Here is a 55,322-nt window from a genome sequence, read left to right as displayed (position 1 = left end):
ATGTTTTGTTTAATTTAAATTTTAAGTTTAAAACGCAGTGCAAATTTTAGAATAATGATAAGTTACTTACTAACCAATTGTGTCAATATGTTGTCATCTAATGACTTGCACCTCTTGATTTAACAATCTAAAATCCGTTAAGAACTAAATGTAAAGCGCTATAATTGTGTGCAGTCCAAGTGACAAGACACGTAACTGCGGCATCACTGTGTAATATAATACGCAATATAAAAAAAATAATCAATAGGGCCTACGCTGGGTGTCTTATTTTGATATAGTACTGTTCGACGGATCATATTTCTCTTTATATAATGCTGTTTTTAACTTTAATGGACACTCTCCGGCGCGATCGTAACACAGCCGCGTGGAATTCCACGTGCGGCGTTGGTGATTTATATAAATAGAGTGACGGACGCCTGAACCAATGAGCGCGGATTGACGTCACTGAACTTCGTTTCATATTCAAACTCCAGTGCGGCAACCAATAAAGAACAAAAGGGGTGGAGTTAATAATGAGGTCAGAACGTGAGACGCTGCCTAGTAGAGAGAGGAGGTAACCGGGTCCGTCAAAGTACTGAATGAAGTGTCATGATTACTTTCAGTCTCATTGGGACAAAGTTAACCCAGGATATCATAAACACAACCAAATGTTTGGAATAAGACATGGATTAGACGTGGTCTTGCAGGTTCGTGACATTAGATTTATTCACTATTTTTGTTCAAAAAATATGTTGCGTAATTTAGCGCGTACAGCGCATGCGCTGACATTTCTGATTGTTCTACTTGTACAGTATTTTCATATTTTGTTGCTGTGTTTTGATTATAACTCGTTATTGAAAACAGAGCACTACATGTGTTTTACCCATTGTTGAGTGTTTGGTAGTTAAGGAGTGTGATAAAATACGTCATGTCGACGATAGCAACACTTTTACATAACTGTGTCAGTATGCCGTGCAGTGCTATGTGCAGTGCATTGCATGTCAACGTGTGTGCATGTAACGAGGAAGACAGGGGGAGCAATTGGGGCAGAAAATAAAAGATGTTTCTCCTCAAATATTTCGTGATTTTTAAATTCCCACTATTTTTATTTTTATTCTTAACAAATCGTAAATGATTTTTTTTCGCATTTCTGTCTTTGCAAGACAAAGAAAAACCAACACCCTCGATGTTTAACGTTACCATTCCTAAGAATTAAGTTACCATTATAGAGGCTGATTTTGTTTGTTTGTTTAAGTTTTTATTTGACTGGACCTCAATCTATTGCTTGTTTGTTGTTGTTTTAACAAATGTGTTACTGCATATTTGTTTATGGTGAAATAATTAATTAACTAATTTTAATTCTGAGAATAATTTTACAGTAAGAGTGAATACACTTAAATATGTGTACTGCAATGCATTTTTATATCAAATCTTCGATGAATGTCCAGCTTTAATGTTATGTTGTTAAGAATATTTGTGCCATAATGATTTATCAGGGTCTTTTTATGATGGCATTGTTATATAGTATTATGTAGTACATTTGTAGTATGTGGTCTTCAACATAAGATTAATGTTTTATACATTAATTTTAATGAACTATTCTTTATAATGCATGTGAGTGACATATTTACATTAACCATACGAAGAGTTTAAACCCTGAACCCTAAGCAGACAAGGGCAGAGCCCCTTCTGAGTGTTAAAACCTGGAAAGCGCATGCACTGGTAGTTAAGTTAAGGAGGTTTCAGGAGGTTCAGTGGTAAGGTATTTGCAAAAGAGCTGTAGTTCAGTTTAAAACCCCCCTAAAATATGTAACATTTGTCTGATGTAAAAAGTTGCAAATAATTACAATAGGGATATTGGACAGAAAGTTACAGATTGGACCATCAAGGTAAATAGACTGAGCGGCCTACTTTTTCTCTCTGCTTCTCCACCACTAGTTCAATTCATTATCAGGGCTCAAAATTGTGACAATTTTGGTTTCATATGCTCACGAATTTTAGTCTGTGCACTGCAGCCTCAAAATATATTTGAGAGCATTAGTGCAAATGCAGATAATTGTTGTGAATGATGCAGCATGTTTTTATTTCTTTAAAAAAATCAACTAAATACTGTATAGTATGAGCCTGATGTGGGATGATACATTACAAAGCCAATTTAACTTTATCTTTACATTCTTAACTTTAACCTGTTAACTCGACTGATTCACAAGGATGTTTTTTTGTTTGTTTTTAAACATTTAGGGTAACTATGTATTCTCTTTAAGTACAATAATCCCCCAGTGTGTTCTATCAGAAGATTCCACAATTGTGTGTCGGTGACTAGAAATTTTAAACATGCAAGTGTGGGCATTTCAGTTTCCTGGTTTGTGCTGAAAGTGGGGAGGGGGGTTAACAGGTATTGCCTGAAAGACTTCAAGTGGCTGCTATGAAATTGTCTCAATGCGTTGCATAGACCTGAAATGGTACATTAGCTTTACTATCTGCAAAAATAATTAAGTCTGTAAGATTGGAATCAGACTTATATTCATAGCGATATTAGCATATGTGTTATAATATATGTCAGCTATCCTCTAATGAGCAAGCCACAGGCTCGGCCTTTCTTGCGAAATGTGGAGATATTTAAGGTGTGTTTCACAGTAAACTATGTTTGCAGAAAAGGAACTTGTTTGGGGGAGGGGATAAGAGTTTGCTGAAAAGGTTTCTTTAGTCTGCCATCAGGGTCATAATAATGGTTTTCAACTTTTATACCTTATATCAGGGGTTGGCAAGTTTGGCAACAAGCCAATAACATTTTCGCCAATAGATGGCGGGCCACAACCAATTATCAAAATATAATTAACGAAATTACTTGATGATAAATGCAACTAGAATTGCCTGTGAAAGACTATTACAGTGTCTTTTGTAACTGGTAGTGAGCTGCTACTTTGAGTTTAAATCCTAGGACAGTTATTAACAAAAAGTGTGGTATTGTGACTGTGTTTGGGTTTTAAACTGTATAAATTAATAAAGCATAGGAGTGAGTGACATGATAAATGTGTATAATTTTTTAATTTGCTTGTTATATGGAGCATAACTTATTGTAAATTATAGTGAATAAGATACGATCATTCGTAAAAATGTATATGGTAGGGAGTCGTGCAATAGGTTAAACATCTTCCTATTTTTGTTTTAGAATCATCAATGTCTCAACATTTAATTAAAACGAAAAATATAAAAAGATGGAGAGGCCTGCTGTGACGTTAAAGTTGGCCCGAAACACCTGAGGGGTGTACAAAGTTCGGGATGGCCATTGGGCACGAGTAATCGATTGCCCGAGTACTCAAACGTGGCATCGACGATCGATCACGAAAACGATGGCAGTGTGGGTTTATTTATTTATTTGTTTATTTTTTGTTGTAATGGCGGCATTTGGATATCTGGGTAGCATTACAAGCGCCTGTGGTAGTAAAGACTGGGTGCGTGTTTGACGTTGTCTTTGATGTCGATGTAAGCTGACATCACTACCATGCATAGATATTTACACAAGATGTCGCCTTGGCTATGGCAGTTCATTGGACTGAATGCGTCAACTAGAGCCACCATCTTGAAACAGGGGAGCCCCGCATCATTGTAGGCAATGGTGTAACGGAAATAAAATCACCATAAATCATCATGAATGCGATTTTCTTGGTTTTCTTTTGATTCGTTTCAACAGTCAGACATGTATTTAGCATTGAGTCCAAAAAAAAAATGTATGTACTTTTTCTAACTATAATGTATAGTGCTAGTAGGCCTAACATCAATATGCAGCACAAAAGTCGGGCATAGTTCATGAATTCTAAGTACAGGCGGAGATAGCACCTTTACCTAGCTACTTCCTATGACAAGACCCCTGTTCCAAAATGGCGGCAGTTTTGACGCATGCTTAGAACCCCAAGGCGACATCTATCTATGAGTACCATGCATGATTCAAAAGCTTCCTATCCGCACTTGTGCCGGCCGCGGCAACCCGCTGATCCGCGCAACGCTGTGAAGCCTCACATCACTGAGGCACTATGGCTTTAAAAGTATGCAGTAATTTTCTGATTCACTTTGGTAGGACGAAAATACAGTCAGTCAGGTGCAAAATGTACAGTGCCGTCACACGTTCTGTCATATCATCTCATATTTAAACATCAAATGTCAAGAGATACCAGAGAGCCATACGAGCATTAACATTACATCTTGACTGAGAACAGGTGAGAGGATGACACGAAACGTCTCGGTTACGGATGTAACCCTTGTTCCCTGAAGGAGGGAACGGAGACGTCACGTCGTGACCGTCGAATTGGGAACACGCTTAGAGGGACCAATCTGCTTCGATAACTACTAAAACGCCAATGAACTTAGCATTGAGATATTTGCATAATGCTGGCTCCGCCCCGCCAGGTGCATATATAAGCAGCAGGTGCAAATATGGAAATTAGCTTCTTTTCACTGAGAAAGCCGGGAGAATGTGACCGGCCGATAAGCAGGGAGCAGCACCTGTGGCGACGGGACGTGACATCTCCGTTCCCTCCTTCAGGGAACGAGGGTTACATCGTTAACCGAGACGTTCCCTTTCAGTCGGTCACTGCAATGTCACATCGTGACTGATGAATTGGGAATCCCTACCAAAATGCCACTAGGGGCTGACCTCTTCCAGTGTCTGCAAAAAAGCCCTCCAATTCCACTTAAGGAATGCAGAAATAGGATAAGGCAGAAGGACGGGCACTAGATGTTCCTTTAACCCCATAGAAGTGCCAGCGACCGGGAAGCGCCCTACCTGAGCGGGATAGGAACGCTGCGGAAGCCACCACCCCTCTTAAGGGCTAATGGTGGGCGAAAGACAACTTTAGTTGATAAAGGACAGCCTTGGCTGTGTAAGCAAAACAGTGCTCTGCTGAGGGAAACGTGGGCTGGTAGGATTAACCCCACGGAAAATACTCACAAAGGAACCCAGCTAGGGGACGCAATGTAGAGCCCGAGCCAGACACGTAGGTTCGCGAGGATACAGCTAGTGAGAGGCTGACAGCCAATGCTCTGCAACATAGGAGGAAGAACAATTCAAACCATTATGCATTTTTGTTCTGATGGCCTTCCATACTGACACTATTGTGAAGCATCAGTCGGAGGCTGCAAGCCGACTTGCGAGTCTGCTCACCGTGCTCCCCCCGATGAGGAAAGAACACGAGAGGACAGCTTTCCCTTTCTGCTGACCACCATAACAGACAAAGAGCTGGTCTGAGGTCCTGAGGCTTTGCGTGCGATCCACGTAGAGTCGCAGTGTGTGTACGGGGCACAACATAGCCATGGTTGGGTCTGCCTCCTCCGGGGGCAGCGCTTGCAAGCTCACGACCTGATCTCTGAAGGGAGTGGTGGGAACTTTGGGCACGTAGCCTGGTCTGGGTCTGAGTGTTACGCTCGAGACAGCAGGACCAAACTGAAGGCACGATTCGTCAACGGAGAATGCATGTAGGTCCCCTACTCTCTTCACGGAGGCCAATGCTAGCAGGGTCAGAGTTTTCATTGACAAAAACTTAAAGAAATATTCAATTTTCTTAAAAGAAAAATCCAGATAATTTACTCACCACCATGTCATCCAAAATGTTGATGTCTTTCTTTGTTCAGTCGAGAAGAAATTATGTTTTTTGAGGAAAACATTGCAGGATTTTTCTCATTTTAATGGACACCAACACTTAACACTTAAAGCAACACCAAAGAGTTTTTTTTACCTTAAAATAACGTTTCCAAAAAAGTTTCAGTGGTTCATCCACTCAAAACAGGGTGAACTGCACTTTCACATTCGCTTTGCAGCCCTCTATCGGCCAAAACCGCACTAAAGAAGTTTCCAACCGTCGGGTAGTGGTCCTGTAGTTCGAGTGAAAACTACAAAAACTTGCTTTACGGCAGACCTACAATCCAATCAGAGCCAGCTATGCTGCAGTATTTACGACAGTGGTAATGAACAATTACGCTTCTAACTTGTAGGGGGAGCAAAGAGCCAGAGTTCTTTAGTGTTGCTTTAACTCAACACACTCAACAGTTTTTTTCAACGGAGTTTCAAAGGACTATAAACAATCCCAAACGAGGCATAAGGGACTTATTTAGCGAAACGATTGTCATTTTTGACAAGAAAAATAAAAAATATGCTCTTTTAAAGCACACCTTTTCGTCTAGGTCCGGTCTAGCGCGACCTAACGTAAATGCGTAGTGATGTAGGGAGGTCACGTGTTACATATATAAAACCCTTGTAAACAACAAACTGACACAATAACATTAATTAGTATCAGTTGACATACAACAATGTAGGAACGGTCCTCTTTCAACACACTTGTAAACACTGGGGCGGAGTTTCGCGTTCGTCCTCTGTGACCTCATGACGTCATGAACGTATTGCGTGGGGTCGCGCTGGCGCATCACGACCGGATCTAGACGAGAAGTTGTGCTTTAAAAGTGTATACCGTAAAACTTCAAATAATAGCCGAGTCCCAAAAAGACGCCTGTCTCTTTTAGACGCCTGGTGTGACGACAGGTTTGGGTAAATAAACGCCTGTCTCAAATAAAGGCCTGGTCTGTTTTTAGTTTCGGGTTGTATTTAATCTTCTAAAACCCGTCAGATAGTCTGTTTAAGACAGTTCTATGGTGCAGATTGAACACGCTAAAGTTTTTTTTGCTTACCGGTAGATGTCACGTGACAGACGCAGTCGTTGCTTTACTCATCACTATGACCACACAACAAGCTTCATCGCCAGGATTGAGGTGATGATGACAGTAGCCAAGTGGCAATCGAGAGAGTCGGGACTTTTCCCCGGGGGCCGGTAGTGTTTTGAGGCCGCTGATAATAGCCGGGCTTTCAGTCTTTTGTCGTGCATGCACTCCCGCCACACATTGTATTTCTCACGCGGAAACACTATTTATCATATTTAATATGCTGCAGCGCCCAAAATGTATCTGGCCGCACTGCTCTCTCTCTCTATCAAGCCCGTCTTCCCTAGAGTTCTAGTCGAGCGAGCCAATACAAAAAAAAGAAAGAGGCTACACAATAGCCAATCAGAAAATAGCACTGTTGTATCTGGGTAAGATTTCACGCAACAACCAATAAAAAAAACATATTCTTGTTTGCTTTATTTATACTGCCAATAATTTAAGACTATTGTTATTACACAAACTAATTTGTTAAACACATTCAAATTAAAAATAAAACGTAATATGTGGAAACCTCCTGCTGTCATGCTGGAACAATTAAAATAAAAGCCTGTCTCTTATAGACGCCTGTCTCTTTTAGACGCCTGGTGTGATGATAGGTTTGGGAAAATAAAAGCCCGGGCTATTATTTGAAGTTTTACGGTATTTGTTATTTTTATTGTCAAAAATGACAATCGTTTTGCTAGATAAGACCCTTATGCCTCGTTTGGGATCGTTTATAGTCCTTTGAAACTTCGTTGAAAAAACTGTTAAAGGTGCCCTTCCTCTGTCTTTTTTATTGTTTTAAACTGTTGTCTGAGGTCTACTCATGACGTTTGCATGGTTTTTACATCCAAAAACATCAAAAGCAATAAGTAATAGGCCATTTTGTACCCTGGTTTTTAGGCTGGTTAGAGAAATTATCCGTTTTAATGGGCGGGCTGCATTGACTACTTGGAAGTAAACGCCCACTGCTATGATTGGATAACAGTTTTTCGTTCAAACTAACTTTCAATTTAATCTCATGTGTAATCAGATTAATGTTAAGTGAGTGTCTTAAGACACAGTGTCTTTCTTACACACACATATTTTATCATAAACCCTTTTGACACACACACGCGCGTGTCTTTTATCGTAAACCCACGCACAAACACACGCACGCACAAACACCCACACACACACTAAAGTATTCTACATAAACCCTTTCGATGCGCGTGTAACGAACGCACAAACACACACATGTGTCTTTTATCACATTCGATGCGTGTGCATCAAGAATTCGTGTGAATCGCGCCCCTCTGAAGAGAAGTCCCGGCCGCAACTGATAGTGACACATAGTACTAAAGTGTTTTACTCACACACACGCGTGTCTTTTATCATAAACCCTTTCAACGTGTGTGCACCATGAATTCGCGTCCCTCGGAAGAGAAAACACCGGCCGCCACAGTGACACATAGTACCAAAGTGTTTTACTCACATAAGCCGCGCCATTCTGTCCGGATCCATTATTGATGGAGGAGCATTGCTTTTTAATTGCAGTCTCTCTTCAAATCCAGCGTTATTCTGAACATCCAAACATGTAGCAACTGTTATGATTCCCTCGTTTAATAGGAATGATGTCTCTCGACGAAAAACAATGGCCTGAATATGGTACGGTTGACGTTTAGCCATCCTTGCTGTAACTTGTTAAGAAAACGAACTCAACTACACGCATTATGTGGGCGCGGTCTCAAGTTGAAGAGCTCATGAATAAGTAATGACCTCGATCAGTTCCACGTCACACTGATAAGCTTTTCTAACTGACCTGATTTCTCCGCTTATTTTTTTTTCAGTGGCTAGAGCTGACAGAGGAGGTGGAAGTTAATTTTCACATTCACGACACAAACACATAAGGACCTAACACATATCAAAAATACAAGTAAAAACGGTTTTATGTGGAAGGGCCTCTTTAAGTGTTGAGTTAAGTATTAATTGTTGGTGTCTATTAAAGTCCATTAAAATGAGAAAAATCCTGCAATGTTTTCCTCAAAAAACATAATTTCTTCTCGACTGAACAAAGAAAGACATCAACATTTTGGGTGACATGTTGGTGAGTAAATTGTCTGGAATTTTCTTTTGGGAAAATGGACTATTCCTTTAAGACTTACAGACTGCAAAGGCTCGAACGGGGGTCCCTACAGGGCTTTCAGCACCATGGACAGGTCCCAGGGAGGAATAGAGGGAGCCTTCGAGCGCCTCTTAAAAACCTAATAACTAAGTCGTACTGGCCGACTGATCTGCCGGTAATTAGCGAGTGATGAGCAGATATAGCAGCGATATCAACTTTAATGGTGGAGGGTGACAGCCTACGCTCCAAACGGTGTTGAAGATATAAAAGCATGATATTAATGGGGCATTCTCGGGGGTCTTGCCGTTGCGAAGAGCACCAGGTGACGAACAGGTTCCATTTAAGCGCGTAAGCCCGTCTAGTGGACGGCGCTTACGCTGCAGAGATGGTGTTAGATACCGCTTGCGATAAATCACCACAACCTATCGCGCACTCAGCGACCATACATGGAGATCCCACAGGTCGGGGCGCGTGTGCCATAATGTGCCACCTCCTTGAGAAAGAAGGTCCTTCCTCAGGGGAATCTGCCAGGGAGGGGCTGTCGAGAGGAGCATTAGTTCTGGAAACCAATTCCTGGTCGTCCAGTAAGGCGCGACCAGTAAAAGGTTCTCCTCGTCCTGCCTGACCTTACACAGGGTCTGTGCGATTAAGCTCACTGGAGGGAATGCGTATTTGCACATCCCCCGCGGCCAGCTGTGTGTCAACGCATCCACGCCGAGGGTGCCCTCGGTTAGTGAATAAAATAGGCGACAGTGGGTATCGTTCGGCGACGCAAACAGATCTATCTGCGCACGACCGAACTTCTTCCAAATTAGCTGAACCGTCTGGGGGTGGAGTTGCCATTCGCCGGGGCATGCAGCTCGGGAAAACGCGTCTGCCGCTGTATTGAGTGAACCCGGGATGTAAATGGCACGAAGGGACCTCAGATGCTTCTGACTCCAAAGGAGGAGATGACGAGCGAGATGCGACAGGTGACGAGAGCGCAAACCGCCTTGACGGTTGATATACGCAACGATCGCAGTGTTGTCGGTGCGTACTAGTACATCCTTCCCTCGCAGCTCCGTAGCGAAGCGTACAAGTCCCAGATATACAGCCCACAACTCGCGGCAATTGATATGCCAGTGCAGCTGGGGTGCTGTCCACACCCCTGAAGCTGCAAGCCCTTAGTACGTGGCTCCCCAGCCCGTGTCGGACGCATCTGTGTGGACAACAGCATTCCGAGAGACCTGTCTCATGGACACACCGGCCCTGAGAAACGCGGGGTCTGACCACGGCTGAGAAGACGGCAGAAACTAAACAAAACGAAACCAAAGATTCTCCACCCGGCCCTCCTCCGGGGGAGGGAGCGGTGCGTTCACCGTCTCCCAAAGAGTGATCCCATCCGAATCCAGGTCGCCCGTCTCAGGGCCGCTTCGATTCGATCTCCTTCCAAGAGGCAGCGGTGGCCTGCCACAGCTGCATCGCGACCCCCCACTCCGCCGGAGGGATCCCCTTATAAACCTTAGCGGCTTCACCGGTGAGGGAGGTGAGGGGGCAGGGCTGAAACGGCCGCAGTGTGGTAGAAAACGGTGACTTCCAAGTTCTCGTCAGCTCCTCGTGCACCTCGGGGAAGAAAGGCACTGGAGGAGAGGGCTGTGAAGCCCGGGCAGCTCCGAAGAACCAATCATCCAGACGGGACGGTTCGGGCTCGAGACAACACGGCCACCATCTCCGGATCGAACTCCGGCGTCGCAACCCGACCAGAGGGAGGAAGGACGTCGGGGTCGACTTCAGAGGGAGGGGTCCCACTCTTGGATGTTGCGGATGCTGTGGACCCGGAGGGGGGCACAACAGATTCTACAGACACAACGCTGCAGTCTCCATTGGAACCTCTACCAGCTGTGGACAAGGAGGCTGAGAGCCGGAGGACGAATCCCCCGGCTGGTTCAGCACAGTGATGAGGAGGTCATCCTTTGAGAGCCTCACAGCCGCACCGTGGCGACGCTCGACTCTCGCAGGACGCGGGTTGCGTTTTTCCCGGAGGAAAGACATCCGTCTCCGCAAATCCACAAGGGACATGCTCTCGCAGTGAGAACACTCACCCTCAGCAAACGCTGCCTCCGCGTGCTCGATGCCCAAGCACGAGCGACAACGCTCGTGACCGTCCTTCGGACCCATGTACTTTCCGCACCCAAGATCGCATGGACGAAAAGCCATCCTGAAAAGGACCCTGATCTCCAGATATACGAGAGAGTGGCTGCCTTTAACAAGGCACAAAGCTCTCCGTATCACTCTTTTAGGGAAATTCACTCAAATGCTCAGTTGATGATGCGTACAGGGAAAGGCAACGCACACACTAAACTCATAACAAAAAAGATGCAGAGTCATGGAATACTGCGAGGCGTCCGCTGTGGTACTGCTAGTCCAACCAACTTTAGCAATCGATCCCAACAGAGTAGAGTAGCTTCTCAGTAGCAGATACTGCCGGCTTTCGAAGCGAAAAAGCTAATTTTTCGGGGCGGCGCCAGCATTATGCAAATATCCCAATGCCAAGTTCATTGCCGTTTTAGTAGTTATCGAAGCAGATTGGTCCCTCTAAGCGAGTTCCCAATTTGTCGGTCACGACGTGACGTCGTAGTGACCGACTGAAAGGGAACAGCTAATCGCTAATATGATAGCAAAAGACTTAAAGCTGATTAATGTTATGAAGCTTGTGCTTTGACTGTATGTGTTTTAAAGTGCGCTGTAACACAACGGGGGTTAAACTTTCTGTCCAGTACATAACTTAACTGTAAGTCTTGCATTTTGTGCAGAAATATGCACGTTGTATAATGCATTTACGTTGTAGCAAGGCTTTATATTATGTTGAGTGCATCATATAGAAATCACTTCAGTTTGTGTTGACTAATCCTTTAATTTCACTTCACTTTAGTTTCGCTTTTCCTGTTAGAGGTTTCTGTTAAAAACATTCTGAAATCACAAGGAGAGCCAAATTTCAATTAGCTATTTTTTCACATGCTTACAGAGAATGGTTTTCCAAAACTAAGTTAATGGGTTGATCTTTTTCACATTTTCTAGTTTGATAGAAGCACAGAGGACCCAATTGTAGCACTTACAGCTTATAGCACTTGTTTATTTGCAAAAAAATAAACACTCTTTTTCCAGGTTGCTTTAGTTACTACTCATGTGTAAAGGCTGGCGAGTACCTTGATATACTCTTGACTCACTGCACTGTTTTTAACTGTTTATGCTTTTACAGTTCCGACATGAGATGGGGTCAGGTGACTTTGACTTGAAATGTGAACTCTGACCTTGTCCATGTCAGGTGAGACTAAGCCAAAGCCCTACCTGTACCGGGGCGTGTCTGAAGAAGAGGAGCCTGAGTCCCTTTGTGGCTTCATGTCTGACCTGCACCATATGGGTGGAGCCTCTGATGGCAGTGACAGCAGTCATGATCCACCCACTTCTCCAAGACCCCAAACCCAGATGCATGAAGATCTGGAGATGGGTGGAAACGGCTCCAGTGGAAGTGGCACAGAATCTCACAACGAATCACACAGCAATGAATCCCTCGGAAATGAGTCTGTGGGAAGTTCCAGCAGGAACAGAAAGGATTCAGCCATCATGGCATCATCAGGGAGTAATAAGAGGTGAAATTCTTTGTGCTAGAATTAGTACAATTTTTTTTATTTAAATATTATTGATTGCAAAAAAATTAGAAATTTTGTAGCAGCCAGTATGAGTTACTTACTCTACTTTTAGTACAAATACTCACTCTACCTTTAGTTTAAAATATTGTCAAAAGCCAGAAATCTGGTAAAGATTAAACTATTATGTAAGTTACTGGAAGTAATAGCTTGACCTCTTGTCATACATTCTCCATTTATTTTGTGTGTCTTATTTATTTTTTCTTGTTCATTTCTTTTTTCTTGTATAGCTCAAACTCTCAAAGTCTTTCCCCTCCCAGTAGTAACAATGCATTCAGCCTGTTCAGTTCAGAGCAAGACAACCCATCCACCAGCGGTTGCAGGTAGACCACACACAACCATGACCACTTATAAAGCTAAAGGCATTTATGTGTCTATCCACCTTATTTTCGAACACGGAAGTAAGTAATGTGACATATTTTCCTTTTTTGTGCGAGACGTCTGTTTCAATAGCCGGCTGGTAGAAAACAGTGTCATGGGAGCATGCATAAAACATGATTTAAAAAGTTATGGTAAATATTTACTACACCTGCCATGTATAACCCAGTAGAAGGATTGCGCGGGGTGACTGGTCTTCAATGCGCAACTATAACAACACAGAAACATACCAGTATCTTTACAATGTGAAAGTCAGTCGAGTGTTTGTACATGGTATAGACCAAGACACTTTCAGGTGATGGTTTGAAATGTCACAACTGTCCCTACGGTGTGAGTTTTTTTAAACAACAATTTTTAATCGACTTGTTTGAGTTTTATGGCGACACATCAAGCTTCCCGCGGTCCGACAGTCAGCAGCATCTTTCTTATTCAACAGATTGTAAGTTATTTGAACAAACCATAATAAACATATTAAACTACTCATTGTATTGAGTATTGTTTTCGTTTTATGAAAATATTATAACATCACTTTTTAAGTGCTAGATGAGCTTATGAAATAATTTGCTTATTTTAAAATAATTTGCTTTCTTATTTAATACATAACAAAAGTATGCGCAAACAAATTAAAGGGATAGTTTGGCCAAAAATGATATTAAACCCATGATTTACTCACCCCAAGCTGTCCGAGATGCATATATCCATCATTTTTCAGACAAACACATTTTCAGTTATTTTAGAAATGTTTTAGATCTTTCAGTTAAGCAAATGTAAAGTTACGGGGTCCACGTCCTTCAAGTCCAAAAATTGTGAGGGTAATCCGCACAGTGTTGTTGTAGAAATATCCATATTTAAAATTTATAAACGAAAATAACTAGCTTCCGGTAACACCGCCATCTTAGGTCCTGTCCCAAATGGCATACTCCGGACTTGTGGTCCTCCTCAGTCCACACTTTGATGACATCATGTAGTGCAGACTTTAGGGGAGCTTTGATGCGAGTCCACATGGTATTTTAGGACAGACTCAAGCGTCAACCCGGAAATAGGAAGAGAAGTTTCCCGTCAGTGTGAACCATAGATATGTACACTAGATGTCGCCTTGGCTATGGCAGTTCATTGTACCAAATGCGTCAAATAGAGCTGCTATCTTGAATCAGGGGAACCCTAGCTTCTTCCTATGACAAGACCCCTGTTCCAAGATGGCGGCAGTTTTGACACATGCTTAGAACCCCAAGGCGACATCTAGTGTATATAAGTGTGAACTCCTCCCTTCCGCATCGATGGGGGAAAAGGGGGCGCTGAGAGCACACTTTGAAGCGTAAAAATGACAGATGGGACACCCTACGGACTCGTAGACAGTCCCGGCGCCATGGGCGGGCTTTAGGGGGCCGGGCCCGCCCTGTGAGTCACTAGTGCCCGCCCTGGACGAACCTGCGGTCTCCCTTCACCTGTCCACCAGCTCCATGTTTTTATCAATAGGCCACTGTTATTAATTAAAAGTTATTGTTTTGTACATATATAACTCATGAATAAAAATAAAAATGTGTTTGGTCTGATTTAAAAATATATATATTTTAAACGAATTTGATTGGTTTGTCAGTAGTGAGCGCGGAAATGTTTGGTTGTTTGCTAAGCGCGCCACCGGCCGCTTAATGTTAAGACACGATGGAGTGCTGCCTGCAGTGAGACTGACACGTTATGGTTCTGCTGTTATCTTTCACTATTTTCGCTGCTGGAACAACAAAAACAGTCAACATTGCGTCCAAAATGTAAGTGGCTTAATATTAATTACTTGTTTAGTGATTAAATCTGTCACATTTTCAACCGTGATGTGATGCTGCTTAACTGTATCATGTTATTAAAAAATCCACATTTTTACCGCAGTACATTTAACCCACTTTGTTAACACACTTTGTGTTTGCTGTGCTTATTTGTTTAACTTTGCGTTTTACATTATGCACTTTCGGTCGCCATTGATTAAAGGATGCAGAATCATTATCGTGTTTTGGTGATTGTTTATTGGCGTTTCTAATCAGACTAGGCTACTTGTTCGGTCGAGCAAGTAAAATTCTCTTTCACTTGGCCTTTTAAAAAATCCACTTGTCTCTGATATTAACCGGACAAGCGTTGATGTCGAGCCCTACGACGTGTTTTATTTGCGTTTAGATTGCTTCAGTAAGCTAGGTCCAATCTTTACGACTTCTCTGTTGTATTGCGTTAATGGAGAGGTATGTTAGTTCTTCCTCGCTTTTTTGTCCACTTAATTCATACTTAATGATATTATGCATTGCAGTGACGTTGCTCTCATTTGTGCCCCCCCTGAAAAATGAAATGCCCGTCCGTGAATTTGTGTCTGGCGCCGGGTCTGCTCGTAGACTAAGCGAGCACGCAAAATTTAAGGCCACGAGACCGAAAGTCCACACGAAGAGCGCCATTTGAGACAGGGCCTTAGTCGCGTCCGCATTCAAGATAAGAGCGTACACAGTTTATTGAGGGTTCTGTGCTGCTGCTCTGTGCCCCCGCCCTCCGAATTAGTAATACGTCACTAAGAAAAGTGCGTACACTACGCTTATACTCTCTCCTGAATACAGAGGAGTCTAAGATGGCGACATTACTGGAACCTAGTTTTTTTAGTTTATAAAGTTTTAAATGTGGATATTTCTACAATATCACCGCATGGATTACCCTTTAGAAGGCCTTTGTTTATCATCATGGAGCCGTTTGGATTTATTTTGTGAAGAATGGATGACATTTTTTGGACTTGAAGGACGTGGACCTCGTAGCTGAAAGATCTCAAACATTTTCTAAAATAACTGAAAATGTGTTTGTCTGAAAAATGATGGACATATGCATCTCGTCCCTCACAACAAACTGCTCACGTCCCTCACAATACGACTACCATTAGCTTTAGTGGCTCACCGGAAGTCTTGCACAAAGGAGACAAAGATGGCGGCGCCCACATTAACATAAAAAATGAGGTGGATATAACAATACATCTGTGTGTTACCTGTTAATCAAACCCATCCTGCTAACACAAATGAGCTACAGGAACACTCCTAACCTTTTTAAACTTTGAAGAGTTTGATTTCTTAATTCATTTTTTTGCACTTTTCACAATACATGTTGTTACCAATTTAACCATTTAGAGGAAATGAAAAAAAAAAGAAAATTTATATTAAAAAAACTGTTCTATTATGTTCACATCTTACAGTATATAAAATAGTGTTATGTCAAAAGATGGATTAAACTTATTCAAGCAAGATAGTTATTACCCTGGCTGTTTATGCGTGTGTTGTTTCTGCAGTAGTGAACAGTCTGCTATGGCAAAGACTCAGAAAGAGCTTTTCAAGACACTGAAGGAACTGAAATATCATCTCCAACCAGACAAACATAGCAAGGGCCGGGCAAACACACTTCACACGCTTAGATCCGCCTTACGCTGTGTCAAGCAAGTCAAAGGTCAGACATTCACAAAAATAAATCTATGCTATGTATGTCTGTGAAAGAGAGATGGTGTGTGCATATGTTGTAAACGTCTTTGCTTTTTCAGCTAATGAAGAGTACTACCAGATGCTTATGATCAATGACAGCCAGCCCTCAGGTGTAGATGTATCCTCGTACACCATTGAAGAAATCAACAGTATTACCTCAGAGTACACCCTCAAAAATGCGGTAAATGACACATACTTTGCATTATAACAGCAAATTCAAGACACTGAAGCCGAATTATCATGCTATGGTATGCGTTGCAGTGTAGTTTGTTGAAGTAATGGATACACTCCTGTTTAAAAATGTTTAAACTAGTTTTGTAGACAAAAATATAATTGTGCCAACATGTAGTTTCCTTCATTACAAAACAAATGTGTATACTTGTATTATAGCTTAATTTGCAAAGACCCCAAACTTGGCAGGATTGACAATTTTTTTGGGCACTAGATGGTGCAATAAGACCACTTACATTTTTGACCTGGAAACCAAGACCTTCAATATCTTAAGTATCATTTCCAGCTATTTGCACTTTTCCAAGCCATTCTTCTGATAAGCACAAAATTGTGTTTGTCATTTGAGGATAGTCATAGTGAAAAGTTATTAAAAGCTTTTCAATTTACCAAATCATTCTCTTATATCATATTAACAAATTTGATAATAAAATAGATTTGAGGCTTTGATTTTGCAAAGCAAAAGCTTGCGATTGAGGCTATAGCATGTAACAAAAAGTTTGAATAACCCTTGTTAGATTGTCATAAACTGCACTCCATAGATTCCTTGCTTTATTTCGAGTATGACAATACAACTTTGCTAGTGACCAATACTTCCTGTCCTGCTTGTCGTTAATTAACCACCAGTGATGTTTAAAAATGCTGAGTTTTATATGCCATTGGTTTTTACCAGTGATGCCAGTTGTGGATATTACTTATAAGTTGTGCTAGGCAAATAGCACTGATTTTTGTGAATAGGAATCTAAGCTAACACTAATTTACATATAAAGACTATTCATGATTGCTCTGAAAATAAATCTGACAAAGTTGTAGTAGTAGGAGACTTTATTGTCCCATAGGAAATCTGTTCTGGACACGTACAATACAGTGACTGCTGTTAAGATGACATAAATCATAGAACTAACAAAAGGCTTGCTAGAATTTAAATGCATACAAAAGTTTTGCTAATTCTTATCCTGACCTCATTATTTGGCTGAAAAAATGAATATGATTAAAATGCTCTAATAAATGTTTTAATATTAGTTGTTTGCATCTCTCTAAAGGACATTTTTGCAGTTGCGGTGTCCCTTATCACCGGGAAGATTGTGTATATATCGGAGCAGGCTGCAGGAATCCTGAACTGCAGGAAAGATGAATTCAAAGACAGAAAGTTTGTGGAGTTTCTGACACCTCGTGATGTTAGCGTTTTCTACAGCTTCACTACGCCGTACAGGCTTCCTTCCTGGAGCATGTGTACGGGAACAGGTCAGTTATGATCTTTAAAGGTGTCTGTAGTACTTCCTAAACTGCACTTAACCAAAGATATTTAATATAAACAAGATGTGTCACAATGGGGGAGATCTCAACGGTCATAATGGCCACTCTAGTCCCGCCTCCAGGTATAAAGAGCCAATCGGAATCCTCTGGGAGAGGGACTTTGCACATAAGCAGAATTGACAGGTCTTGTTTGTCATTGGAATTATGGTGACAGAGTGATGTTAACGAACCAGATCTCTGGTAACCATAGCAGAGCATCAAGACTCCTTCTTTTTTACTTTTAAACACAGTTAACACACTGTACTAAAAGATAACATTTTAGTCAAAAAAATTAACTTCTACAATCTATAATGTAAATGTGTAAACATATATTTCTAATCTTTCTATTTAAAGCGAAGTGCAGAAGAGGAGGTGCAATTTCTGCACTTGTCCTTTTACTTTATAATTATCATTTTAAGTCTTTATTTCTCGGTTTAACAGATTCATCATCCACTGAATTCATGCAAGAGAAATCTTTCTTCTGCTGCATCAGGTAAGTGAGGCTTAAATGTGCTGTAGAATGTAAAACTGTATTTATTGCATAGATAAATATTAAGAGTTTTGCACATGGTAATGACATATCGTGAGCCTCAAACACGATTTTTTCTTCCTTCTTATGTTAATGCCGTAGCTACACCATAGGTTATCTGTAGCCTCTGCGTAGCCTGACGCAGTCTGTTTTAGTTGAAATTTTATGAATTACAAAAAGTATTTAATGTTTCAAGGATTTTTTGACAGTACTGTGCATTGTTCAGTTTGTGCATTGTATATGCATGTATATGATTTTTTTGTTAGAAGTTTGTTATTAAAGTAAAAAACAATGAAACAGTTGTGTGGGTTTGTTTATAATGTAAAAAGGTATTTCAGTGATATAGCTAAGTGGGAGGGTTCAGTTACAACCATCTTTATTTAAATATGGTATCAATGTCTGAAAAACTAAAAACATTGTTTGATGACAAATTGATATTGAATTAAATCAAAACCATATAAATAAGAAGCGAATCCAAGTTGGTCACAATACCAGGCTCTATTTAGATGCATACATTTCCATTACTTACATTATTCAACACGTTTTAAATGATGTTGTGTGTGTGTGCGTGTGTGTGTGTGTGTGTGTGTGTGTGTGTGTGTGTGTGTGTGTGTGTGTGTGTGTGTGTGTGTGTGTGTGTGTGTGTGTGTGTGTGTGTGTGTGTGTGTGTGTGTGTGTGTGTAGTGGTGGAAAAGAGAAAGAAGGAGATCTGCAGTACTATCCCTTTAGGATGACACCGTATCTGATGAAGGTTCAGGATGCTGAGTTATCTGAGGAACATTTCTGTTGCCTTATACTAGCTGAGAGAGTTCACTCTGGATATGAAGGTGGTTTGACACAGACACACACACACACACACACACACACACACATAATCATAAAATGTAACTCTAGCTGTTGATTTTAGGCTGTTTAACAAATATTTTTGTGATTTTTACTTTGCAGCACCAAGAATTCCACCTGATAAGAGGATCTTTACTACAACACATACACCAAACTGTGTGTTTCAGGACGTTGATGAAAGGTTTGTTTGTGCATTTGTTTTGTTAGCAGCACTGGCATGACTTTAAAAAGTAATACTTTACAATAAGAACTATTTGTTAACATAACTTAATGGATTAGTGTAAAGAGTACCTAAATTTGACAACTATAACAAACAAAAAAAATTAGGTAAGGTCTACCTAGTATTTTTCATTACTAATTACTTAAAAATTGAGTAACATTTACTCTGTTGGTAGTAAGCAACAGATCTACTAAATTAAAAACAAGATTCCTTAACACTGTTTCTTCACGTTATCATTAGAAAATGAAAGGAGACACTGAAATGAGAGGAGAAACTGATCTCATTTACCTAAGTAGACTAGCATGCTATATTGATACAGAAAAAAAAATTCCAACTTCATTTAAAATGTATTAAGTGCAAAAAATACAACTTCATATTACATATAACTCACAGTACATGTGCATAAAACATTGAACACTAACAATAACGTACTTACATTCAATTTTAAGTAATTCAACTTCATATGCAAGTCACATATGTTCAAAATTACTAGTGTACTAATAAAAGTGAATAAAGTGCTCAAATTTTAAAAACAGAGTTTATTTCCATATTTCAAATGTATTGAAAACATTACACATTAAATTACAAATCAAAGATAATTAATTATCTTTGTTTTAGTTTGAGCTAGAACTTCAATTACACACTGGGGACACCAAATCTTAAAAAACTCTCATAATATGTCCCCTTTAACATAAGTTTGTCTTGTTCTTAAGAACTTGGGAAGCAAATCAAATAAATATAAAGCTCTTAAAAAAAATAGCAGTGTCAACATCTTTCTCTGTAGACACTTTAAACTGAAGAAATTTCTTAAGATTTAACTTCACTTTAAACTATTGAATTATTAATATTTAGTTGCATAACCATTTTGTTGATAACTGCTGCACATCTGTGTCAAGTCAAGTCAACCAACTTCTGGCACCCAGAAACAGGTATTTCAACCCAGGATCCACCGTTCCTGTCAATTTTTAGGTTTTGCGTCAGACAAATGTCACCCCAAAAGTTTTCAATGGGGTAGAGATAAGGGAATTGAGCTGGCCACTCCATAACCTCAAACCTTTTTGTTTGGAACCAAGATTTTGCCCTCTTACTTGTGTGTTTGGGGTTGTTGTCTTGTTGAAACACCCATTTTAAGGGCATTTCCTCTTCGGCAAAGGGCAATATCATCTCTTCAAGTATTCTAATGTATTCAATAGTGCTGGGGAAAAAAAAAGATTTTTCGATTAATCAATTTTTTTATGTGGTCGATTCAAAATCGATTCTCAAAGGCCACGAATCTATTTTTTTCCATATGTATTTCCGCAAACATTGAACGTAAGATTAACAGTAATCTAATTACTAGTCTTTTCCACTCGAATGCAGAAATATTACTACTACGAATAACAGTGCTTTATCAGGTTATTTTTCAATATAAATTACCTAAAAAAGCATTGCTTTTGGATTCATGCCATTCAAGCCCATACATTTAAAGCCATACGTGGTGTTGTGTTCTGTTCTCAAGTTGGTCACGAATTTCCATGAACTTAGTAATACTTATAGTTTCTTTCCCCAAATCTTCACAGTCTCACCCTGGTTTATTTCAAAGGTTTATTTTCTTGTCATTCATTTTAATCCCTTTTTTCAAATTTTTCACGAGTGAGAAATAAAAAAAAATGTTGTATCTTTGGCTGGCTGCAGGATGACTCAACCTCCTCGCTCATGTTTTATCAGACAATAACTACACAAGATTTTGCTTCAGTATAATTTTCGGGACAATTAGAGCAGGATTCGGGATTCAGGACAGAAGCTTAGATTTCAGGGACTATCCCAAATTTTGTGGGACGTTTGGTCACCATATAGTAATAATTTGTATTAAATTATTAGCTCAAGATTTTATTATGTTTTGAGAAAACATTTACACTATGAACATATAATTACAATTACATTATGTGCAGTTTTTACATTATGAGTAGTTATAAAGTATAATTTGGTCCCATACAAGAAGTAAAGTTGAACGCAATGCAAAGTTTTTCCTAAGTACATGTTTCATGTAAAAGCATCTAATGGTATTGTGTACATTACAGGGCAGTGCCTCTGTTAGGATATCTGCCCCAGGACCTGATTGGGACACCTCTGCTTTCACATCTCCATCCCAGTGACAGACCTCTCATGTTGGCAGTGCACCGGACAAGTAAGAGAACAATTTTTTGTAAACAGGTTATTGTACTTTATTTTTCAGTGTCTGCTAACATCTGCATTCTTTGTTTTACTACAGTAGATACATTTGTTTGTAAAAAGTTTAATTATATAAATCTATTAAATCAAAAGACTAAAATGCTAATGGATATCTATAAAATGATTCAAACAATGTGACAAATATGTTGTACTAGCACTCTGGACAATAATTTACTTCTAAAGAATGTCACTGATCAACTTCAACATCCATTCATTTGAAAACAAAGGAAGGAAAAATAGGAGAATTGCGAGTGTTGGGCTGACAGCTTTAAAAATAAGCAGATGTAGTTACATTAAACACAGCAAATGAAACACAGTACCCAAATATATATAACACTCAGTATTTCATTGTAAATTTTGATACCAACCTGTTTACATTCCTAATTAGGAATTTGGCATTTAACATCTGTGTGTGCGCGCTAGGGATGGGCGATATGGCCTAAAAAAAAATGATCACGGTAATTTCAGTTGTTAAAAATTACGATAAATTATTCTGTTCTGTAAAATGTCAGATTAGGTTATGTTTAAATTGTGTTTCAGTGAATGTGCTGAAAAACATCACACAACAACAATTACACAATAATAATTCAAATCAATGACAAGTTTAAAATGTAAACACATATTCTGTATTTATTTATACTCTCATGGTGCAAAAATAGTGCAAAAAGGAAAAGTAACAATGTCTTTAGATGTGTTTGAAAATTACAACAGAGTAAAACTGCAAACAAACCCTAATAAAGTAACAAACATGTTAAAGTAACCTGATAAAGTAAAAAAGTTCAGTGTGAAACAGTCAATAGTCCCTTTCACACATACAGTCTTTACTGATAATTTACTGGTAAATTGCAGTTAAAAGGTCATCTGTGACCAGAACCTTTCTGGTAAATCAGTACTCCCAATTTACCAGTAAGACAGGTTGTAAGATTCCCAGTAATTTACCAGTAAGTGCTATTTGTGAACGAAAAATATAGGATTACCGGCATTTAGAACAGACAACATCAGACAGCGCTGACAGCTTCTGCCCAATCAGAATCGTTTTTATTTATATTTTATAGATGACGTGTTTACCCCCCACACTGTTTACAGACGTTTCCACACACGTGCTGCTTAAAAGTCGAGCACACCTTAAGTTAACATCCACATTTCTTCACCAAAGTTGTTTCAAACCGTTTACCATCTATTTGCCAAATTGCCGACGTCCTTAGCACGTCCTCTGTAATTTGCAGACGGCCCCTAAAGCAGCCTAGGCAGATATGCAGCGAATATCAAACCTATAATTACTAACTTTACCTCGCTCCTCTGTGAATCCTACGCCGCCTAACGCAATGTTGTTTGGTCACGAGCAACTTCGCGAACATCAGCGTTTGCCACAGATGTGAAAACAACAAAATACGGACCGTGGATATTAAGTCATAACCCGCCATTGTTTACAAATATGACACTGAGGTCACTGGTCGCGCGCCACAGGTAACTTCCGCTTTTTCTCCGAGTTTACTAGTATTTTGATATGTGTGAATTATGTCTTACTGGTAAAAAGACGGAATGTCACTGCATGTGTGAACATCACATTTTTGTATTTACTGGAAAATTCATTCTTGTAAATTCATGGTAATAACAACAAGCACCGCCATGTTTGTTTTCACTCTGCACGTGAACAGTGAATTGGGCGCACACAAACTACCTCATCAACTAGATTTAGGTTTTTACCGCGAGGATAATTTTTGGTGGTATATCGCAAACGATAAGATATCGCCCATCCCTAGTGCGCGCCTGTGTGTGTTTCGATGACAAGAAAAGTATGTGAACCCCTGGGAATATACTGGTTTTCTACAGTGATTTGCCATAAAAATTTATCTGATCCTCATATAGACAAACGCAATGTGCATAAGGTGACAACACACAAATAATTCTAGTTTCTTATGTCTTTTTTCCTTTGGCAGCAATTACTTTAAGCAAGCGCTGAATCATACCTGTACATCGCTCAAACAGAATTTTTACCCATTCCTCTTTGGCAAGTTGGGTGAACGAATTGGACAAAAACTTTTTCATCTAAGTCCAGTCAACAAAATAATATTTGTTAGCTGAATGATTATGCTCTTTTCATTCAGTGAACACAAAATAATCAACTGACGCCCTTCATCAAAGAAATCTTTGTTCAAGTTACTTAATGTTCTTTGTTGAATGAACATTTTAAAGTTGGATTTTTTACAGTGTAGTTATTTACTGAAAGTTGTACATTTTAGTTTTTAATCAGTTATTATACATTCATCTTCATTACAGTATCAGATCAGCAGACAGACCGCAGCATTTAGTATTAATGACAAACGTGCTCATTCTGAAATCTATATAAATAATCATACTTTGTACGGTATGTGCATGCAATAATTTGCTGGTTTTATGTCATCTAAACTTACAAGTTACCTAAACATATTTAGAGAAATAACGCTGACCGTGTAGCTGAATGTCAAAAGAAACTTTATTTATACCCGTGTCATTAACAGAACGCAGCAGACACACTCACCTTAACGGTTTTTTATAAATCCATTTTCCTGCCCGATTAAAACATAAACATTGAAAATAACACCAGAATTAACAGTTAATTTACGTACACATATCCTAAAAATAATCTTGCGTGACTGATACGCTGTAAAGCGGGGGAATTTAAAACATGATTTTGAATGGAAGTCAATGACACCCTCTGCCGGCTGGGTATACCAAGATGGCGGCTCGAACTCTGCGCTGGCTTCACCTCACGCTGTTACGTTAAGCGTTCTAAGCGCAATACAGTCATTTATATAGATCCGTGATTAAGACACATTTGTAGGTTGTCTGGTGTAAACCAATCTCTTGAGGTCTGGGCTTTGACTAGACCGCTCCAAATGGCACATTTTGTTTTTCTTCAGCCAGTCTGTGGTGGATTTACTTTGATGCTTAAGGTCATTGTCCTGTTGCATCAACTAACTTCTACTGAGCTTCAACTGGTGGACAGTCACCTTGACATTATCCTGTAGGATATTTTGGTAAACTTGTGAATTAATTTTCCCCTCGATGATGGCAAGTGGTCCAGGGCCCTGAGGCAGCAGAGCATGCCCAAATCATGATGTTCCCCCCACCATACTTTACTTACTGTTGGGATGATGTTTTGATGTTGGTAAGGTAAGCTGTGCCCTTTTGGCACCATAGTATTTTTCCCAAACAATTCAACTTTTGTTTTATCAGTCCATAAAAAATGTTCCCAGTAGGACTGGGGTTTGCCAAGGTGCTCTTTTGCAAACGTCAGGCTCACAGCAATGTTTTTCGGGAGAGCAGCGGCTTCCTCTGTAATGTTCTGCCATAGATACCGTGCTTGTTCAAAGACTTATGTATGGTAGACTCATGTGTGCCAGTTACAATGATGTCTTCAAGACTTTAGCTGTTACTCGTGGGTCCTTCTTTACTTCATTGAGTATTCTGAGTTCTGCCTTAGGAGTCATCTTTGCTGTGCACCCACTTTTAGGAAGGGTAGCTACAGTATTAAACTGTCTCCATTTATAAACAATTTGTCTAACTGTTGACAGATGGAGGTCTAAACATTTTGAGACTGTTTTGTATCCCTTTTCAGCGTTACGGAGTGCAACATCTCTTGATCAGATATCTTTATAAGAGCATGGTTCAGAAGAGCTGATGCTTCTTAAGGATGGCAATCTTAAAATGATTGGTTGTCTTTTTATCAATCAAAGTATCACTAAACCACACCTTGTAACTCATTTTATTTCTGATACAGATTAGCTTTCATTGAAATAATAAGTCTGTGGGTTCACTTACATTTTCCTCTAGCACTGTGAATGTTTAATGGGTGTTTTCAAAAAAGACACAAGAAACTAAAATTTATTTGTTTGTTGTGAGCCTATACACATAGTGTTTGTCCACCGTTGTGACCTAGATGAGGACCAAACCACATGTCACGGCAAATCACTGCAGAAAACCAGATTCACATACGTTTTCTTGCCACTATATGTATATACATGAATTGTCCAAATGAACCAAAAACTTCCCAACACATTATATCATGTGAAAAATGGTAAACGGCGTGCCAATGGTGGACAAATTGTAACGGACATCTTTTGGGCCTCCAAGTCCTGCCCATTCATTGATTTTCCCCTATTTCTAGCTCTAATCATCATTACAACACTTCTGTATACACAACAAAAAACGGAAACCACTTATAATTACAGATACCTGCTGTGGGCCAATCATATCCAGGTATATAAGATATGGTTCCCACCTATCTAATTCATTATTTCTCTACTCATGTAGTTATGCAGCATGTTGGGCAGCCATTTGATCATTCCTCCATCCGGTTCTGTGTGAGGAATGGAGAATACATTACATTAGATACCAGCTGGTGTAGCTTTGTGAACCCCTGGAGTCGCAAGGTGTCCTTTGTTATTGGACGGCACAAAGTCCGCATGTAAGTCTTCAACTGAGCATGAGAAGGCATTCACATAAAGAACAATTATCTATTTTATTACCGGAAAATATACATTAAATGTAAGTGTTTTGTGTGCAGGGGTCCGATGAACGAGGATGTGTTTTTAGCACCCACGTTCACAAAGGAAAGAATCATGGATTCAGATATACAGGAGATCACTGAACAGATTCACAGACTGCTTCTACAGGTGTTGCTTTCTACACAAGACTTGGCCCATAATGTTTGTGTGCAAATTTCACAACTTTCTATGCACTGCTGTAGAAACTCTTTCTTAGGTCATTTAACACTGATTAAAAAGAGCTATTTTTACCCAATTGTTTTTAGTCATCGGCATCCACTGGCACTCCACATGATAGTGCACTGTATATTCAAAACAGCCATAATTACTTTACATTTATCAGAAAACAGCAATAGTTGTAACTAACAGTGACTAAAAACTAAAAGCTGCTTTGAAATGATTTATATGTTGAAAAGTGCTTTAAAAAACTTGACTTGATCTCTGTCTTGTAGCCGGTCCATAGCTTGGGGTCCAGTGGTTATGGAAGCAGTGGTTCCCATGAACACCTGATGAGTATAGCATCCTCTAGTGACAGCAATGGATACAGTGGCAACAGGATCAGAAAAGAGGAGGGTACCAAGAACAAACCGGTAATCCTTATTCCTGCACACACACTCACACTCATTTCAGTATTCACACCAACCGCATGAATTTTGTAACATGGTTGGATTTCCTAGCCTGGCTCCGCCCTCCTACGTGCTTCCGCTTAATTTTCATTATTCAACAAAGACAAGGTAAAAATGGTTTTTCATTCTCTGTCCCCTTTAATAAATGAAAAATATATATGTACTTTAGCGATTCATACTGTAAAAATTATTGATTTTCCAATAAAGAACAATACATATACATTACATACATGCACACATATCAGTAGCCAAGCCATTTAAACTTTTAATTTATCTAAAAAATAAACGTAATGTGGTGAAAACGCTATAAGAAACATTACACTAAAGGGAAACAGGGAAAACAGAACACCGGATCCATAAAAATCACAGTTTAAAGCTAAAACACTTCACACCGCTACTGCAGAGCTGTCATTTTGTGCCACAAAAAAGTCATCTCCGTTTGCAAACACGCAAAAGGTCTATAAAGCATGCAAAAAAGTGTGTAATTTCAGAAAAACAAATGTAATATATCCAGTACAAAAATACACACAAAAAAATGACTTTTACGTTACAGTAAGTTAACCACATAATCTTAAATACATTGACTGTGTTTTTCAGAGGTCATTCCAGGAGATTTGTAAAGGGGTTCACCTAATGAAAGCACAGGACCAGCAGGCCTCTACCAAACCCCAACAGAAAAAGACGTCAGACAGTGAGTTCATTTCACACTATCAATTTGTAATTGACCTTTTTAAAATAAATTAATTTTTATAACCTCACAAACCCCCACAGGAACCCTTCATAAACTCTTTGCCTCATAATATTGTTGGTTTAAGTATTTACTATGTTTTTTTTAGTAGGATTCAAGTCTCCTGTTGTAAAGCAGAAAGACTTGGCCAAAGATGGACCTGCAGTGAAGGAACTTCAGGAGCACACTTTGTACTCGTACCAGCAGATAAGCTGCCTGGCCAGCGTCATCAGGTTTGTGTGCCATTTTCTGCTTTTGATTTGTATTATACATTACTGTTGTGCAAATTATTTGATAACTAAGATGTTTCAGATTTAGGAGCTTGACATGTAAGCATATTAAGCTCTAAATATGCATGCATTACTGAATTGTGTATTATACAGATATCTGGAGAGTTGTAATGTCCCAAACACAGTAAAGCGAAAGTACCAGTTCTCTTCGAACACCACGTCCTCAAATTCAGATGAGGACAGAAAAGCCTCCGATGCCAATCTGCAGCAAACTGAGGGTAGTTTAATTTTCTAGAAACTTACAACTCAGTGCTTTTAGATATATTCACATATTAATTTGTTAGGTTTGTTAAACAACCTTTTTTTTCTGTTTATAGATCCACAAATTATAGAGATGCCATCATCCTCTCTGAATGTTAAGACAAATGAAAAACCTCCAGGTCCTGCCCAGGTTGTGGGAGGACCTTTATCACCATTGGATCTGCCCAGCAAAGCGGACAGTGTTGTGTCTCAGTGCTCCTACAGCAGCACAATTGTACATGTGGGGGATAAGAAAACACAGCCTGAATTAGGTATTGACTGAAACACACACAAACACTAATGACTTTGTTTCTAAGTTTCAAAATAGATGTCGATACTGATGTCTTACCTGAAATAAAGGGAAAAAAACGTCTCTGCATTCTCCACCAATCTGCCTAAAAAAAAACCTACTGATATTAAATTCTGTTGTTCCTTGCCACTGCTTTCAAACTTCATGTGTTCTCTTTAGGTATTTTAGGCTTTAGGTAACCAAAAACTTTAAGTTTTGAAGGTTTAAAATAAATAGCAATGATTCTGTTAATGCCTAAAAAGAGATGACTAACTAAATATGACAGGTGTATTAGGGTTGTGCCGATAGACGACAGTATCGTGTATCGACGATCGTCAGACATATAGCTAATAGCGGGCTTTCTTCATGATAGTTGGCGATAGTTATTATTATTATTATCATCATAGTTTCACATTAGCGTGCGCATTGCATGCTTTTCCTCACATGAGAGGGTTTGTGGGCTTTATTTTGCGCAAGAGAGCTTGTAATGCGAGCGAATTTCTTCTCACATGCACGTGAACTCAAAGCTCTCGTCTTGGACTCTTGCTTGGACCTGAATTCGCACGGCATGGACTCATTCTAGCACCAGAACTTGTAATATGCGCGGCTCTGACATTTCCTTACACTAGAGAGGTTGTTAGGCTTGCAGAGGGTTAAAACCAGCGAGTTTGTTGTTCCCACTCCCTGGCACATATAGATTAATGACAACAGTTTTAGGAAGGTTGCGGTCATGACGGTGTTGCCCTTGCTTCTTTTTGTCCACCAATCAAGTGACTTGTCATAAGTAAAGTAGTGGGGCAGTAGTTTTAATAAATGAGTAAACTACTACCCCGCCCCCCAATACTAGGCTGCCAATAGAACGATCTCAAAATGGGGCATATCTGTGTTTATTGGTTTTGTTTGCATTTAAGGTAATTTTGTGTCAAAATGTCATTTAACTGTTATTTGCAGAAATGATTGAGGACGCTCCAGAAAGCCCTGCTCTTTCTGCACCTGTCAATGTGGTTTCTCCACCCACAGTGGAGCAGGAAGCCTATAGGAAACTGGGACTCACAAAACAAGTGCTGGCAGCACACACACATAAGGAAGAACAAGTGTTCCTTAGTCGTTGCAAGGAACTTCGACATGATCCGTCCCTCCGGACAGATTGTTCACCTAGCATACAGAAAAACAGAGCACAAGGTAACGTACATATTCAGTTCACCTTACTTGTTTAATGCAGCAGGGCCCTTTCTGCAAAAAAAAACAATATCTCTGCCATATTATGTTCTGTTTTGGTTCCCATTGTGTGTTCATGCCCTTACCAGGTATTTTAACTAGCTTAATTGGTAATTCCCAACTTATTTCGGTCACGGGTCATACTGTCTTTAACAACATTTTGACTCAATTTCTTGGTTGCTTTTTATCTGCCACTTTGGTGGTTTTAGGAGCTTGTGTATCCAAAGCAGGACCGGGTGGGCCTGGTATAGAACCAAACACCAAGAAGAGTTGGCGCACCAAAAGGTCAAAGAAACCACGCACTAAACATCCAGATTCATCGGATAATGCTGCATCTCAACACAGACCTCTCCCACCCCTGCAGGGCTTGAACCAAACATCTTGGTCCCCCTCAGAAACATCACAATCTGGGCTCTCAGTTCCAATTCCCAGCGTGGTTCCAGGATATCCACTTTACCCTATAGTTCCATCCACTATGCCGCCTCAAGCCTCTACGGGAATGGCAGAGTCCCAAGGCAGTCAAGCTACAGCCGCTGCCGCTACCTATCCTCCCCCATTAGTCGCACCCATTGTTGCACTGGTTGTACCCAGTTTTATGTTGCCACAGATAGGTACAGCACCTCGCACTCCACTATATGCTGATACTCAGCAAGCCTTCAATGCTGTCTTTCAAACTCCACAAGCCTACGATACCCAGCATCCCTTTCAGCCCCAGCAAGCCTACAACATCCAGCAGTCCTTGCAACCCCAACAAGTCTACCCCAGCCAACAAGTATTTCAGCCCCAACAAGCTTATTCCACCTCGCAGCATGTTCAAAATCGTCAAGGCTGTAGTACGCACCAGTCTTATCAGCCCCACACCACCTGTACTCCCCAGCCCAGCCTGACACCTTTTCACTGTGGACTGACGTCCGACTCCAAACCTTCTGCCGTTGAGTGTCCCTCTCCTTTGCCAGCCTCCCACTCTCCCCCGCTGTTCGAGTCTCAATGTAGTTCTCCATTGCAGCTGGACTTGCTTCAGATGGAGGAAAAACAGGACTTTTACAGTGCAGCGCCCACATCCTCCACCAAGGGGAACTGCAGATCAGCACAGGACAAAAATAACCCAGACTTCAATAGCACATCTTCTGCACCAGATGACTTACAGCAGGTAAAGAGCTACAAACATATGAAACGTGTTTGTAAACATTCAGAACATCCATGCATCTTGGACTTCCAGCATTCATGAATTTTTTTGCTGCTCTTTTAGGTATGTTACTTAGCTGATGGCGGTCACTGTAGTGACCACTCGTCTTCTAGCAGCGTGCTGGAACTGTTGCTGCAGGAAGATTCTCATTCTGGCACCGACTCGGCAACATCAGCATTTACTGGCTTCACATCCAATGACGGTAACACCAGTGGCACAGGTTTCACAAAAGAAAACAATTATTATTCCTAACTCTTAGCACATTTAGCATCAGCACTAATAAATTATGCTTTTGATTAGGAAGCAACACAAGCAAGTATTTCGGCAGTGTGGACTCCTCAGAGAACAATCAAAAGAGCAAAGTGACCCTAAAGATTGCCAAATATGTTCTTCAAGAGCCTTTACAGGAGCTAATGGCTAATGCAGATGACCGTGTCATGATGACATATCAGGTGCCATCAAGGTGAGCATCAAATATAGATTATAGCTTGATTAATGGTTCTTTAAACTTGAAGACATGACTTCTGTAACCAGAGTGGCCATATTGAGCTTTGCATTTCAAAGTAACTGCAGTGCACAATCTTATTATATCTATTATCTTTGAAGTCCAATTGATCTGTAAACGCTGCAACCCTAGTAAACGACTCACAATACCAGATAATCTGGGCCGAACATCGGAACTGATCAACATTGTAAAACTCTGAGATTGTTGAGACAGTGTTGAATCAGGGTTAAACTGTTCAAAAACTCTTTAAAGGGGGTCGCACACCGGACGTGAAGCGCCACGTCATGCCATGAATCTAAAAACAGAACACATTATTTTCTATGAATGTACGGCAAACCGGCGGGCTTGGCCCCTGTGACTCTCAAATCCCTGTCGCACCACAGAGCGCCACTCACATAGTTTAACATTAAATAATATTTGTCCCCAATCATTAACGATTAACACAGGCTGCTAACGCATATTTTGCATCTTTAAGTAAACGATATCTGACAAAGCTCGCGCTACTTATGCTGGGTACACACCAAAATATTTTTTACATCTTGTAAGATTTTCAAAATGTGATAGACCACAACATGAGGATAAAAAATTTTGATTTAACCGTTTTGGTCCTATAGTGTGTGGTGTGCCGTGATGTGTCAAAGACAGCACACCATACACGAACAGATTTTCATCCAGAGTCTCGCCTGTGAACACATGAAATCCCACAAAATCTCGCGAGACTTCAGAATAAGCATGGCGGACGATATGCAGGAAGAAATTTTAATGTAAGTGTTTGGAATGATTTTTATAGAAAATTCAAGGAAATAAAGAAAAGGATTTGGGTGAAGTCGTGGAGACAGTGGGAACATGATCTGTACAAGTTTACTTTGCCAGATTATCTTTTGGTGTTTACACAGCATTAATGTGCACTTCTGGTGTGCGATACCTACGAGTTGTCTCACACACGATGCGGCTGTGTGACCCCCTGAGCCTGGTTTAAAAGATGGCATAATTTTGATTTCACGCAAGCTATCCTTATTTATTTTAAGACTGTTATGAGGTAATTATCATTTGAAACCAATTAAAGAGTGTCATTGTTGTGGGACAGGGACATGGACATGGTTCTGTTTGAAGATCGGGAGCGATTGAGGCGTATGCAAAAGAATCAACCACGTTTTTCCTCAGAACAGCGCAGAGAACTGATTGATCAGCACCCCTGGATGAGAAGAGGAGGCTTGCCCAATGCTATCAATGTCAAGGTATGTTTTTGGCTTTGAGCTCTCTACCACACAAAGAGATGGGCTGTTCGAAATATAACTCAAGATACGATATAGGACAAGGGATGGTTAAAGTAACTTGCACCATGTATATTTTCATGTGAGGACTTGTTTAAGCTGGAAGTATAGTTCATTTTTTACTCAGTTGAACGTGCAGCCTCACAAAGCATGCTTCTTTTGACTTGTTGGATGCATTCAATATCTTTCCAGGCCTACATAGAGTAGTTATAAGGAGTAGTTAAGTAGATCTTAAGAGGTGATGCCATCTTGTAAACATCTTTGAACTCTTTCATGGTACAGTTGTATAAATGAGGGCGCTTCTTGACTTCTTTAATCTCTCATATATGGCCTCCATTGTTGATTAAGCTTTGCAAGCGCTCTGACACGTTTTGTTTATGCAGTTTTTCATTGACTCTTGTGTATCGACCCCCCCTCAAGGGCCACCTTATGGATAAACTATTTACGTGCAATAAAATTAAATGTGCATGCGACCTGTGTGTACAAAGTGTGTGTGGTTTTTGCGTCACACAAACTGTACTCTGACCCTCGTGTATACGTGAAAAGTAAACTATACTTAAGGCTATATTGCATTCCATATGCGGTAAGTGTGATATAAAAACAACATATCGCTTGTAGAAAATACATAAATTAAGCCGTTATACTTAAACAAATATATTAGAGGACAATTACAGTTTGTTAGAAGTTATAAATCTAAAAATATTTAATTCAGATTTACTTGCATAGCATTTTTAGAATAAATCCATAACAGCTCAACAGCAGAGAACTGATGTACAAATTCCAGTAAAGAAACATGTGGTGAGAAAACATTTCAGATGGCACACATTGTTCCTGAATATTTACATGTTTCAAGACAAGTAAAAATGAACAAAGTAGATTTGAAACTAATAATGTTCAATACAATGGTAATGTTTTTGCTTTGTTATCCAGCACTTAAATAAACTTCCAAAATCTGTAGTTTGTTTAAATAGTAACTGGAGACAGCACAAGCTACTGGGTTTGTACCATTAACCTAATACTCTTTTCTCAATGTTTGTGTAGGAGTGCATGTACTGCGAGGATGATGCATCTGTTTTACTAGAAGAGGACCTGCCTAACATGGAGTTGGGTATTTTGGGAGAAGTGAGACAAGACAAGAGAGGACCTCCATCACAGGGAGAGAAGAAGCAGCCTAGTGGATAAACTATGTCATGACAGTCTGTTCATCTTTGTCTGACAAATGTGTGCGCATACACACAGAGAGAACATGGTCTATTTATTAGGTCTCCACAGATTTCTCCTGTTATTTTGTAAGGATTATAAAAGTGTTTATTTTTGTGCATGTGACAGGATAAAAGTGTGCCAGCTAGCTGACTGCTTAGCCCAAAGGTGCTATTCAAAGTTACGGGCTCTGATTGGTTCGAAATGCTGAAACACGGACTTGTCTTTTTGATAACACTCTGAAACAATTCTGATTTTTATAGTTTGTTTATCAAAAAACTGTATTTTATTATGTAGCCTGTAGTACTGTATGTATAAATGAAAGATGTAAGAGACCCACAGCACAAGAAATGGGTCAGTACCATGGCAACTACCTGAAAATCCAAACCAGGTTATAAAACCACAATACTGTGAGTTTGGGGACCATTATAGGCAGGCGAGCGACTGCCAGTGCATTAGCCTGACAAGATGCTCATCTCTTGTTAGAACATGTATTTGGGATTTCTGGGATGTGCAATCATAGGAATTATTAACATTTGTAGTGTTTTTTTTAGGTCATGAAGCAATGACCATGGAGCTCAATTTGCTCTTCCTCTAATCTCATCTTTTGTCCATTCAGATGTTTTATTAATCTATAAAAGATGTTATGGTACCAATACTCAAACAGGGGAAAGAAATGGACCCAGATACTGTAGCCCTGGAGTCTATTGCTACCCTGGCTGGTTATGTATAGCACATTGACAGACATCAGTAATGAACGAACTCCAGGTTTCAGGGTGTTGTCACTCATGCAATTGTTTGTGTCTTTTTTATATGAATGTAGTAACTAAACATGTCACATTATGCCTACCTTGTAATACAAAGAGATCTCCAGTTCCACATGCGTTGTAATGGCTGACAGAGGAAAATCTTGTTTTGATAAAAGACAAAATCAGTAAATTTTCATTAAACTGAAACATCAACTGCATCATGTTTTATGATTGAAATGTCACTTTAAAAAAGAATACACGGTCACCCGAACACATTCTGAGGTTAAAGGGATAGTTCGCCCAAAATGGCAAATTTTGTCCCCATTTACTAACCTACATGTTAATGTAAACCTGTATGAGTTTCTTTATTCTGTTAAACACAATAGAAGATGTGAAAAGTTTCGTTGCAAAACGAGATAACCACCGTTATCAGAAATCTCGTTTTTTTGGTTGTGCATTCCAATTAATTTCAATGCAACTGCAGTTGGTTTGTTTTGATTTAAACCTTCATAACTTAAAAAATACAGCTAAGTAGCACCATAAAACAAAATAATAACATGATAACATAATATTAAACATGTTTTGACAAAAATGTTAAAAAATGGATTTATATTCCTGCTTCATATGAAGAGTTTCGTTGCAAAACGAGATACATCCATTTTTTAACATTTTTGTCAAAACGTGTTATCGTGTTATTGTTTGGTTTTGTGGTGCTACTTAGCTGTATTTTTTGGGTTGTGGAGGTTTGAATCGGAGCAAACCAGCTGCAGTTGAATTGATGTTAATTGGAATGCACAACCAGGAAACGAGATTTCTGAAGTGTTATCTCATTTAGCAACGAAACTCTTACTCATATTTACATTAACATCCATAGTTGGAAAAACAAATACTGAAAGAGGAAAAGGAAGTCAATGCATACTGCCAAATGTGTGCTTACCATTGTTTATTAAAATATCTTCTTTGTGTTTAAGAGAATAAAGAAACTCATACAGGTTTACATCAACATAGTAAATGATGACAGAATTTTTCATTTTTTGGGTGAACTATACATTTAAAGTTAGCTGTTATGTGGATTAATCCTACATCAGCGATCTTATTCAGTCCACCCAAATTACCATAAGTAGTTGTATTGTGGGGACTTTGAAGGTGAAAGTGATATTGATCTTTTTCCTCACAAATAAACCAGCTGGTTCTGCATCCAACATTTTGGTCCCGAGGGATCTGTTTCATTACCATCTGTTCTCTCAGCAGGCAGACGGTTAACTGTTTCCTCACCCTGCTCTTTGTATTCTCAAAGACCTCCTTGTGCATCCCATTGGTTGGTTAAAGTGTTTAGGCATATAACCTAAAGGACCAACATGACAGGTGTTTCCATATAAGCCACACCTACACAGCAAAATGTTTCCTGGTTGTTTAAAATAATGCATGTTTTTCCTAGGAGAATTTTATTTGATTATTGGCATAATATAAAACTATAGTAAAAAAAACTCCAATAAACTTGTTTACTTAGCCATCCATTATTTGCGAGTTTTTACTCTACAAAGAGTCGTCTACATCAAAACTTGAGCTGGATCCTGTTATAGGCTATTCAATATAATTTAGTAACCTTGAACTGACACTTAGTGAATATTTTTTATTATTTATAAACCATTAAATAATACAAAAACAGATTTTAATACTAAACAAAGGTCATGAAGACCAGATTTAGGGCCAATCCCATTTCTCTGTCTTACCCCTTCCCCTTCCCCTACCACTTCGTCTTACCCCTAGCCCTTGTCCCTCAAAACCAAGTGTTAAGCGCTAGGGGTGAAAACATACCCCTATGAAATGAGACACCGCTTAATATTTACGGTTACGTCATCAGTGAATCAGCCGCCGAGTTTCTTCTGGCGTCCCTGTGTGATACAGGACGGTATACGTAAAGCACGTACCGATGTCTCCAAAGCAAGTAGTGTTATGCACTGATATCAAACGAAATTCGCTGCTAACGTTAATGGAATTTAGTTAAAACTGTAAACAAACATGCAGTCCATTCGTGGCTAGTTAGAGAAATACGGGAATGTTGTGCAAATCAGCAAATACGGGAATGTTGTGCAAATCAGCAACGTAACGTTAGCGTAGCAAACTAGCGAAATTTTAAAACATTTAAATTAAGAACATAATTCAAATATATATTAACAGGACTGTGTAGAGCACAAAACAAGACGTTAATAATTTTTATATTAATTATTAAGCCGAAAATACTTACATTTATGGGACTCTCTGGACGCTCTGAACGCCATTTTTGCCGGTTGCGCAGTGTATTCTGGGTACCCCTTGGTTTCAAGTAAGCTCGCGGAAATTCTTGGTTTTAAGGGGTATCTACCACTTGCCCTTAGCCCTACCCCTTGATCAAAACGAGAATTGGGATAGCCCTTACTCTCACGTGAACGTGCAAAACTAAGGGGTAGGGGTAAGGGGAAGGGGTAAGACAGAGAAATGGGATTGGCCCTTAAGCTTAACAATATCTGCGCCTTTCTAGTGCATAACTAGCTCTACAACAATACAAACATGATTTCTTCTACATTTTTGACTTTGAAAGGAAAATCAATCCAGAACCAGATTTCTAAAATAACTAGATTTCTTAAAGAGCTTTAGGACATACCACTTCTTTTCGAAAACATGCTTGAACAGTCAGGTATAAATATAGTTATCCAAGAAAAATGTCTTTGTACGCATGAATTCTGTTCAGATCCATTGTATAATGCTATATCCCACCATATCAGCATGTGAAAATCCTGAAGCTCTAACCATTTTCTCATGAAATTTCAACAGAATTCCACCACGTTTCCACATATTGACGATATTGAAGAGGGTCCTTTGCCAAGTGTTCCTACCACGGCCTCCACATAAACTTGCCATGTGTAATGGAGGAGTTCAGGCTCTCCTCAGCCGATGCTGGGCTCCCTTCGATTTCCGTCTCTTCCGAGTCGGAGCCGAGATCTTCACTGGAAGGGTTTGGGGACAATACTGAAGACACACTGCAGCCTCCTGGGCTCAGGGCCTCTCCAGCTGCCCATGATCCACTTGAGTTAGGAGGATCTGATAAGAGATCCATGATCATCTCCTGAATATGATTTTCATTTAATGGCATGCACTCCAGCAGGTGATTGAGCAGCTCTGCAGCCACGGTGGCATCGACCCCGGGACATGTGGACACAAAGGTGTGCACCTCATGCATGCACTGGATATAACCCGCAGCAAATCTCTCACTGGCCTCATGATTCATCGTTTCAGCTTCTGGAAAGCCAAACACACAACAACTGTCAAATTATGAGCACTGCAAACATCCATTTAGACTGAATTTGAAGTTTTCTTACCATGTGAACGGTTCTGTAAGATGTTTTCAACTCGTTTCACTGTCAGTTCAAGTACCTCTGCATTCTCCATTTTAGTCTGCAGCTGTATAAAGAATGAGAGAAAAGGTTAATATCTGTCAGTCTATCTATCTATCTATCTATCAAAACATGGCTTAGAATATTCAGTTTAGAATATTTCAGTTTGTCAATATACAACAGCAAATGTGCCATAAACGTACACCTCAACACAACACACAAACCTAAATTATGGTGACAGTCAACAAACATTATTCATTAAAAAATAACTTAAAACAGGCAATTATAACAGCAACAACAAAAAACACTAAATTAGTAATGCTCTTTAATTAACCATATAATTTTACATGCTGCAATGTTTGTTGGAAACTTTAAAACTCTTGTTTAATGAAAAATAGTTTGGATAAACACCTAGTATCTAAGTCAACAAAAAAAATGTGTTAGCAATGTTGAGGCTATCTTAAGGCTATCTCTATTTATTCAGTAGCCTAAACAAAACAAAACAAAAAAACATTAAATGCCTTTTTAGTGTGTTGGGAGATCATTTTGAATGGCTGGGTTTTGGACAGTGCGCGTTTGTCCTGTTTGTTACCTGTCTGTTTCTCTCCTGACTGAAAGCTTATCATTCTAGTTATGAGGATAAACTTACCTCGTTATCTTCCAGTAGTGTCCTGAGCTCATGCAGGCTTTCATTGATGCGCGCTCGTCTCTTCTTCTCCACTAAAGGTTTTCGTGTCTACGAGAACAGGAAGGCGTTTTGAAAGATTGCATTGCATACGTACTGTATACTGACATTTCCTTATTGACATTTAATAAAAAATACCTTTCTATCCCCCTTTATAGCATAAAATCCATCCTCTTCCTCCCCGAAGCTGTTTTTGCCTAGTCGGACCACGGGATCCATCAGTGATGTTGGCGGAATACAGAGTGAAGATGCTGGATTTGGTCTCCTTTATTGTGTCTGGCGTCTGACGGGACCGAATGGGACTAGCAGTTCATCTGTGAAGGGTTTAAGTCATGGTTTTATAGTAGTTCATTTACATATGAATGAAACACTCGCTCGCGGCAGTCTGCGCTCGCACCAGCCAATCAGCGCGCGCCCTTTTGTCTCGTCTAGAGAGCGCTAGATGCCCATGTTATGCAGATATCGCTGTTTTTTAGCAATATAGGCTACGCTTGATATGTTTACAGTAAGTCATGAATTTTACAATGATAGAGAAATCCAAACTCGCGCATTTTCGATAAAGTCATTAGGTCCGAGTTCTTACTTATAAGGGTGTCAACCTTGGATGTTTTGTTGTTGTTATTATTGTTGTTGTTGTATCCGTATTAGTTGTATCCATATGGCTTTACAGTGTAACCGAGCGTTTATCATTGCGCCTGTTGAATTGTTTACAGAGGTCGAGGGGTCGCGCGGGTTGTAACGTAATGCCTTCAGCTGGCAGCTGCAAGCGCTGTACAAGGTTGAATAGAGTAGATGGGGAGGGGGGCGACAGGTGTTCAACTGTTCCACTGATGCCCGATGGGCCTCAAATCAAGGCTGTTATAAAAGCATGCACTTAGCCATGCCTAAATGAAACAAAAAAACTTTTGCTTATAGTAAATAGGTCTACATAAAGCCTGTCAGTTAGGCTCTGTTAATAATTTGCATTGCTATATTATTTTCTTTTATGACAATTAAAGCAAAAATGTTCACAAAATTACACCAGAGGTTTTTTTAGGCTTATTTATAAGAATGACTTACATTTAGGCTTATTTATTTTATAAGAAGGTAGGCAAGAAGACGGACAAATAATGACTAATAAATCACCATTGAAACAGAAGAAGAGGTGATCGCAGACAGGAAGGAATATGTTTATTGAATGCGATAAAGAGAAGATTATCTGAAAAGTGTAAAGGGGAAACAGTAGTCTAGTATTGTGGTACAGTTGCGTGCAGAAAGTCAAGCTTGATTTGTGATGTTATAAATATTTTAAAAGAAAGGCACTTATTACAGCAAGCAGGGCCATTTCTAGCAGGGGTCTTCAACTTTTCTTCAAGGGTCATAGTTTAAAAATGTAAATATGATGCAGGCCAAACTTTTATAGTAGTTACCTCATATATATTTTTACTTTACCTATTATGTGTATGTGGCTAACTTATATAATATATTAAAAAACATAAAAAAGATGCACATCTTGTATCCAGTATTTTGCCTTTTAATTACTCAATACTTATTTTTAAATATTTCAAAACAATTGCAGTTTAACATTGCAAGAGCCAAATGTTAATAGTTCAAATATGAACACTACACAAAAAAAGTGCAAGTGTAAATAATCAACGTCAATCAATAATCAATGTATTTTTGTATAGCACTAACTGCTATACAGAAGTGCTCTTAAACTTCTTTTCTTTTGTTTATAACTTTCATAAGCTGCATCACAACATATACACCCACCTAAAGGATTATTAGGAACACGTGTTCAATTTCTCTTTAATGCAATGGTGTAATGGGGTGGCAGTGGCTCAGTGGTTCATGTAGGTTGTCTACAAACCGGAAGGTGTGTGGTTCAATCCCCGGCTCCACCGGACCAAGTGTCGAGGTGTCCTTGAGCAAGACACCTAACCCCAACTGCTCCCGACGAGCTGGATGGCACCTTGCTTGGCTGACACCGCTGTCTGTGTATGAATGTGTGCGTGAATGTGAGGCAAACTTGTTTCTTTGGATGGCCACAGGTCTGTTAAAAGGCGCTATATAAATGCAGACCATTTAATGGTGTGGGGGATGTTTTCTTGGCACACTTTAGGCCCCTTAGTGCCAATTGGGCATCGTTTAATGGCTGATGGCTACTTCCAGCAGGATAATGCACCATGTCACAAAGCTCAAATCATTTCAAATTGGTTTCGTGAACATGACAATGAGTTCACTGTACTAAAATGGCCTCCACAGTCACCAGATCTCAAACCAATAGAGCATCTTTGGGATGTGGTGGAACGAGAGCTTCGTGCCCTGGATGTGCATCCCACAAATCTCCATCAACTGCAAGATGCTATCCTATCAATATCGGCCAACATTTCTAAAGAATGCTTTCAGCACCTTGTTGAATCAATGCCATGTAGAATTAAGGCAGTTCTGAAGGCGAAAGGGGGTCAAACACAGTATTAGTATGGTGTTCCTAATAATCCTTTAGGTGAGTGTAGATAATCATCTCATATGACTAAAATTGCACTTCGTTTTCTTTTTTTAATATTTAAGAAATACAGGCTAAAACATTCAGACACAACTGTCAGAGTTCGCCCCCCCTATAGTGGCAGTCGTAATGAAATTTCAGTTTAATCGTAAATCCGTGCAAACATGGGAGAGAAGCTCATTTCAGTGCAAGAACCTTCGATCTATGAATATTCACCATAGTGGTATAAATAAATAAATGCAAAGGAAGGAAACAATAAACAGCTATGCCCTGCTGAAAAAAACAGACAGCATATCAGCAAGACCAGCATATGTTGTGTTTTGGTGCTGGTTTGCTAGTGAACACCAGCTAAACCAGCATCAAACCACCATCAGCACCAGCATTAGCACCAGCTAAACCAGCACCAAACCAGCATTAGCACCAGCATCCCATGCTGGTCATACCAGCATATGTTGTGTTTTGGTGCGGGTATGCTGGTGACCACCAGCTAAACCAGCATAGACCAGCATAATTCCCATGCTGGTTTGTTGCTGTTTTTTTTCAGCAGGGTGCATATATGCCAAGACTTTCTAATAAAGTACAAAAAATGACTTTTTAATGAACAATTTTCACCACACAATACAGTTATTGGAACACTTTGAAATACATCACTTTGTGGCATGTCGCATGCGGTGTAGTCAAACAAGTTTTTTGCACACAAAGCCAAAAATTATACTAGCAGATGGTTGGCACCCCACCCAGCCCTTTTGTAACTCTCCTTCCGGTTTATTGGCCGTCATTTGTCGTTGTGTACAGTGCATTAAAGTGGTGTATTGAGCCACAAAAGATTCTGGGTGCTAAAGATGATACACATAAATGACAATACGTATATTAAAGTAGAAACAAAACTCGACGTGACTAAATTACCGTATACAACACAGTAAGCGCGCATCAGAATCTAAACTGCGGCTAATAAATCCTTATCAATAACTTTGTATATTTCTATTGTGTTTGTGAGGTTGCTTTTACATTCACGTAATGTTACATACCACAGTTATATTATTAAAAATAAGCTTTGCTGAGTGTTTGACCTTTCAAACGCAACTCGCCTAAATTACCGTATACAACACGGTAAACGGGCATCAGAATCTAAACTGCAGCTGATAAATCCTTCCTTATAACTAACTTTGTATATTTCTACCTTTAAATTACAGTCGTATTGTTAAGTGTTGTACCTTTATTAATCGTTTAATGTTTTTAGTAAATTAAAACAGTCAAACAAACGTGTTTAGACACGGATGTTACAACAGGACATATCAAGCAATCTCTTTTAACAAAGCAATAGTGAAACGTAGTAACTTAAATAAAGTAAAATGTCTTACTGTGAATTATACTGCTGTGTCATTGTTGTCAGATCCAATATAAGTGGTGCTTCTGAGTCTCTCTGCAAATCCAGCATCGACTTCTTTACAAATGAATCCGTGTACACAAAGTTAACAAACGCTCCCCACACGAGCTGGAACTTCTTCAAAAGAAAACTTTATCCACGCATTGCTAATGTTAAGTTCCAAGCCTCCGAATTGAAGTATTTTGCTTCTGTGTTGTTCCCACGCGGTTCTTCCACAACCGAAAATGCGTTTCCATGGTATCATAACAGATCACCGCGTCAAAATAAAAGTCTCTCAGAAAAAATTTATTTAAAATTCATTTTGGTTACATTTGTCAATCTTTAAAGACATGTTTACTTGTTGAGACACACGTGTGTCACGCGAAGCTTTGGGCAGGGCTACAAAAGTAGACGTGTCCTTTTGGTTATGGGAAGGTGTTTCAATTCTACTTTGACGTCATAGATTTCCGAAATCCACACTGGAGTGTTTAGCTGGCTTGGTGCCAAAAACGGTTATATTTCAGTAGCACGGACGTTTTCAGTTCTGAAACTTGCAGGATGTTCATTTAAGTATGATGACCTCTTATATAACAAATTATCAAGTTAAAATTGAGTTTTTGATTCACCGCTCCTTTAAATGCTTTTATAACACTGTTTTATTCAACTACAGTAGCACTACTGCTGTTGTGTTACAGCAGTCTACCACAAATTCAAAACATACAGTAAATCACTGTAAATTAAATGTTAAAACCCATAATGCAATGCATATTACGGTAATGAACTGGAAAAGAAAATGATGGTATTTTACTGGGCAATACTGTGGTAAGTAACTGTAGAAATTACAGTTAAGTCTAACAGTGTAGGGTCCGGTAAATACTATCTTAGAATGGCAATTCATAAGAGGTCCTCACTAAGCTTCTGAGGTCTGTGTGTTATGCGCTGACATTTCTGTAAGTAAAAGAACACAGTAACAATGCAATTTATTTTAAATGAAATAGAATTATACAAATATGTGACTATAAATTCATACATTTTAAAAACACACTGCTTTATTAATAAAGGTTAAAAAAGTGTACAAAGAAAAGTAAAAGGTAAAGAAAGGATGACGTACAACATTAGTAGCTAATGTGTGTTAAATTTATATTAAAAAGATTCTAACATAGACATACTATCATTAAATAATATATAGTGTTAATTAAATAAATAAGCTGATTATTAGTGGCCTTCTACAATTCAGGCTACAGTAGAATAACTTCAGAAAGGAAGTAGACAAGGTCTGAAATGAGAGCTATTCTGTACTGGATACACCTCACACACGCTTGCAGAGAAGCGCATCTATAAGATATCAGAGGAGGGTCTTCCATGCACTCTTAAAAAAATGCAGCAGGAAGTTAAAACAACTTGGTTCTGCAAGTCAATTCAACCTTCTATTTTAAGTTTGGGCTTTAAAAGTTGACATAACTTATAAAATCAACTTGAAATTGAAATTAAGTTAAAGTAACCTAAACATATATGTTGATTTGAGAAAAAATGCTGCATAGACAGCAAACTTAGGGTGTATATACACCCCTATTCCCTATGTGTGTATGCATTTCCACATTTGTACATTTCCACAAGCATTCTTGGCTCACATGTATACAACGACACAAGTTAGTCATAAATCCCAAACCGTAACACATAAACAAACAGACACGCATACAGTCCTACACTTTCACCATGGCCGCCACATCTTTAAAATAGAGAGGCATGGCATGTGGCCTTACAGGAATAGAGCAAGGACTTTGAGGAGGTATAACAGGAGAAGGAAAGGTTCCTAGACTATCCATCTCATTGGCATGGACACCAACATTGTCACTATGGCTTGAGGAAATGCTTGTCAGGCAGTTCTTGGGATGCTGAGGGTGGTTTATGGGTGATCTTGGTAGAGATTTGAGCAAGTGGTTGAGGAGGCGAGACCCAAGGGTTTTGTCCATCCAGTCACAGGAGAGTAGAAGGTTGTGAACTTCCTGCATACACTGGATGTACCCAGTACTATATCTCTGTTGAGCCTCTGCGTCCAGGAGGGGGTCTGCGTAAGATTTTAATTTTAATATGTAACTTCAATGAAAAGCAAATCATTCTTCAATCCAACAAAAAAATTGGAAATGTCACTAAATTTTGATTTCATTTGAAATGGTACTATTCTCATTTAAGACACATATCTTTATACTTTTTTAACATAGCTACACAGCAGAACAGTTGTTTGTTTATAATCATGTAGGATTATTATTTTTTTAGGTTTAATAAACGTAAATCAAAATCCTCTCTGCTAATAGTTTCTGTCTTTTTCTAAATGTCTTTCTCTGTTGTTTTATGCTAAAATGAACTTTCAACAACAAACTTTCCAACAATGTAAACTGTGAGAAGAGCTATAGAAACAAATTTGAACTAAATATGCAAAACTACAACAAAAGAAATCTGTGTATATTGTTAGGTGTTTAGATCAAATGACTAGACTTACCATAAACTTTTTTACTGCTCTGAACATTCTGCAAATGTTTCACTGTCATCTCCAGAATATCTGCGTTTTCCAGCTTGGATTGCTGTTTAATGGGATGAAAGGTGAGTAGAGGTCTTGTGGTTTTCATATACAGTATTATGGCCTACTGTAAGAGTAATAGAATATGTAACAATTAAGCTTTTACGATTTATATATTAAATTAAAATATTTTAACCGTAATCTGCTGTGCAAAGATATAATTTACTTACATCAAGCCTGAACACTCCAACTACAGTTTGTCTCAGTTGATCGAGACAGTGATTTATTCGTTCCCTTCTTTTCCTCTCAATAAGCGGTTTCCGCAGCTGAAAACAGGCAAAAGAAGTCAATGACTTTCTATCATCTTTAGTGCTGATCTGGCCTGCATTCTGCTGGATGTTGGTAGCAGTCATCTCAAGTGGCTTATGTGCAGTTTCAGTCAGAAACTCAATGTTTCTAAGGCCCTCCGCGCTGCACACATCCCGTATTTATAGGAATACGGATTAGCATGTGAATGCACGGGCTCTTTGGCTGAAATATTTTCCCACATGCTCTCTCCATTGCTAGCAAATGACAGGTCATTGACTCTATTCAATCCACGAACTCCCAACACACACGCATGCGCGCGCGCAAACGACAGATGTCCAGCCTCCTGGAAGCGATATTTGCACAAAAACTGCACATTATGTCCGTTCCTCACATTAAAATAGCAAAGCTGGGTTTTCAATTCGACTTAACATTCCCAGGCACAAGTGTTATCTGGGAACCGCAATTAACTCACCTGAGGCAGTGCGCATTAAAGGCGCCAAGGGAATCCATACAAAAATCAGTTAAACCATAACTACTGTAATTGTTTAACGAAGGTTTTGTTTATTGACGTAAAATAATGTATGTCACAATACATGGTACTACTTTAGGGAAGTAAACATAGTTTAAGTAGGATATATGTCAACTGTTCTCGTTTAGTTTAACTTCAGTGATTCATGAAGCGGTGAATATGAGTGAAAGGATTTCGGCGTGCCGTCAGCCACGCGTGCAGATGTCTGAGAAATCATTTCTGATCCGTTTGACTGAAGCCACGCGACTGCAGTCGTTACACGGACGTGGGAAACTACACGGGACAAAACAATGCATTGATCCACGACTAATGAGAGTACCCTGGTGCGGGAGATGGGTCTGTCTGCGGACCGCAAGAGAGGAGGGTACCTTAAAGGGGTCGTAACTTTTAGCAGGGGGCGTAACTTTAAGTTGTCCAAGTTACACAGAACCACGCGAGATGTCAGGACGGGATGTTGTCATTTTGTCTTCCTCTTCTGCCCGCATAGAGATGTAGCGGATTTCATCCAAATGACACACCGACAAGCTCTTTTTGGTGAACCACGTCTGCAGTATGCAATAAACAAAAGTCACGGGATCACACACACGCGTCCTTTCACCAACAGTCTATCTGACTCTCTCCAGTCACATGTAGAACTCAGAGACTCCATAATAAAGTCCAATTAACAAACAGCCTCTTTGGTCACTCATTACAATTCTTACACAAATATACATAAACAAAAATTATATAACAAAATAAAATGAATTCAACATGTACACTTTTCCTTTACATTAACATTACACTTAACATGAAACACATTTATCATAAGACAATATTTAGCCAATTTAACTCAGTTATGTGATCGTATAGTGGTTTGGTGATTTGCATACCTGCAGTATGCAATAAACAAAAGACACGGGATCACACACATGCATCTTTTCACCAACAGTCTATCTGAAGGATGTGAGACAAAACAGATTAATCCGTGTCCTCCATTAACACAGTGACTGCAAACTCAATTTAGGTCTCAGTTGACTAAATATACACAAAATATGATTTAAATAAAAATTACACACATTCAACTTAACTTAAATAGACGACATATCATTTCTACAGACTCAATCCACCAAAATTTTGTATTTAAAACTCATATTAAAAGGAAAAACTCGCACTCTAAATTAGCGTGCGGGCGGCAACATTAAACAAACATATAAAGGCCACTCGTTTCTAAAACTTGCTAAATGATTGATTGATTGATTGATACTTTATTTATCCCGAAGAAAATTTAAGACATCCTGTAGCGTTTTAATCTTCACAGAAAATCAAATATATGCACTCAATCCATCTTTTGAACATTTTTAACACTAATATTGACTCATATTTTTAACCATTTTTACATTTTTATCCATCGTTATACAGAGATGCAAAAATACCAACCTCTCTCCAGTCACATGTAGAACTAGTCAGCGCCAATAAGTGACGTCACTCAAACTTATTTAAAAAAAAAAAAATCCTGTACAATATAAAAAATAAAGAATGAAAATAAGATGGATGGATAAGAAAAACTTATGAAATTACAAAAATAATTACATTTCTTCAAATGAAATCTCTTTCAAAATAAAAGACACTAAAGTTTGCTGGAACACAAAACTCAGAACATTACAGAGATACGGTGGCTAAAGGCATTATAAAGTTGCTCATCCAAGCGTCCTTATGTTTGTTCGTACCAATTTTAATGGACTGACGAACACCCTTTTCCAGAGAAATGGTTCGGCTAGGACACGTTAAGAAGTCTGGGGCTGAATTGGTTGACCGTTTCAGGTAAGCTAACTTTGCTAATGTTATGTGTTGTTAGCCTAATGTTAGATTTGTGAAGTCCGTTCTATGAATACACTTATGATCAGTAACGAGTAGTTAACAATATACAACAAATCTTGCATGAGTATTTACGATACTAGATATTAGTGCATTAGAATCTTACAGTTATGTAAGTTGTCGAGATTTCAAATGACAGTTAATTAATTAATGACCTATTTAACAACATAACACTGGAGTTAAAGGTTGTGTGTACTACTGTCTCGTTTTTTAATGTATATCTCTCTCTCTCACTCAAACCCTATTCTGTTTAAGTATGGGTGCCATTGTATATTCTCATAATGTAAGCTTATTTTAAGTACAAATGTAAAATATGTTTATGGTTATTATTTTCACAAATGCATTGATGTGTAGTGATGCAGTGGACAACTTGTGAGGGTGATACCATCCAAATGCACATTAACTGTGATGCAGAAACACAATAGGAGAATCAATCTGTCTACACTTCAAAATCACAACTCAACCTGAAACAACCCATATCTGTTATGGTAAAACAAAGTGGTGGTTTTCCAGACAGGGCTTATCGGTCCCTAACTAAAATGCATGTTTGAGCTACTGTAATTAAGAAAACACCTTGTACTGACACATCTCAACATATATCAGTGCCATTGTTTTTTCTCAAGATGTCTTGTTTTTGTAAGGTTTCTTTAAGCATACTAGAAACTTACTAGCAGGTGCGCTGATGCAAGTTAGAGCTAAACTCTGCAGGACACCGGCCCTCCAGGACCGACTTTGGGCACCCCTGCTAAACCCTGTCTGGGAAACTGCCCCAATCTGTTGAGCTGGCACCATTGTACATTACTGCTGCTGAGAAACAACCACATTTGTCAGCTCTACACAGGGTAGACATTGGATGCATTATTATTATAAAATGCATTCATGTGCACTTTACCAATACTGTACATAAGCTTCCAGCTATACACTTGAGATCAGCTCCTGATGCCTCTCATAAAGATGTGTTATAATTTATTGCAGGGTGATCTTGCTGAAAGGATATTTTATAAACCTTTACAATGTCACCAGATGTTACCTGTCGTGTATAGTTACTTTTATAAACCTTTACAATGTCACCAGATGTTACCTGTCGTGAATAGTTACTTTTATAAACCAATAACAATATCACCAGATGTTACATGTTGTGTATAGTTACTGTATTTTTATAAACCTTTAGAATATCACCAGATGTTATCTGTTGTGATTAGTTATTTTTATAAACTTTTACAATGTCACCAGATGTTATCTGTTGTGATTAGTTATTTTTATAAACCTTTACAATGTGAAGAGATGTTACATGTTGTGTATAGTTATTTTATAAACTTTTACAATGTCACCAGGTGTTACATGTGTATAGTTATTTTTATAAACCTTTACAATGTCACCAGATGTTGCATGTTACGTGATGGATGAGACAATATAAGACCATCCGAGCGTCTTATGAAGCTTCCTCCGTGCCCTCAATTTAAAACATTTACGGCATTGACGTTATTTGTCATCACGCTAAAGTTGAAAGAGAGCTATAAACAATCGTCATACTACTAAACTAGCCTTGGACAACTTAAAGTTACACCCCCTGCTATAAGTTAAGCCCCTTTAAGGTACCCCCCTCTCCTGCACTCCGCAGACAGACACTATTGTGGTGCGCGGGGCTGGGGAACGGTAGTGTCCAGTGCTGAAGCAGGTGCACTGTCTTATTTATTTATTTTTTGAGGAAGTGAAGCAGCAGTAGGCCTACATACGATATCGCCTCCCAACAACCTTTCTATCTTATTCTCTACAGTCTAACAAAAGTGCAAAGTTTTATCAGTCCTCTTTCATTTTTAATCCAATTAGGCCATAACTTATTTTAATAAAATTTTTATTCTAATAACTCTAACAAAAACAACTAAGATCGATATTAGCACAAAAAGAGCGTTTACAAATGTTAAAACTTTTTTTGACGTGCGTTTCCCAAAAAGGCACTTATACTTTGAGTTGCTTTCCGCGCTTAAATGTCAGCCCTTTTTTAATAAACGATTTTACCTGATGATGTGCACGTCATATTATTGCTAATAATAATATTGTTTGTGACAATAGGGCGGATCTGAAACCAGCCACTTAGAGCTCAGCCTCAGGTCACATGTTTTTACCCTTTTTCCTGACCTACATAGACACTCATTAGGGGTGCGCCCCAGACACACAAACATGACACACACACAACGAACTTTTGATTTTTGAAGTTTTGATTTTTAATTGTTTTAAATAAATTATAACATGACTAACAGTGAAATAGTACAACTAAATGAATTTATTTTGTATTAATTTGCACTATATATTTAACTTTTTGGTAACATGTTAAAGTAGCTTTCCTCTCTGGCCAGCTTTAAGGGGGCGGCGCCCCAGCACCCCCTAGTGACCAGCCGCCACTGTGTTTGTCGGAGCCGCCAGTGCAGTGGTCAGTGCTCCATACGCTCGGTGTCCTTTGCCAGTGAAGCAGCAGATCTGTTCCCCTCGGAATGTTTGTTCCCTATTACGCAATCATATACGGATGAAAATGTTCCAAACAACAACTATATACTATTAATACATATTTAAAATGTGTGCCATTTGTAAAATCCCATAGCCATTAAGCTATATAATAATTACCAAACGATAAGATTTAGAGCCTTAATGAAAATGAAAATGGAACACATCATAGTTCTGCACTGGCAAAACTAATGCAATACGAAAGACACATCTTATTAAGCAGAACATTTTTCAGTAATTGATAAACTATATTTAAAATATTGTTTTTTTTAAATTAGAGACTTTTTATAGGCCATATAATGTTACCAATATTTGAATTAAAAAGACAGTAACACCACGGATAAATTAGCCTAAATCCAGTCTTTTCTAAAACGGAGGCTGCCATCATGAGGATTTCAGGGGACATTTAGGAAATATGAATAAGTATGTATTTATCAAAACTTAAGAAAATTAATAAGAAAGAATGCTCTCACCGTGCACGCCTCAAATCAACCAGCACCTGCAATGACCTTTACACACAGGAAGTAGTAGTCCAAATAGATTTCCTCATCCTTGTACCAGCATCCTTGTAACACCACAGACATGAATTTGGGGGACACTATTTTTTTTAAATATTACAATATACAAATGTAATTGTTAATAGTGCATGAATTGTGTTTATCCTACAAACATGGAAACATTTGATAATTTATTGGTATTTAAAGATTATTGTAAAGTAGATGGACACCACTTGCCACCACAAATAACCCATATCCACTACAAACGTGCATTAGTTATACTTATATTGAGTAAAAACAAGTAGGGGAGACCGGGGCTGGTTGTCTCACGGGTTGGTTGTCACACTGCTTATTCCAGACATACTACATGGCACTGTGTTACAATTTTGATATCAATTTGTTAGCCTTTAATAGCTTACTCATTTCCACTTGAAATTTTGCTGAGCAGACACAAAACATTGAGGTTAGAGGACAATTTTTTATTTTTATGGGTCAGAGTAAATTTTCATGTTGGTGTTGTTTTTGTGTTGAGATCTTGTAGGATATTAGTCATTCAAAAACAAAACACTCATTAAAAAGCTAAAAGTAGTAGCTTTGTTTTGAGTCATCTTTTAGAGATCAAGTTAAAGCCGTGTGGCAGCTAGCTTATCATGTTTGTCAAGAAGTCAGTTGGGGATGGTTGTCACATAGCTTGCGGGGTTGGTTGTCACATAAGAATATTGGACATGTAGACCTTTTAATACTGTTTGTCTGTTTTTGTTTGCTGTTAAAATAAAATAAAGCATTAAATAAAGAGGTTTTAACACTAAAAAATTTTTCATTTTATTTCTCAACACAGTAGTCAATAGGCTTTATGCCCAGCTGCACTACTTCCTGAACTTCAGCCAGCTTCTTGTTTCCTGTCTGCCATTATTGGACAAACTGATTAATCCAGGTGTGCCTGACCTCAGTAGTCACAACAACAATAATCAGACACACCTGGATTAATCAGTTTGTCCAATAATGGCAGACAGGAAACAATGAGCTGGCTGAAGTTCATAGTGCAGCTGGGCATAAAGCCTGTTCAAGTAACTGATCACCCACTTTAATTCCATTGTTTAAACATAAGGGGCATTGATGACAACTATCATAGGGGTGGATTCATATTAAAACTTATTTGCCGTTTCTATCTTAAAAAACCCAAAAGTTACACATTATCTTTTCAGATCCCAATGTATCACTTAAATCCTATTGAATCACTATAGGGACAACCAACCCCATACCCCGTGACAACCAACCCTGTGATGGGGTTGGTTGTCACATTGTGTCAGAGTGTCTTTGATGGTTAATTACTTCCTGTTACAATACATTATAAAAGTAAAAAATATACACATTTAAAGCCAAGACTCCAAAGTTTCATTTCATGTAGGAATTACTGCTGAAAGATTTTTTGAAGATGAGCAATTCATGCATGATTAAAATTGTGACAACCAACCCCTGTCTCCCCTACATGTAAATGTTTAGGTGAATTTGGCAATAATCTGTTAACAATAAAGGCATCTCCTCTGCGGTGTGGACCCTTCATAAAGATTTTAACCCTCATAAGCCCCTATTTTCCTGTATACGTTAGAGTTCCGTATTTGTGATTGAGAGTTTGATTTACTTTTGAGAGAAATTAGGAAATTGTTAAATTTGTTCACTGATCCTCCCACCACCAAGCACGAACATGTTGATGTCTTTATTCTCGGTTAATGCAGACAAGGAGCAGGTATCAAGTAAACTCTTCATCCAGATATCAATTCATCATTCATAAGGCTGATTTACACATGATATGATTATAGCAATAATTTGCAAACAATTAAACAATTTTGCTCCTGTTGCCAGTACAACTTAAATATGGGAATTACTGATAATCCGGCAGTTTGCTGAACCACTGGGACTGATGCAAATACAATGATATGATATGAGAAGAATGAAACAATCATTCAAAAATATTAAACACAATTTCATTCACTTTAATTGTCTTCACAAATGAACTGAGATAATTTGGCGGTTTGATGGTCTCCCGATGCATCACTTTGCAAATTTAAAGGGCACATTTGATTGCAAATTTTTTTTATTTTGTGTATTTGGTATAATACAATGCGTTTGCGTGGTTTATGGTTAAAAACACATTATAAAACGGGCAGTTCTGCTTCTTCATTCTGCGTCTGTGTTGGTTGGGAACTGCGCTCTGTTGCAGCCACACTTGATTCTGAGGAACTACTTTGTTTGGAAGAGTAATATTTGCACTAATATAATTACAACTTATTTGTGTTTCAATTTATGAAATCCTGCTATGCATATGAAGTAACCGTTTTATAAATGCAATAAACCCCGCAAAGCAGTGGGGTTACAGTGCATTTTATAACAGCTAAGGGGCGTTGTTAGGCACGATGGGAAGCATCAACCCACTGCTTCTTGGGGCTTATTGCTTTATTTTTTTCCACATACATTTTTGTAGCTCCAGATATGCTCCCTTCTTCAAACGGATTGATTTTGTACAAAGCTGAGAGGTTTGAAAAGCTCTGTGTTCCTGAATGGCCAGCTAATCTGTATGTTTTGATTGGCCTGAATACCTCTGATGTCAGCCAGAAAAGTGACGCTCCTTACCATGTTTGAAAGATTTGGTCACAATGCAATGCTAACTTTACAACTGTTAACTTACTGTGATTCCAAGCGGGAGGAATTAGGATAATGTCGGTCTTGTCTACATCACCAATCTCTGGAAGTAAACTGTTGCCTACATTGGAAGATTTACATTGGAAGCATTAACTTGCGTCATCGTTTACTTTGGGGTTTTGTACCTTTTGCATATCCTTAGCATGTACTTACACACCAAAGGAAATGTAAAATCATGAATCTGTGTTTGGTTGTCACTAGGCAGACATCCGCTGGGCATCACGATGATGGGAGTCAAGCAGATCAGTGGTGTAATCACAGCAGCTGGAACTGGGTCTGTAAAACCCGGGATACACTGCAGGAGTTTTGCACTCCTATACTTAGATCGAGTAGGCACTCTTGCAGTTTGGGTTCATCCCTTTTTGACACAATGCTGGCTTGAAAATGACCCAGCATTATTTAGAGTGAAAAAGTCATCCAATACCACATATTTTTGTAAATCTGACCTACCCCTTTGTACTTAAATCATATTTAATATAAGTACAAATGATAGATAAATATATTGTTTTATAATTGATAAATAATCTACTGTTAAATGTTATAGGGTCAATAGTGGGATGTAACAGTGTATAAATACAGTATATTTCTGTGCAACAATACTAAATCAGGCCTCAATGTAATTCCCCTTTAATCCTCAAGGTGGCAAAGTTTGATTAACAATGATAACATTTGTCAGAAAATGCAACAAGGCCAAAATGCAATTGCGTTCTCATTTCACATTGTTCATGTAAATGAGTAGATAAAACTGAAATACACTATGCACATACTTTATATTTATTCACTATATGTGTGTGTTTGTGTGACTGGTTGTTAGAGAGAGCATCTAATACTAAAAGAAGCTAAACTCAGTACATGTCTGGCCAACCAGTAGGTATAGTAATGGATAATGTATAGGCCTCCGTTTGTTATCGTAGAAATAAGCCCTGACATTGTGATCACACTGAAGGGGCCTGTTTCACAAAATTATTCCACTTATTACACGGATATTTATCTAATCTCACCTTTTCACACAGGGCCATGTAGGTTTGGATTTTGTTTTCCCTGAAAAATTAAAACCTTCATTTTAAAACTGCAAGTTGTGTTATACTAATATTTCAATTTGTTTGATGATCTGAAACATTAAAGTGTGACAAATATGCAAAAACAGAAGAACTTTGAAGGGGGCCAACATTTTTCACACCACTGTCTATAAATTATATTTACAAATTATTAGACCAAATAGCGTGTTTATGACATTTGAACGTCTTCTCATCTTAACACCAAAAATAAACAGGTTTTCCTGTAACGTATGCCTTAGTTAAAAATTAGCTAATAAAATATTTAAAATGAATAACCTATTTAATGTACCGTATGAGATAGCGGTGTACTAGTATGTCATATAAAAGACATATTTATATTTAATTTTGTGTGTAATATTAAACTGTACCTATCAAAACACCTTTAATTCAATTTAAAAAGGCGCCTTTCACTGCCTTAAATGCATACCCTACTGTGTGATCGGCCCAAAATAAAGCCAGTGCGATCCACCTCCCGTTAAAAACATGTTCTGTGTGATCGGCCACAAACTCCTCCTTGGGGATACATGCAATTATCAACAAACTTTGACAACACGGTGAACAGATTTCTTTGTATAGTGTATCATTTTATATCTCAAATGGTTTTCTCGTGGCAAGGGCAAAAGACCAAGTGAGTGTCAGTTTTCCAGACAACTTATCCTATTCCCGAACAAAATGCATGTTTGAGTTGCCTTAATTTAAAAGCAGCTTGTAATGACATACAGGATCTTAACTTATTATGCTGCGCTTTAAAATGCTTGATTCTGATTGGCTAGTTGCGACATTCCAGTGTATGCTATTCTGAGATAACACATGGCTACAAATCATCATTTTGACAGGTACTTCATATTACACAAAAATTAAATTGTCAGTCAAAAATAAATTGTCTTTTAATGACATATATGACAAAATATTTACAAATGATTAAATCAAATACTGTGTTTGTGACATTTGAACGTCGAAAGT

At 38.8% G+C, this 55,322-nt stretch overlaps 3 protein-coding genes across 5 annotated transcripts; 1 reads left to right on the top strand and 2 right to left on the bottom strand.

The window, feature by feature from the left end:
- Positions 1-508: 508 nt before the first annotated feature.
- On the top strand, positions 509-34,700 carry LOC129437442 (period circadian protein homolog 2). Of its 3 annotated transcripts, none has more exons than XM_055195574.2 (23): positions 509-686; positions 12,009-12,399; positions 12,687-12,779; positions 16,136-16,290; positions 16,382-16,503; positions 17,594-17,795; positions 18,288-18,339; positions 19,060-19,202; positions 19,321-19,399; positions 21,499-21,605; positions 25,946-26,099; positions 26,199-26,307; positions 26,631-26,768; positions 27,402-27,495; positions 27,644-27,764; positions 27,915-28,039; positions 28,139-28,333; positions 29,302-29,532; positions 29,778-30,718; positions 30,818-30,974; positions 31,055-31,217; positions 32,347-32,497; positions 33,575-34,700. In XM_055195574.2, exons 2-23 carry the CDS (start codon positions 12,068-12,070, stop codon positions 33,713-33,715), a joined length of 4,005 nt encoding a protein of 1,334 aa, XP_055051549.2. In that variant the 5' UTR covers positions 509-686; positions 12,009-12,067; the 3' UTR covers positions 33,716-34,700. The 3 variants fall into 3 exon arrangements, with proteins under 3 accessions (XP_055051549.2, XP_055051550.2, XP_055051546.2); XM_055195575.2 differs by having other exon boundaries at positions 27,641-27,764; positions 30,818-30,956; XM_055195571.2 differs by having other exon boundaries at positions 27,641-27,764.
- A 2,279-nt stretch (positions 34,701-36,979) lies between these two features.
- her13 (hairy-related 13) lies at positions 36,980-40,026 on the bottom strand. Its single transcript, XM_055195598.2, has 5 exons — positions 39,125-40,026; positions 38,680-38,855; positions 38,506-38,592; positions 37,842-37,923; positions 36,980-37,761 (listed from the first exon to the last, which is right to left on the bottom strand). Exons 2-5 carry the CDS (start codon positions 38,758-38,760, stop codon positions 37,355-37,357), a joined length of 657 nt encoding a protein of 218 aa, XP_055051573.2. The 5' UTR covers positions 38,761-38,855; positions 39,125-40,026; the 3' UTR covers positions 36,980-37,354.
- Positions 40,027-40,657: 631 nt separating this feature from the next.
- her8.2 (hairy-related 8.2) lies at positions 40,658-47,719 on the bottom strand. The gene is made up of 3 exons (XM_073863197.1): positions 45,141-47,719; positions 44,893-44,974; positions 40,658-44,460 (listed from the first exon to the last, which is right to left on the bottom strand). Exons 1-3 carry the CDS (start codon positions 45,321-45,323, stop codon positions 44,096-44,098), a joined length of 630 nt encoding a protein of 209 aa, XP_073719298.1. The 5' UTR covers positions 45,324-47,719; the 3' UTR covers positions 40,658-44,095.
- Between the last annotated feature and the right edge of the window lie 7,603 nt (positions 47,720-55,322).

Source organism: Misgurnus anguillicaudatus, chromosome 24 (assembly GCF_027580225.2).
Source record: "Misgurnus anguillicaudatus chromosome 24, ASM2758022v2, whole genome shotgun sequence".
Classification (NCBI taxonomy): domain Eukaryota; kingdom Metazoa; phylum Chordata; class Actinopteri; order Cypriniformes; family Cobitidae; genus Misgurnus; species Misgurnus anguillicaudatus.
Note: the sequence above shows the minus strand (reverse complement) of the source record. Positions and strands in the feature narration are given on the sequence as shown.

Coding starts and splice junctions, on each gene's coding strand:
- her8.2 (XM_073863197.1), bottom strand. CDS start 45,323: ATGACTGCTACCAACATCCAGCAGAATGCAGGCCAGATCAGCACTAAA. Junction 44,975..45,140: donor TTGGAGTGTTCAGGCTTGAT/GTAAGTAAATTA, acceptor CCCATTAAACAG/CAATCCAAGCTGGAAAACGC. Junction 44,461..44,892: donor GAGCAGTAAAAAAGTTTATG/GTAAGTCTAGTC, acceptor AATCTTACGCAG/ACCCCCTCCTGGACGCAGAG.
- her13 (XM_055195598.2), bottom strand. CDS start 38,760: ATGGATCCCGTGGTCCGACTAGGCAAAAACAGCTTCGGGGAGGAAGAG. Junction 37,924..38,505: donor CACTACTGGAAGATAACGAG/GTAAGTTTATCC, acceptor TTCTTTATACAG/CTGCAGACTAAAATGGAGAA. Junction 37,762..37,841: donor CTTACAGAACCGTTCACATG/GTAAGAAAACTT, acceptor TTGGCTTTCCAG/AAGCTGAAACGATGAATCAT.
- LOC129437442 (XM_055195571.2), top strand. CDS start 12,068: ATGTCAGGTGAGACTAAGCCAAAGCCCTACCTGTACCGGGGCGTGTCT. Junction 19,203..19,320: donor AGTTCACTCTGGATATGAAG/GTGGTTTGACAC, acceptor TTTACTTTGCAG/CACCAAGAATTCCACCTGAT. Junction 26,769..27,401: donor AGGGTACCAAGAACAAACCG/GTAATCCTTATT, acceptor TGTGTTTTTCAG/AGGTCATTCCAGGAGATTTG.